Genomic DNA, 72,089 nt, shown 5'->3' with positions numbered 1-72,089 from the left:
TGCTCATTTCTGAATACATAGACAGGTGGCTTTAAGAATTTTATTTTCATTTCCAATAACTCTTGTTTCAGCAGAGAATTTTCTCCAAATTGAAATTAATGAAAAAACTATCTAAGAACTAAAATGACTCAAGGAATGTCTCAACTGGCATTGATCACAACAGAACACAAATTATGTAAACATCTCAAATATAACAACATAATTAGGGATTCTGTTTAAATAAAGACAAGAAAAATTATTTTAGAATAAATGTACAATAGTTTTTTGAGTTTTTTATCTTTGTTTTGTTACTTATCCAAACATTGTCAGCACCCAAACATGTGCAATAATAACTAAATTCATCTTTAATATTTGCCAACTTCCAGTCATATTAAAAGAAATCATGAAAACACTAACTGGAAAAGATACCTGCACCTCGTGTTCATCACAGCATTATTTACAATAGCCAAGATATGGAAGCAGCCTAAGTGTCTACCAATGGATGAACAGATAAAGAAAATGTGGTAAATATTTGGCCATAAAAAAGGAAACGCTGGAAATGAGAAGATGGTGGCGAGATAGGTGGGAGCGGAGTCTACTTCCCCTCAGTACCTGTGAAACGCCTAGCTGATCTGAGAAACAGAGCGAACAGCCAACGGTATTCCAGCATATATGAAGATTGGAGACCAAAGACAGAGGACATTGAAAGATCAGACGGTAAGAAGAAGAGTGCTTAAGGACAATAAGGTCCCTGGGACCAGCAGGGCACCAGGGTGGTGGAAGCCACCGGCTGGGGCTCAGGGTCTGCTGCAGGATTCTTGGGAGAGAGCCAGGCTGTGTGAGAGGCCAGGTGTTTGTTTGGGAGGGGCGGCACGGGGGAGGGGGGCTTAAATAGGAGGAATTTCTCAAAAAGAAAAAGAGAAAATAGAGGCACTCAGCAGCTGTTTAGAGAATTTGCCGCAGCAGCCGTGGCCTCTTGCGCCCCCACTCCCTCAGCCCCTGGACTGTGAACACTGGATAAGCAGCCCCAGCACACACCAGAAGCCTGGTTGGTGCACACCCAGATCAACGGAATCCCAGGTGGGTGTGCACCACCATCAGAGGCCTGGGCGTCCACACCTGAAACCCCAGGTGGGTGCACACTCTGATCAGCGGCCTGGCTGCCTGCTGGCGACCATGCCTGAGGCACTGGGTACTGAACATCTCCCACCTAGCCCCTGTGCTCAGAGCCCTGCAGGGCCTATTCCCTCTCTAGGAGGAAGGCAGAATGCCCAGCAGAGGGGAACTGCAGGGCTAGGGGAGACTGCACTCCCAGGAAAGACTTGACTCAGTAGGAGGCTGAACTACCCTGAAGGAGCACCTAGAGCCCCTAGCAACTAGGACAGCAAAGAGCAAGAAGGTGGAGTGTGAGTTGCCCCTAATTGGCGCACCTCAAGGACAGCACAACTAGTGGACTAAAGGCCTAGGAGGGAGCATAAGGACCCTGAGGAACTGGACTGGAGCCTGGACAACAGTGAAGAGTGTGGCTCAGGAAGGGAGAAAAGTGAAACCAATCCCTCCACCCACCCCCTCCCGTTTCACAGACAGGAAGACCAGCAGAACTAACCTGACCGATTTAAAGCCAGCAGAAGACTTCTTTTTTTAAATTCCTTCTTCCTTTCTGTCCTGGTTTCTCTTTTTATTCCTTCTTCCTGCCTTCTTTTATTTATTTATTTATTTTAATTTTTGTTAAAATTCCTTCTTCTTATCTTTCATCCGATCGTTTTTTATTCTTCCTTACTTCCTTCCTTTCCTTCTCCTTTTTGCACCCCTTCTGTCTCCTTTTCCCACAGGTGAGAAACTAAAACCTGGAGCTCTGCAAAGACCAGAGTTAGACCCTATTAGACCCATAAATGTCAGCTCAAGACCAGTGAGCTCAGGAGATTAGGGAGACGGCACCACTGAATCCCACTGGAATTCTACCATAGAAGTTCATACCATAAACCCAGGGAGTCAGAATAGATCAATTTAAGAAGCAGAGGCTAACAAGAAGAGTCTCACAAAAAATGGGAAGACAAAGAAACAATCTCCAAATGAAGAAAAGGAGGAAGCCTCAGAAAGAATGCTAAATGAAATAGAGGCAAGTCAACTATCAGATACTGAGCTCTAAGCAATTGTTATCAGGAAGCTCACTGAGCTCACAGAGAACTACCCGAAACTACAGGGAAACTACAATGAACTCAATGCAAATTGTATCAACATGAAAAAGGAAATAGAAACTATCAACAAGGGCCAAGAAGAAATGAAGAATACAATTTCTGAACTGAACAACACAGTGGAAGGAATCAAAAGCAGACTTGATGAAGCAGAGGATCGGATCAGCAAGCTGGAGGACAAAGTAGAAAAAAAAACACCCAGAAAGAGCAAGAAAAGGAAAAGAGGCTCAGAAAGAATGAAGACAGATTAAGGGAAATGCACAACAACATGAAATGTAATAATATCCATATAATAGGGATACCAGAAGGAGAAGAAGAAGAGCAAGGGATAGAAAACCTGTTTGAAAAAGTAATGATGGAACACTTCCCTAATCTGATGAGAGAAAAAGTCACACAAATCCAGGAAACACAGAGAGTCCCAAGCAAGAGGAACCCAAAGAGGCCCGCTGCAAGACACATAATTAAAATGGCAAAATTCCAAGACAAAGAGAGGATTTAAAGACAGCAAGGGAGAAACAGAAAGTAACATACAAGGGAGCCCCAATAAGGATAGCAACTGACTTCTCAATGGAAACACTCCAAGCCAGAAGAGAATGGCAAAAAACAATCCAAGTAATGAGAACCAGAGGCCTGCAACCAAGGCTACTTTACCCAGCAAGGCTCTCAATCAAGAGAGAAGGCCAAATAAAGAGTTTCCCAGACAAAAGAAGTCTAAAAGAATACAGCTCCACCAAACCAGCTCTGCAAGAGATGCTAAAGGGACTGCTTTAAGGAAAGGAAGGAAAAGAGAAAGACAGAGGAACACAGGTAGGAAGAAATGGCAATGAATAACTACCTATCGATAATAACCTTAAACGTAAATGGATTAAATGCTCCAATCAAAAGACATAGAATGGTTGAATGGATTAGAAAACATAATCCACACATATACTGCCTACAAGAGTCCCACTTCAGGACAAAAGACCTACACAGACTGAAAGTGAAGGGCTGGAAATAAATTTTCCAAGCAAACAGACAGGAAAAAAAGCCGGGGTAGCAATACTCATATCAGACAAAATAGACTTCCAAAGAAGGGCCATAAAAAGAGACCCAGAAGGTCACTTCATAATACCCAAAGGAAGAATTCACCAGGAAGACATAAACATTGTAAATATATATGCACCCAACATAGGAGCACCCAAATACATAAAGAAAATCTTGGAGGATTTCAAGAAAGATGTTGACAGTAACACAATTATAGTAGGGGACTTTAACACCCCGCTGTCAAAAATGGATAGATCTTCCAAACAAAATATCAAGAAGGATATTGTGTCAATTAACAATACCCTAGATGAAATGGACTTAACTGATATATAGAGAGCTTTTCATCCCAAAGAAGCAAAATACCCATTCTTTTCAAGTGTACGTGGAACATTTTCAAAGATAGACCACATGATAGGACACAAAGCAAGCCTCAACAAATTCAAGAAAATTGAAATCATATCACGCATTTTCTCTGACCACAAGGGACTGAAAGTAGAAACCAACCCCAAAGGAAAAAACCCAAAACACTCAAAATCATGGAGATTGAATAGCATGCTATTAAACAATGAATGGGTCAATAACGAGATTAGAGAAGAAATAAAAAACTTTCTGGAAACAAATGAAAATGAACTCACAACAACCCAAAACCTATGGGACACAGCAAAGGCACTCCTCAGAGGGAAGTTCATAGCAATACAGGCCTACCTTAAAAAGATAGAAACATTTCCAACAAACAACCTAACCCTACGCCTAAAAAAACTCGAAGAACAACAAAAAAGACAGCCCAGAGCAGTAGGAGGAAGGAAATAACCAAGATCAAAGCAGAGTTAAATGACATAGAGACTGAAAGCACAATTCTAAGGATCAATGAATCCAGGAGCTGATTCTTTGAAAAGATAAACCAAATCCACAAGCCCTTAAGCAGGCTCATCAAGAATAAAAGAGGGAGTATCCAAATAAACACAATCACAAATGAAAGAGGAGAGACTACAACAGATACCACCGAAATAGAAAGGATTGTAAGAAATTACTACGAAACACTGTATGCGAAAAAAATTGAAAACCTAGATGAAATGGACACATTTCTAGAAAAATATAATCTTCCAAAACTGAATGAAGAAGAAGCAGAAACACCTGAACACACCAATAACAGCAGACGAAATTGAAGCAGTCATCAAAAATCTCCAACACACAAACCCTGGACCAGATGGTTTCACAGGAGAATTCTACAAAGCATTTAAGGAAGAGCTAGCCCCTGTCCTTCACACACTATTCAAAAAATCCAAAATGATGGAATACTCCCCAACTCTTTTTATGAAGCCAGCATTATCCTAATCCCAAAACCAGGTAAAGACACAACGAAGAAAGAAAACTTCAGGCCAATATTGCTGATGAACACAGACGCTAAAATTCTCAACAAAATATTGGCAAACCGCATCCAGAAATACGTTAAAAAGATCATACACTATGACCAAGTGGGATTCATCCCAGGGATGCAAGGATGTACAATATTCACAAATCAATAAACATAATACATCATATCAACAACAGCAAAGACAAAAATCACATGATCATATCAATACATTTGGAAAAAGCATTTGATAAGTTACAGCACCCATTTCTGATAAAAACACTCAGCAAAGTGGGAATAGAGGGAGCATTCCTCAGAATAATAAAGGCCATATATGAGAGACCTACAGCCAACATCATACTCAATGACAAAGACTTAGAGCTTTCCCACTAAGATCAGGAACAAGACAAGGATGCCATCTCTCATCACCCCTATTCAACATAGTATTGGATGTCCTAGCCACAGCAATCAGACAAGAAAAGGAAATAAAAGGCATCCAAATTAGAAAGGAGGAAATGAAACTGTCACTGTTTGCAGATGACATGATAGTGTACATGGAAAATCTTATAAACTCCACCAAAAAACTACTTGACCTAATAAATGAATTTGACAAAACAGCTCGATACAAAGTCAATACTTGGAAATCAAAGGTATTCTTTTTTTTATAATTTTAATTTTTATTGTTATTCAATTACAGTGGTGTGCCTTTTCTCCCCATCCCTCCACCCCACCCCAGCCTAACCCCCCTCCCTCCTCCACCTCCACCCTCCCCCTTGATTTTGTCCACGTGTCCTTTATAGTAGTTCCTGTAATCCCCTCTCCTCACTGTCCCCTCCCCACTCCCCCCTGCCCATTGTTAGATTGTTCTTAACTTTAATGTCTCTGGTTATATATGGTTTCCTTTTTTCTTCTATTTATTATGTTCCAGTTAAAGGTGAGATCATATGGTATTTGTCCCTCACCATCTGGCTTATTTCACTTAGCATAATGCTCTCCAGTTCCATCCATGCTGTTGCAAAGGGTATAAGCTCCTTCTTTCTCTCTGCTGCATAGAATTCCATTGTGTAAATATACCATAGTTTTTGGATCCACTCGTTTGCTGATGGGCACTTAGGTTGCTTCCAGACTTGGCTATTGTAAATTGTGCTGCTATGAACATTGGGGTGCATAGGTTCTTTTGGATTGGTGTTTTAGGGTTCTTACAGTATAATCCCAGCAGTGGAATTGCTGGGTCAAAGGGCAGTTCCATTTTTAGTTTTCTGAGAAAATTCCATAGTGTTTTCCACAGTGGCCTCACCAGTCTGCATTCCCACCAACAGTGCACTAGGGTTCCCTTTTCTCCGCATCCTCTCCAACATTGGTGTGTGGATTTGTTTATGTTGGCCACTCTGACTGGTGTGAGATGGTACCTCATTGTGGTTTTCATTTGCATCTCTCTGATGGCTAGTGATGCTGAGAAATCAAAGCCATTCTTGTATACCAACAATGAAACAGCAGAAACAGAAATCAGGAAAAAAATCCCATTTGATATAGCAACAAGAAAAATAAAGTACCTAGGAATAAACCTAACCAAGGAGGTAAAAGATCTGTACTCAGAAAACTACACAACACTGAAGAAAGAAATTAGGGAAGACATAAACAAATGGAAGCATGTACCATGCCATGGATTGGAAGAATTAACATCATCAAAATGGCCATACTACCCATTTTCCCAACGGTTTTCCCAACAGTGTGGGAAAACATATTTGCCAATGATACCTCAGATAAGGGCCTGATCTCCAAAATGTATAAAGAACACACAGGACTGCACTCCAGGAAGACAAACACCCAATTAAAAAATGGGCAAAGGACTTGAACAGACACTTCTCCAAGGAAGACATACAGAGGGCCCAGAGACATATGAAAAGATGTTCAGCATCACTAGCCATCAGAGAGATGCAAATTAAAACCACAATGAGGTACCATCTCACACCAGTCAGAGTGGTCAACATAAAGAAATCAACAAATGAATGTTGGAGAGGATGCAGAGAAAAGGGAACCCTAGTGCACTGTTGGTGGGAATGCAGATTGGTGAGGCCACTGTGGAACAGTATGGAATTTCCTCAGAAAACTAAAAATGCAACTGCTCTTTGACCCAGGAATTCTGGTGCTGGGATTATACCCTAAGAACCCTGAAACACCAATCCAAAAGAACCTATGCACCCCAATGTTCATAGCAGCACAATTTACAATAGCCAAGTACTGGAAGCAACCTAAGTGCCCATCAGCAAGTGAGTGGATCAAAAAACCATGGTACATTTACACAATGGAATTCTACACACCAGAGAGAAAGAAGGAACTTATACCCATGGATGGAACTGGAGAGTATTATGCTCAGTGAAATAGGCTAGACGGTGAGGGACAAATACCATATGATCTCACCTTTAACTGGAACATAATAAATAGAAGAAAAAAGGAAACCATATATAACCAGAGACATTGAAGTTAAGAGCAATTTAACAATAGCCAGATGGGAGTGGGGAGAGGATAGTGGGGAGAGGGGTTTTCAGGACTACTATAAAGGACACATGGACAAAACCAAGGGGGATGGTGGAGGCCGGGGAGGGAGGTGGTTTTGGCTGGGGTGGGGTGGGGGCTGGAAGGATGGGGAGAAAAGGCAGACAACTGTAATTGAATAACAATAAAAATTTTAAAAAAGGAAACCCTGCCTTTTATGACAACATTGATGGATCTTGAGGGTATTATGCTAAACGAAATAAGCCAGATAGAGAAAGATAAATACTGTATGATCTCTCTTATATGTGAAATTTTTAAAAAATCACCAAACACACAGATACAGAGAAGATTTTGTTAGTTGCCAGAAGCTAGATGGGGTGGGGTGGAGTAGGCCAAATAGGTCAACAGAGGAGTTAAAATGTACACATTTCCAGTTATAAAATAATTATGTCATGGATGTAATGTATGGAATTGTGACTATAGTTAGTAATACTGTAATGCATACCTGAAAGTTGCCAAGAGAGTAGATCTTAAAAGTGCTCATCCCAAGAAGAAAAAGTGTAACTATGTATGGTGATGGATGTTAACTAGACTTACAGTGATTATTTCACAATATATACAGATAAAAAGTTATTATGTGGCAAAACTGAAACTGATATAATGTTATAGTTTAATTTATATTTCAGTTTTTTAAAATCTGTGGTCTTACACTTACATTTTGACTTTGTCATCATGAAGATTTCATCATCAAGGCAAGAGGGTAAACATATTTTATCAGTCTGTTATTTTGATTTGTACCTTTTAAATATTTAGATGTATGGTTTGTCGGCTTCTGTTGCCCTGGAATCCTTCTCTCCAATCTTAAAAGGTGGTCAGCTAACCCCTTGCAGCAATTTTGGTGGACTTATCTGAACTTCACCTTTTATACTGACATTGTATCCTTTGAAGGGACCAGAGAGAATGTTTGGGAAATGGTCTAACACCTCAAATATTTTTTTTAAACATTTTCTTGCCCTACTCCATCATTTTACAGGGGAGGAAATTGAGTTACAGAGTGACAAAGTGTCTTGGTAGGGTCACACAGCTAATGAAGCCCTTGGAGGCCCTGCAATAAGGGCTGTCTACTGCACCACAGCAGCCTCCTCCTCCACTACAAAGGCTTTAGCACCTCCTAGTTGGTAGCACTCTGCAGAGTTGGTGCAGAGGGTGGGAGTAAGAAAGTGTGCCTGCCACCTACACGACTTCCTGACTTGGTGATGGTAGAGGGGAATCTGGGATGTGGTTCTAGCCCTTCTACTCACCTACTCTGTCCAGGTCTCAGTCTCCCTCACTGCAGACGAATTTGGCCAGAATGATTTCTCAGATGCCTTCCAACCCCAACAGCCTATGTCTGAGTAATTCCCTAAGGGCTGCAGGTTTGTGGAACCCTAAGGACTGGATTTGGCCTCAATCTACGTTTCTCCTTCATTTCTAAAACCACAAGCACTTGCTGGAACACTAACTCCATCTGGTCTTGATTTGCTTCCACCTGATTTCACTCCCTGCTGGAAAGCACTTCCTCCTGCCAGAGGCACCTTGGGGAGCTGCTCTCACCAACTCCCTGGTTTTTCTCTCCTGAGGCTTAGCAACTCAAGTGTTGCCAAGAGCTCTCTTCCTTTTGCCGCAGCAGGGAGGAGCAGCCACCGTCTGGTGAGCAGGCTTCTACCTTCTCCCTTTGGGAAGGCTGGCAAGCTGGGATCACCAGACTCCCTTCCACCACTGCCTCCTTGGCCTATGCCCTCTCTCCAGGATGTCCAGCCTTTGGAAGCTTTGCTCTCTCTTTGCAATTGCCCACCCCCATCTCATACTTTTATTCAATTCTGTCCTTTTGCTCTTCTATTTCTTTCTTTCAGGTAGGAGATATCATAGTGGTTAAGAAGGTGGCTGCATCTGAGTCCAGCTCCATTACAGAACTGTTTGTGGGCTGTGAGACTTTCTCTCAGGTGATGTTCTTATCTGTCAATTTGGCATAACAATTCCTACCTAACTGGGGCTGTTGTGCAGCCTAGTACCTGGTAGGGAGTAATAAATACTAGGTTTTGATCTACTGAACATTTGTAAAGCACTTTGTGATATGTTCTTCATTAGCTGTCCTGGGTTCCCTCCAGATTTTAACAGCCCTTTACCTTTTTCTTAATTTCTAAACAAAATAATCGGAGTCTCCATTCTGCATACCTCTCCAAAGTCACTCTCCACAGTAGTTTTGAGGACTCTCTGTGTGGCCTGTCTTCGGCTGGTTATTTGTGGTTCTGAATTCCTGTCCCTGATCAACTCTGAAGTCCCCTCTTGATTGCTACCTTCTCAGATCTGTCCACAAGTAATCAAAGGCCTACTTGCTTCCTAAGATACCATTCATCCAAGTTGTGTTATTAATGGCAATTTTTATAGGGCTTATGAGAACAAAGGGGAATCATATCTGCAAGAAGAGAAAAATATTAAAATTGAGTATTCCACGCCATTGCTCAGAAAGTCAGACTCTGCTGCATAGGAAGAGGGGAAGTAGGCCAGGTGAGGGCCACGAAGAGGAAGCATGGTGGACAAATATTCTTAGTAGCCCACAGTGACAGTCTGTTAGCTCTTCACCAAATCCATGGCCTCCTGGGTGCTTCAGTCTTCCCTGGGAACTAGGTGTGGAATGTGACTGAGGTCCAGTTATTTGAAGGTGAGCAGAAGTAATGGGGGATACTCCCAAGCCTGGCCAACAAAAAACTTCCAGCACACTTCCTACTTGCTCTTTCCTCATTGGCTGTGATGGTGACCCCCAGGGGGGCCTCTGAGGATGCATGTTGAAGATGGCAGAGCTGCTGTTAGCCTGTCTCTGAAAGAAATGAAGAGAGCTGCTCGCACCAACCAGGAGCATTATTTTTGTGCCATGTGAGTGAGGAATAAACTTCTTGAGTTTGAGCCAAACTTTTTGAGTTTGGGGGTCTATTTGTTTTAGCAATAAGCATTACCCTATCAGACACCTCTAACTTTTCTTCTTTGAACTCATCATGCTTGCAATTATTTACTTGGGTAATATCAGCCTTCCTTAGTAGACTGTGAGCTACACAAGGGCAGGGACCACACTTTTCTATCACCATCAACCCATGCCTGGTGCATTGCAGGTGCTTCATAAAGATATGTCTCATTGGAAGGAGAAGAATGAATGTTTTGGGGAAACACTGTGTAGTGCAATCTGGAAAATGGGTGGAGCAGCACTGCCGTGCATCAAGGCTTCATTGTCCTTGCCATAGCACTCCCATTCCTGCTCCCAGACTGCTGCCCTCACCCTATACTGTAGCCTCATTCTGACTTTTAAATTTAGCATATGCCCTTAGTCCTGCTGCTTACATGACTGGAGCCCAAACCTTTGTCTTAGCCTCCAATTTCCTATGATGCTGGATGGTGCATGAACCTGCTTCCTTCTGCTCTCTTCTGAGCCCAGCCAGTTCTGGGTAGCTGTCTCATATGCGTATCACAATAACTGATAACACTTGTATAGCTGACAGAATTAAAACTCTAGGGTTCAAGTTCTGGCTTCACCCACTTACTAGTTGTGCAACTTTTTGAAATTTAAGTAATCTCTCTGTGCCTTACTGTCCTCATCTGAATAATAAGGATATTAATAGGACCTGTATCATAAAATAATTGCGAGTACTGAATGTGATAATGCATGTAAATAACTTCGAGTAGTGCTAGGTATGTAACAAATATCCAATAAATATTGTATTGTTAATATTATTATTGTGCTTTCCAGCTCACAAAGCAGTTTCACAGATTTCAATTAATACCTTTCCTTCAGTCCTAGAAGAAATTCAGTATAACTAAAATGGGCACTCAACACATCCCAATTCAAATGTTATTATCGATAAGTTCAGAATATCTATGCCAGTTTTTCACATGCTAAACCAGATGGAGAAACTAGGTCCAGAAGGTGATAAGAGTTGCTAGTGAGTGGTAGAACGGGACTCAAAGCAGGGTCTTGGGTACTAAACCTTACTGTGATTAGCTTGCTTGATATTCTGCTTCTCAAGATGGCAGTGCCAAAGGACTAGCACTGAAGGACTTTTATGCCCTAGGCAGAGAGTCCTCAGTATGCACCCATGCATGCACACACAGCACAGTGGTCTCAGGGGTCCTTCTGAACCTGATCAGTCAGGGTCCAGCTCATGTCATTTTAGTACTCTGCCAGTCTGTGAGATGTTTTTCTTCTGCACAGTCCCTGTTCCATTATTTCAGGTTTTTGCCCTATACCCAGCACAGTCTACTGCTCTCTGCCAGTATGTCTTTCCCAGTTAAAGCCCCAAGCTCTGAACTTTCCTCTCTTGGAAGAGGTCCCAGTTCCTTCTCCCATAGATCCTGCAAGGTGACAGCAAAACTGACACATGGGTTTCTGCAACTTTCCAGGACAGATTTAAGGAGGCAGAAGTGAATTATCCTACTCATTGTATTGGTATTTAGTGCAGATGGGGGTTTCAGGCATAGTTCTGAGTAGCAGGACTAGGCAAGATGACCTTAGCAGAGAAGCCTTTCAAAGAGCCTGCCTCAGCACATGCAACCACAGAGTGACCTCGCCCCTTAACTCATGTCTCACCTTTCTCATTGGGGTGCCGAGGAGCAGACATCTCTTGGCTAAAGATTCAGATCTTTCAACAGCCTCTCACCTGTGCCCTTGCCATATTCTTGCTGGCTCCCTGGTTTAGCCTGTGGGGCTGGCTCAGTCTCTTGAAAAGACTTCTGGGGACAGTGTGCTCCAGTAGCAAACAGCTGCCGACACTAATCCATTTTCTTCTGTGCATTCGCAAGACGCATAATTAAGAATTCTGCTGAAGGAGGAAATAAAGCACACCATTATATTTATTTAGCATATTACTCCAGATCTAGTGCATGTCTGGGTCCCCAAGCTGCATAAGACATTAAGGTAAGACTCTAGAAACAGCTCCATGTTTGTTTGATGGAAACTGCTCTGTGTTAATTCCAAGTAAATATTTGTCATTCATTTTATATGCTCTAGCACCAGCAGGAATTACGAAAGGTGGGCTCCCCCACCAAACACTTTTCATTTAATTATCAGACCACTTAGACACAGAGTTCTTAAGGCTCTCCCCATTCACACTCCTACTTTGCTTTGCATTTTGCTTCCATCCTTTTTCTCTCCTGATCTGGCCCTTCCTTCTTGTTACCCTCTCCTGCCCTTATTTGCGTCCTTAGTGTGTAGAGCAAGAAGGTAATTCTCTGGTGGGATGAAATGAGCAAGATGTGGGCACCAAGAATCCTGGATTAAGGGTGAGGCAGGACTTGGACATTCTCCTTTGAATCCTAGCTAGAAGGGATCAGGAGTGACCCTGTTGACTCCACCTGAGGGACTGGAGAGGAGATAGGCTGGAAACCTTAAAGGAAGAATGGAAAATGTGTAACTTGGAAGGAGAGAGAAGTGGTAGGAGACTGAGGTTCAATGTGAAAAAAGGAGGAGGAGGTTCTCACAGGGTCTCCCTAGAAGCCAGCTGGTAAGGAAACTTATTTTCAGGGCAAATAGGACTTAATGTATGAACTCAAAATGATCAGAGGACTGGTGGACACTCTCATAGCACACTGTGAAAGTAATTGTTCATGGCCCACCCATGGGCCAGGTCAGGAGAGGTTGTCCCTTACATCTACCACAGGGGAGCAGAGGATGCTGGGAAAGAGGGAGGGAACATTGGTAAAACTTAGCTGGCTCCATCTTTAGAAGCTACGGTGAGCCTCCCTCTTGGACTCAGAACTCGTGTAAGCCAACCCCAAGCATCAAGCCCTCTATCCATCCCTAATAACGATGTTCCTTCCCTACAAACTTTTATGACACAGAGTCCATTGTGGAGCAGGGATGAGGGTTAAAATCTCCTCTTCTCATTGAGAAAGACTTTTCCTGTAATTTCTGAGCTGTCCTGGTTGAGGTCCCACCTGGGGGTATCCAGAGAGATTGCTAACCTTCTACCATATCATTTTCTCACATATTTGCATTCACCTGTCAAAGTACTTCTAAGTGTCTTTTTCTGGTTTCAACAATTCTCATTATATTCCTTCTCAATATTTATCACAGTTTTCACTATGGAGCCCTTGTGTAAATTGTGGTATAGTGTCCCCCAGTAGGCCGTGTTCTTCAGGAGGGCAAAAGCTATGTTCCATTCACTGCTGTAACCCAGCACCCAGCAGAGTGTTGGCAAATAGGAGGCTTTCAATAAATATTTGTTGGATGAATTTAAAACATGGTTTGGATTTCTCTTCTTTTCTTGTCTTTTGTCTTATCTTGTCTTCTTCTCCTGAGCACCCATTTACCTGTTAAAGTGTTTGTATCCTGTTGATCTGACCAGAGAATACCAGAGTAGGACTACCATCTCCATGCTTTATGCCAGATCAGCAAACTTTTCTATAAAAGGCCATATAGTAAATATTTTAGGTTTAACAAGCCATATAATCTTAGTTGGAACTATTGAGCTCTGTCATTAGAGCATGAAACAACCATAGTAAATACTTAAACAAATTGGTGTAACTATGTTCCAACAAAATTTTATTTACAGAAGCAGGTGGTAGGCCTGCTTAGGCATAGTTGCATAAGGCATAGTTGCTGACCTCTCTTCCAGACACTAAAATTCTAAGAATTTAAACTGGAATTGAATTAGGTTTTTAAAATAATCCGATCAGAGCACTACTAGGCAGCCACCCAAGCAAGAAGAAATGAGCAGAAAAGAACCCTGGGTCCTTCAGGGCAACAGCAGCCTCTGTTGGAGTCAGAGGAACAGGTTAATTGCAAGGCCTGTGGCTTGTCTGAGGTCAGGCTGAGAATGAGCTGGACAACTGTTGGGGAGACTACTCCCTGTAACTGAGGCCTTGCTCCTCCTTCTGGTCTAGGACTCAGTGAGCAGCTCAAGAGAGGAGACCAGTCTGAGCAATAACAGCGCTCTGGGATAGTATCCTGGCCCATAGCAGCTCTAGCATGAGGGAGGAGCCTGAAGGGGACACTTGGAGCCACCATGACTAATTAAAGCGACTCGCGGTTGAAATTGTAGGTTTTGGGCACAGAGTGGGGATAGGTGAGAATGTGAGTTAAGCTCTGTGAGATACACATTCATGCACCTGAGATGTGCAAGTAGAATATTCCTGTAATTTGGACCTAGTGAGAACACCTGCTTGTGTGTGCACATATTTCTCTACTAACCACCCTTTGTCATAACTATGTTCTTGTCTATTGCTCTCCCTAGATTAGGAGCTTCCTGAGGGTAAGGGCTGCCCTTCTTTATCATCTGCATATTTCCAGAACTTAGCACAGAGCCTGATATGAGCTCAATAGTTCCATGTAGTTTTAATGAAATTGAATTGATGGTGGGCATTTGCTACAGCCATGGGGTATTAGCAGGAATTGTACATGGCTGCCTTTGCATGTGGAGATGGCAGGCTTGAATACATGTCTGTTGGAGTGTATATGAACAGACATGGAATCATTTCAGGGCAGACATGCACACCCATGGGGAAGAGGGCATTTGGGTGTATACATTTGAGATGCACATGCAGACAGGAAGATATTGCAGTATAAGTATGGGCAGAATTGGAGTCTTATATGGGCACATATTTGTGAACATACAGACAATAAAATATGGCATATTTACATGGAACATACATAAAAATGGAGTTAAGAGTGCATGTATAAAATAAAAGCATGTATAATGGGATATAGTGTGCATGTGTACATGGGGTATGTACAAATATGTCTGAAATATACATGAAAGACCTGCTTGCAGATAGTCTGGTGGGAGTGTTGGTTCATATAAGTATTCAACTGCCATGGCGATTTGGGGATATACCTAGGGAGTATGTACATGCAGACATGAGCTCTGTAAAGTGTCTGTATACAAGTCTGTACATTGCAGATATGGGTTGTGATTGAGTGTATCTGGGGTTTGTGCAAGCAGTTATGGTGTGCTAGCATTGCATGTACATTGAAAGTGTGTGAGCGGCCTTCAGCAATTGGTAATATATGTAAATCATGGGGAGTGTGCAGAAATGGGTGGTGGGAGGAGACTTGTAGGATGGTGATGGTTAACATCAGTACTGAAGATGCACATACATGGGTATGTACAGGTACAGAGTGGTCCCCCCTTATCCACAGGGGATATGTTTCAAGATCCCCAGTGGATGCCTGAAACTATATATATATTATGTTTTTTCCTCTAATAACCTACCTATAATAAAGTTTAATTTATAAATTAGGCACAATATGAGATTACCAACAACTAACAATAAAGTTGAACAATTGTAACAATACACCATAATGAAAGTTATGTGAATGTGGTCTCCTTCTCTCTCTCCCTCCTCCTCCAAATATCTGATAACTGACCTGATGACCAGATGACTGCTAAGTGACTAATGGGTGGGTAGCATAAACAGTGTGGATATGCAGGACAAAGAGATAATTCACATCCCTAGTGAGCGGGACGGAGTGGGACGGTATGAAATTTCATTGTGCTACTCAGAATGGAGTGCAATTTAAAGAGATTGCTTGTTTTTGGAGTTTTCCATTTAATGTTTTCAGACCATAGTTGACCATAGGTAACTGAAAAGAAACCGCAGATAAGGAGGGGCTACTATAACGGTCTTTTGATGATGTGGTATCTGAAGGAAGTGAATGCAGAGTGGACTGTTCAGGGTGTGTAGTCTTGGGGGTGGCATAAAGAGCTGTGCTGTTGGGAGTGTGTGTGTGTATGAAGAGTGTGTGTAGGCTTGAGAATGCTCTCTGGGGAGATACAGAGAATGGGGTGCATTGCAGGGTACACATGAAGCTATGGGCTCTTTCTAGTGTAAATACTGGAGTATCCATCTAGACTGTGGATTTTTTGAGGGTGTTTGTAGATTGGGGTCTATACATGCACATGTGGGCTGCTGAGTGTGTGCATGTGGGCATGGGGTTTTGGGAGTGTGGACAGGTGGAGGTATGTGCAACCACGGGTGGCTGAGGGTGGCACTGGTAGTGTGCTTACCAACAAGGGCAGTTGAGCACCTGTGTACAGCTGAAGATGTGCCCATGCAGCCATTGGGGTCAGGCATCTGGCAAGGGCTCACAAGTGATGTGCCTCCTCCTTCCTTGTGCCGAAGCTGTCTTTGGGGTGACATTCACTTTGAACCTCAGTTTCCTGGGCAAGTACAGAGGACATAGCGTTAAGTTGGCAGAAGCATTTGAAACTCCATGGCTAAGTCTTCTTTGGAACAGCTTCCCAGGAAAATGATTAAAAATAAATAAAAAAAAAATATTTCCAGGAACTTTTAGCTCAGTGGTCCCCAGCATTTTTGGCACCAGGGACTGGTTTCATCGAAGACAACTTTTCCATGGGCCGGAGTTGGGGGGATGTTTCAGGATGATTCCAGCACATTACATTCACATCCTGCTTTGTGGACCAGTTCCTAATAGTCCATGGACTGTCCAGGTCCGCAGCCCTGATGTTGGGGATCCCCACTTTAGCTATTCAGGGCAGGAGGGAGGAGTAGGTTGGGGAGAGAGACTTAGAGGAAAAAAAGAAAGAAAAACATGGGGAGGGAGAGGGAGGAAGAGAGCAAGCCGTTGAGCAATTTAGTTGAGCCTGAGGCAGGAGAGCTCCATGGTGATGGTGGCAGCTAATGGACTGACAAGTTGTGTATATTTTACGTGCCCATATTAACTCGCTTACTCAATGAAAAGTGCACGGTTACCACTACCTGGATGTGCCACTGCTGGAGGAGGCCTGCCTAAGCTGCCTGCCTCCAGTCTGTGGTCCAAGAACAGCTGCTGTCAGGGAGAAATCTGGCAGGGCCCAGAGGAAATCCGGCATCAGCCTTGCAAAACGCTCAATCAGCTCTGCCTCCCTCAATTCTTTTGTACAATATTAGTTCCTTAAGGGACACTGTCTTGGTTTGGAAATGTGCTGTTTTCTTTGTTGTGGGTAAGGGGGAGGAAAAGAGTGGGTGGGCCTGACAGGGCCCAGGGGTTGTGACTGGCCAGTGGAGACTTGGCTTTCCTGAATTAGGGTGCTAGGCCAGGCTCTTCTTTATAATCATGCTTCCACTCATGCATGAGTGACCCAAAACAAGTTATCAGCTATGGTTGGGTCTGAATTTCAGTAAGGGCTGCTAACTTACAGAAAGTTAACACCAATTTGCTGTCAGGGATTGAGTTAGCACCTGCTGTGTGTCCAGGGCTGTGCTGGGTACTGTGCAGGGATTACCAGGGAAGTGTGGGACTTGGCCTCTGGAAGGGGACAGAAGATGAACAGGATATATTAGAAAAACACGAGATTAGGAATCTTGGGTTCTGGTTCTAGCTCCATGACTTTCTAGCCGTGTGGCCTATGTTTTCAGTTTCTCTTTCTCATTTGTCTTTTTTTTTTCTTTTTAATGTTGCAGGTACGAGATGCATCCAGCTTACATGATCAAAACAAACACTCTCATCATCAGCATTCAAGTTAACACTGGCATCAGGCTTCCCTGGGAAGCATAGCTGTAGAAAACTCCAAGGTCCATAGTGATGCTTTTCCAGAGTGAAGGGCAGTCTCTTTATAGTTAAATTTCAGTAACCTGGTGACAGATATAACAGGGCATCAACCCTGGGCAGATGACTCACTCTCTTTGAGCCACAGCTGCATCTGTAAAATGGAGGTAATGCTAATTCCTACCTCATACTCTTGTGAGTTTAAATCAGAAAAAAATATAAAGCATTTAGCAAGGAGCTTCATACATAGTAAGTGCTGAATAAATAGTGTCTTTGGTGATGACTTATTAGAGGATCTGTAGTGTTTTTCTGTGTGTGAAATTCTGATATGCTGATAGTCTAAGACAGAAAGTTTGAAGAACTATATGAGGGATATGAGGGCTGTCAAATAGGTGCCTGCCCTGTTCTATTAGAGTGCTAGAAACACTGGACTGCAGTGTTAGAAATAATCCACTGGGCTGGGCTTGGTGGAAAAGAGTGAGGTGTTGAGAGAATGACCTCCACGGGCCAAGGAGAAAAAGGAGTAGCTGCTTGCCCCTTCGGTACCAGCACAGAGCTCTAGGTGATAAGAACTCAATTGAGGGGTGGTAGCCATGTCCCTTTCCTTTTCACTTCTGCAAAGACAGAGCCTTTGTCTTTATGACATTGAGCTTTCTGCCCTCCCAGAGTGACATCCTCTCTCTGGGGCCCTTTCCTGCCGACTTGTTCCTCAACTGAATGCTTAAACTTTCCCCCGGGGAAGCCACAGCTGCTGAGGGTGGAGTGCGGGGGTCAGGGAATGGACAGGCCTGGTCCCCATTTCTCATTCCTACAGGAAAGGTAGTGATAATAATGATGATGATGATAATAATAATAATAATAATAATAATAATAATAATAATAATAATGCTATCAATGATACAGCCACCACATTTATTTCATGCTTACTATACATTAGGCCCTATTCTAAGTACTTTGCGTGTATAAAAACATTTAATCCTTATGACTATCCCATGAGGTCAGGACTGCTAGTGTCTCTTTTTTTTATAACTGAGATGTGGAGGCACAGAGTTAGTAAATCATGACCGAGAGTAAATTCCTCTCCCACACAAGGGGTCTCTTGCAGGTGAAGGATCATGTGCAGGTCTCTGGTACCAGTCAAAGGGCAAACACTAATTCAGCACTTTTAAGGAAATAAAAGTGTTGGAGGGAGATGTCTTTAAATGTTAACAGTGGTTGCTATAGGTTAGGGCTTCCCCTTCTAATTTTTTTATGTTGTTCCTATTTTAAGTTAAGTAAAATATGTTTGTTTATAAAGCGAAAAAATTAAACTAAGTTCTATTGAAACCGTGAAGGCCTTTCTGTGTTTCCCAAGCTTCATACCTCTCTCTGGGGCCTCAGAGCTATGGGAGGCTGGACACTATCAGGGAGTCCTCTGGGCCCTGCTGAGCAATGAGTTGGCTGCATTAAGCATCTCAGGCCAATTTGGGTTGTTTTCTGAAGTGGGAGGCCAAACTCCAGGCTCTGGCTCACTGTCATCTGAAGGCATTTGCTGCGAGGTCCAGGCCAAGGCTGTTAGGCAGCTTACACTGATGCTTGCTAAACAGGCTGGCACATGAGAGAGGAGCCCTCCAAACCGCCAGTGCCAGGCCCCTGCTCAGCTTAGATGAACACTGTGCAGCCTTGAAGACTCAGAGATAGATGTAGAAGTAGGAGGACTAAGACTTTTGTGGAGTAAAGCCTCCTCATCCACTGACACATGTCCTCACCCTAGGACCCAGACTCCAGGTCCTATACCACTTTTCTGTCCCCTCCCCTCATCCCCACCTGCTTTTATTCCCCTGCCACTCACTCTAGTCCCAGGCCCACCCATATCTGGGGCCTCTAGGGGCTTGCAGAGTTCAGGGAAGAGTCCAGGGATGGGGTGTGGAAACAAGAGAGGGGTATGGAGAGGAGTGGGAGGGTACAGATCTGGGCAGACTAGGTTTGGGGTTACTGGGAGGGCTGGGCATGGAGGCCAAACCCCAGGCTCCTCTGCTTCTTCTGCAGGCTGTTAGGATCCTCCACCCAGGTCCAACTTTCCTCTGAGAGAAGGGAGATGTCAGGATCACAGAGGAGATGCCAGAGATGAAGGAGCTAGAGGCAGAGTAGCAGAGGCTGTGCTGCCGGGAACAATCAGCATTGGTGGCTGTCCAGACAGACAACCAGCCTGCGGGGGTGTCCTTTGGGTGGGCCTGCACCCCTCCCACCACCAGCCTGAGCTGGCTGACCCTCCCTCCAGGGCTGCCCTCCTCCACAGCCCACCCCACAGCAGGAGAGGTGGTGCCTCCAAGTGACTGTTGTGAGGGGCGGGGGATCCCAGAGCCTGGGCATTCTGCTTGGATGTGTAGTGTTTATTATGCCTGGTTAAAGATCATTAGAGCCTTTGTTGTGGGAGCTGACTGACAAGGAGAGTGGATTAATATTAGAACACCCTGTCACAACTGGTGAAAAGGCGGGATTGATTTTATAGGGAGTTTAGTCAGAGCTGCTTGGAAAACCCCTGGGGTTGCTATGGAGTGTATCCATCTCTTCCATTAGGAGGTCCCTGTGGGAATATTCAGCTGCAGTGTTTATTACAACCAAAGCTGCATATCATAGATACAGTATTAGCTGCTTTTATTCAGCTCACTTGCTCTCCAAGGCCCTGGCTCCTAATGACTCAGCTCTGTGTGCTCAGGCAGATGCCGGCAGGACCAGGACTGTGCATGTAGCAGTGTGCATGCTTGTGTGCATGTGTTCATGCACACATGCAGGCTGGTGTGGTTTGGAGGGGCAGCTCCAGAGCTTCCCCTTCTGAGGGATGGTGGTGAGAGCCTTCTGTTGTCCCTGCTGTAGAACTGTCCAGCAGGATTCATCGATCTCCTCTCACCCAAGCCTAGTGGCTGAGGATTGAACCAAACAGTAGGTCTGTCCTCTTTTGACAAAGCATAACTTGGAACTTAGAAAACTTGCATTCCCAAGAGACTATTTGCCTAGGGATTCACTGAGTGCTCCTTTGAGAGACTGAGAAAAGTGGTGGTTCAGACTGAGTGCCAGGTCAGGGGTCAGCTCTGCACTCACTAGCTGTGTGACCTGGGGCAAGTCAGCGAAGTCTTCTGGGGTCAGTTTCTTCATTAGTTATATGGAGATAAGGAAACCGGTTCCCGCCTTACAGAGGTGCTCTAATTAAATAGATATTACCAACAATAAAACTGGCACACAGTAAGCACTCAATGATAGGTAATGCTGTTGTGTTTTTAGCTGATTTTTCTAATATATTCTAAATGGGCCACTCTACAAACATTTAGCTTGAACAAAGCATTTCTGGAACATCTTTATTGCAGAAAATATGGCCATGGAGAAATGTTCACAGTCCTTCCCCAACTGGAAGGCTCATGGGGCTTTGGGTAGAAGCCCAGATGTAAGTATGAGTTCTGGGACCAGCCATCTCTGTGCACAGGGCACTTGGCCTGATGGCTCTGGCATGATGTGGGGCAAGGTGTGGGCCTGCAAACCCAGCTCAGGTGGACGTAGGGCTGGAGGCCAGCCCAGCAGGTGTTGGTCACTCAGTGTGAGTGCTGAGTCTAAGTTACAGATGAGATATCACAGAGTAGGTGTCACACCAGGGCAGAGATAAAAACAGAAAGTTGGTTAGGTGAACAGCAAAGGAATCTGGTTACCTCCCTGGGGCTTATGCAAGCCAAGAGCCTGGGGGCCAAAAGAACTCATGACTGATGTTCACTGAACTCCCAAAGTTCTTTCTGTAAATGTTAACACAGTGCTCAGCAGTTGGCCTCCATGTTCTCCCTAGAGCCTGGTGTTTAAGACAGGTGCCTCTGGAGCCAGATCACCCAGTTTTAAACCCCTAATCTGCCACTCAGTTATCTGTGACCTTGGGGAAGATATTATCTATGCCTCAGTTTCCTCCTCTTTAAACTGTATGTAATAATAGTACTTACTTCACAGGGTTATTTTGAGGGTTAATGAGATAATACATGCAAAGCATTTAGAACAGTGCCTGGCAGTGTCAGTTATCATTGTGGCATTGTGGCAACTATTCCTCAGCTTCACTGACACACTGGGTACCCCACAGGACCCACCATGTCCACGAGAACTAGCCCAGGGGCTGAGCAGATAACAAGCTTTTATTTTTAACTGTTTAATCAAGTGGGATAGAGCATCATGACACCTAGTATGGTAGAGGTGACTTGAAACTGCCAGGGAGCAGCAAAGTCAAAGATGAGAGTCAGAACATGTCAGATGCCAGGTTGAATATCATCAGAATAAAAAGAGCTGGCATTAGGAACAGAGCTGGTGGGATTTCTGTGTCCGATGAGAGCCCAGTGGTTGAATTGGAATCCAAGGGATGAATCAGAGAAAATAGCGGCAGAAGAAGATGAGGGGACAAAGATCAAAACTTAGAAGTGCCCCTGGTCAGCTGGTACAGAAGTGATTGACCATCATCCTTCTGATGGTAGTGAGGAGGTGGGCTTGGAGAGTGCCATGCAGGTAGGCTCTGAGCACACCCATGGGCTAGCATCTGCCAAGGTCCCCCAAACCCAGCGAGAGATGACTGAAGTTCTCAGAGGAAGGGAACAGCAAGGTGGGGGTAGATATTCCCACTGTAGTCATTGACGGGCAGGACACAGACACCCAGGCTCTAAGGATACTGCAAAACAAAGAAATAAACCGGCATCTGTGAGGCTTCCTTAACAGCAATTATTACACAACATTTTTGTAAAATATTTAAATAATACTAAAGATTCGAAGAAGAACTTAAAACATCCAAAATTCCACCTCCAAGAGATAACCACTAGTAATATTTGGGTCAATGCCTGTTGGCAGATGGAGGTGTTCATAATCTTTATCTGGGTTCCTCCCTGACATCCCAAATGAATATACAATCTAAGAAACACACACATATACACACGATGGTTGGTTAGCAAATGCAGCTTCAAAATGAGTCCCCAGTCTTCTTTCCACCCCCATTCCCCGTGCCAACCAGATTGCAACCTTTAAGCCACTCCTATGTGAACTAACAATGCTTCTGGCACAGAGTTATCTAAGACACACATGCAGATTTGTGCATATAACTTACATAAATGGGCTCAGACTTTGCATGCTGTTCTGTTGATTTTTTTTTATTCTGTGAAACTTCAAAAACATCTTTTCAAGTTATTTTTAATGATTGCATATTGTTTTGCTGTTTTGTATGTCATACTTCTCTTAATCATTCCCATATTGATTGACATTTAGGTAGTCACTAAAATTTTGCTGTTATAAATAATGCTTCAACAAAAATCCTTGTATGGATATCTTTTTATATTTAGGTAATTACTTTCGTAGGGTAAATTCCTAGAAATAGAACTAGTAAGTGAACCACCATACACATTTTTATATCTTAATACATAAAACTGTCTTTCAGATAGATAGATTCTCACCCTTTCAGCCTTGTAAAAAATGGTCCATTTCTTCATCCAGGTAACAAGCTAGGTTTTGTCAGCTTTAAAAAAATCTATGCTAATCTGATACATAGAAAATCGTATCTCATTCCTTTTCTTTGACTATTGTTGAGGCAAAATTTTTTTCATATATATGTGGGACATTTGTGTATCTTCATTTGTAATTTGCCTGTATATTAAAAATCATGAGAAAAAAGTATAAATGTAATAAATGCCATGTTGTAAAAGAATATCAATATAAGAAAATGTTTATTATGCATTCCAAAATGATTGAAGTGAAGACTGTACAACATTATTCTAGTATAATATTTTTACTTAATAGTGTATGGATATGCAAAGACTAAAGGATAAAATAACACATCCCAAAGGTTGATAGAGATTATGACTGGTTTGTAATTGGGAAACAAGTGTTTTTTAAAAAATGCTTACTCTTGGTTTTCAAGTTTTCTGCAATTATAGTGATTACTTTTATAATTTGAAAAAATCCCAGTAAGCACTAATAAAGTCACTAAATACCCTTTATATAATCATTACTATCCTGCTACTCCATATGTGTAAATAGCCATAAAATGATAGACTTTGAACTGAAAGGAAACTTAAATATCATAATATATTTCCTGCTCCCCCATGTTAGAAATGAGAAAACTGTAGTCTAGAGAAGGTAAATGACCCAGCCAAGGCCTGTCAGGAGGTGGAGATGGGGAGAAGGAAGGTAACATTCTATGAGACACCAACCCAGAAGGTGAAAGACACCCTATCCTCACCACCACCCCCTCTCTGAGGGGGTCTTGCCTCAGTGGAGGACCAGGGCTGTGTTTAAATGCAACAGGAAGAGTTTGAGTTAGATTTTAGATGTGGCCTTGGATTTGGTGCTAGAATGGGTCGCAGAAATCTAAAATCTGGGGACCTTAAAGATGAGGAGGGCAAGGATCTGTCCAGGCTAGGAGGAAATTTTGCCTGAGGTAAGAGGGACGACAAGTGATTTCTGAAGTCTAGGGATCTCAGGTGAGGGCTAGTAAGGAGATCTCAGTGCACACCAAACAACCCTACACAGCTCCTCCGTTCAGGCTGTGCATACCTTCCTCAGGAAGCCTGGCCTGGGACCAAGAACGAAACCCGGGAGGGTGACCCTGAACTAGGCTCCAGAAGCCCCAACTCAGCGTCCTCCCCAGGGACTCCAGACCCTCCTTAACCCCCTTCCCCTCCCTCCTTCAGAGACCTCAGAATCAGAGTTTTGTTTTGCCATTTGTTGCAGGGTTTTTTCTTCCCCTTTCTTTTCTTTCAGATGCCTGTCTGGGATTCTGCTCCATGTGGATGTTGGAAAGAACAGTGCAGCTGCTTCTGGAAATCGTGTTCCCCTGCCACATGACATCAGTGGGTTATATTGCAACTTTCCACATGGCTGCCCAGACACAGACAGTTGTGTTTATGAAAACCCTCCTGATACCACCTTGGAGCCACCCTGGCACTCAAGGTTCCTTCTTGGGCTGTGGTGTGTTCTGCTTAGAGGAGCAGCTGACAAAGGGCACTTGGAAGGCCAGCTTCTCTGCCAGGTGCTCGGTGGGGGTGGGTTGGGGACAGTTCTCCCTGCATCCTGAGCAGAATCATCTTTGTTTGCACTGTGCTCAGCGCCAAGAGGCTTCAGATGCATATGATCAGGGCTTTCCTGACACAGGGGGCCAGTTGGAGTTGTGGGGGGGAGGGGAGAGGCTAATCTTTTGGGGATAGGCCTGTCTGGGGGTTAGAGTCCCTGGTTTGGCTAGTTCTGTTGCTGACTTGTACTGTGGCTTTGGACAAACCATTTCATCAATCTGGGTCTCCGCTCTTCCTATCAGTTCCTTTGAACTGGAAGAATGATTTCCGTTCCTTCCTACCAATGGTGGGGATAGGGAGTCAGTGACATATTTGGGAGAGAAGCATAGTAGAGTTGGGAAAATTATTTCGACTCTCCAAACTTTAGTTTTTCCTTATCCCATAAGGTAATGGGGTAAACCTAGTTGATTAGGCTTTTCTTAAAGCCCTTTGATTAATCCTTAGGAGACCAAAGTCACCTAGGAAATCTTAACTATGAGTCAAAACTTGGGAGGCTTAATTTAGGGTAAATTCAGTGAACTGTGGTATTTTCCTGCTTTGCATAGCAAACCCTTGGACTTCAGGCCCATCAGTGTGATGTTTGGGGGTGTCTGGGCTCTCTCCCTCTTACTCCCTCTCAGAACTCTGGGGGCTGACTGTCATTTGGGATCCAGGCTCTACGTTCCTACTGTCCAACAAACAAATTGTAAACATTGTGGTGCAAGGACCATGCTTTGGAATCCTTGCATCACCCACACTCTTATGCTCAGTGGTAGTCATTCATTCATTCATTCATTCATTCATTCATCCCTAGTCTTTGGACACCTACAAAAGACACCGAATGTCTAGTGGAAAGTGAATATTCAGCACACTTACTGAGCCCCTCCAGGGAATACTAACAAACAGCAAGGAGACCAACTAAGTTATGAACCAAGTTCTACTCTGAGACTGTGTATGAATAATTCTCACAATGATCCTAAGAGGCATGCAATCTCATTCTCCTACACTTTTTGTTAAAGAAACAAAGGCACAGGGAAGCTAGGTCCACGGTCACAGCATTAGTGGCAGAATCTGGGTTCAGATCTCTAACTTCTGAGCTCAGGCCTTCAGCCACTGCACTAAACTGTCATTTGACCCAAATTCAAAGAGAAAAAAGAGAAGGGAATCAATTTTCCCAGGGAAGATTGGGAAGAGTTTCCTAGATAAAGGGATATTATATGTAGAATAAGAGTTCCTGGAGTAGGACAACATTCTGCACTCTGCAAATAGATGTGACCTGGACCCTCAGCTCCAGTAACAGTGCTATGGCCCGATCTTCTGGGAGAGAGAGCCAGCAGTAGTTCTACTTTTTCATCTTTCTTCAGGGACCCCTTCAGAGAAAAAGGTGCAGTTACAGGAAATATCCAAGTGACTCTTACTTTCTCCCATAAAGACTTTTTACTCTCATCACCATGGGGTTTTCACCCCCCACAGCATGGTACCTTTTGGGCACCAATTCCTTGAAGTCCTACAGAGGGAGGAAAGAACTGTTAGACAAGACTGAGAAAGAGAGTGTCCAAGGCACAGCAGCCACTAGCAGGCCCAAGAGGAATACTGAGGACCTTGTGTGTGACGGTGACCTAGGCCAGGCTGAGAGCATCTCCACACTTCTGCCCTCCCCACCACTCTCTCTGCCTGACAGCTGGAAGCCTTCTCTGGACTCAGTGACAGTCTCCTCAGGCATAATTGAGAAAGGGCTGTGCTGAGCAGTTATCCCTTCTTAATGCACCTGGATCATACTTCTCAGCACCCATCCTCCTCTCCCCTACTCCCACTGTTCCCTGTGGCTATTGATCTGAAGCACCTGGGGACAGATTTAAAATCAAAATCAAATTAGATTCACTAAACAAGGTGTCAGGTCAGGGAGAAGGGGCTGGGGTCTCGGAGTTATAGCCTGGAAGGCCTGGCAGTTCTTTGGAGACTATTAAGTGAGTATATATTCTGGCCAGACACAATGCTGAGGGTACCATCCATAAACCAATCACAGGAAGCTTACCTGCACGTCTTAGGGAATGCTTTAAGATGGCTAGTGGCTGATGACTGATCAAACATTTGTACCCATCAGGCACTTTTGAAAGTCCCACTTATTGGTGGCACACCTGCTGGCTCCATCCTTAGGAGCCAGGTGTCATTGGGGGTAGAATTATTTCCATGAAAGGGTCTGTAATTGTGCTCAGCATTTAGAAGCAGAGAATTTTCAAGATGGGTGGGGCCCATCTTACCAGTGGAAAAATGGAAAGTCGGAGACAGGAAGAGTCCTATTGCCCACAGAGACATAGCTCCTAGGAACAAGAAAGAGGTCTCTGGACTCTAAGAATAGGGCTTTTTCAAGCCAACCAGTGCTCCTATGGAAAGAAGAAAAAAGCAGATTGTCTCACAGGTCCTGCCTGCCACATAGATTTGAAAGTAATTTTTGGGACTCTTGCCTGGAATCCCCTGCAAACCTTCCATGGAAGTTCTGGGCCATGGATCTGAACACTGCCCCATCCTCCCTGCTAGATTGCTAATCTATCTGAACTGTATTTATTCATCTTTATATCACTTCAAATGGCGCCTGGCACAAGAGATGTATTCAGTGCATATATGCTAAATAAATGAGTGCACCTAAACTATCACCATCACCATCACTTTCAGAGGAGGACGCTGAAGTCTAAAGACGTACAGTTACTTGGCCAAGGTCAGCCACCGAGAGTGACAGAATGGGACTAGGACCAAGGTCTTTATCTCCCATGCCCTGTGCTTTGCCTTCTACAACTTGATGCTTCCTCTCAGATTCCACCACACAGGGCTTTGGGGGCTGATTTTATTGACCTAGAGTGAATTCTCTGCTCCCTTCCTACTGGAAAAATCCAGTTGTACCACCCATTCTAGCTATTAAGGTCCACTCTATGGTGGGGGAAGAGGATCAAATTTCCTCCTGTGAAGCCCTGGGGAGGTGCAGTGGTCCCCTCCCTCCCTTGGACCCTTCAGCCCTCCACCAAAATCCCCTCCTTTCTCTCCAGGTCCACACAAGGGTCAGTGCTGAGCTCCTGCTGGACATCTTTGAGGACTAGAAGAGGCTCAGGGGAGGCAAAACCCAGGGGACCCAGCTGCTACCCTGTCAAGTCCAATTGCCCTGAGCACTGAGGGCTTGACAAGTGGCATTAGCATAAAAACCTCAGTGGAAGCTGCGGACTCTGTGCCAGAGCCCTAGGCTGCCTGCTCCTGCCATTCACTGTCACCAGGGGCAGGTGCATGCCAGCGAGAGGGGTGCATGGCTGTCTCTGATGCCAGGCTCCCATACTGGTTATCTCCTGCTCTCTGGGCTCCTGTGGAAGCTCTCTCAGAGCCTGGCAGCCCACCCAGGCACCTATGAGCCCCTTCCCCTGGGGCAAAACAGCCTCCTGGCCTGTTCCCATCTTTTCCTTGTCCTTAGGAGGGCCTCAAATGTCCCAAATCCCCTCCACTTTCCTGACCAGAATATTTTGCTCTTCCTGTGTGATTCAGTCTGATTTCTCCCATGTTTTCCCACACATCTCTTTTTAAATTCCTTTGCCCTCTGACTAGGATGCCACATCTCCACCCCCAACTTTCTATCTGGGGTGAGAGAGGAAACCATTGAAGTGTTGCTGTGGATGAGGACCTGGGTCTTGTTTAAAAACATGGGGACACTTTTCTGGATTCTGTGCTTAATGCCCATGCACAAGATGAGTTGTGGCAATGTTGGTGGAGATATGTGTGGCAACAGTAGCCCTTGTTAGCAACAAACCACAGGACCTCCAAGGTGAAATAAGGAGGAGACCTGAGGGTAGTGTTGTGCAGACATGGGGGAGGCTGGGGCCAGATAAACTGACCTTCCCCTGAGAGCCACCTCTCCCAAGTTCCATGACCAAGGAAGGTCTCATTGAGTCCTCTCCAACCTTTGTAACTCTGACTCACAGATATGGATCTGAAAAGCTTCCCTGGGTTTCCAAGGCACAGACATTATAAAAATAGAGCAAAATTAGTGGAAGACAAAAGAGCAGCAATTTGCATTAAGCAAACAGCTTCTGAGCTCTGTTCTCTCCCGGGTTCTGCTGATCATTGGGTACTTTCTATCTGGAGTGTGGAAATGTGGAGGTGTACCATTCTCCTCCTCCTTGTTCTCCCTTCCTCCTCCCTTTCCCCACTTCATTCCCCCTCCCCCCTCCCTCCTCTTCTTCCTTCCTTTCCTTCCCTTTCTCCCTCCCCTTCATCCTTGTCCCTACTTCCTTCCTTCCCTTCTTTCTTTTTCTTACCATTTTTTAGAACAACTTTTAAAATCCTCACTTGAAGATATGTTTTGATTGATTTGAGAGAGAGAGAGAGAGAGGGAGGGAGAAAGAGAGAGAGAAAGAGAGAGAAACATTGATGTGAGAGAACCATTACTCTTCTGCCTCTCATACATGCCCCAATGGGGGATTGAACTGGCAACCCAGGTTTATGCCCTGACCCAGGATAGAACTGCCACCTTTTGGTGTATGGGAGGGATGATGCTCCAATCAATTGAGCCACTGAGCCAGGGCTCTGACACTATCATTTTTTCCGCTTCCCCCTCCTTTACTTAACACAGACCTTCCCTCAGTTCCTGCCCTGGGCCTTTGTAACCCACCTCCTCCATGCTCAGAGAGGCTTTTTCCAACTCACAGCCTAGAGGAACACCTCATTCCTCTCTCATTGCCCTGGCATCTTGTTCTTGTCTTTCACAGCACCTCCTAAATTATGAAACTGTACATTATTGTGCAAATACTTTTCATGTTTTAAAATACTTAATAAATATGTCCTCCTTTTCATTTTTAAATTATGTTTTAACCAAAGTAATATTACACAGAATTTAAAATCAAATAATGTGAAGAGATGTTTCATGAGAGGCATCAGGCCCTAATCATATCTCTTTCTGTCCTTTGGAGATAAACGTTTTTCACTCTTGGCTGTTTCTCCATCTGTTTAGATCCTTTCACCTGAATAACATACTTCTACATTTCCCCTAACATTTTACTAAAAAAAAATGTCAAGTATAAAAAAGTTGGAAAAATTTATAGTAAATACCTATAAGCCCATCATCTAAACTCTGCAATTAACATGTTGTTATACTTGTTCTATCACAAAGTTCCTAAATTTTCATCCTTCTATTTATCCATTATTTCCTGCTATCCTTTGGTGCATTTCAAAGAAAGTTGCAGATATGAGTGCACTTCATCTCTAAACACTCCACCAAGCATATCATTAGAGTTCAGTGTTTGCTTGAGATTCTTTTTTTTTTCCTTTTGAGATAAATTTTACATGCAGTAAAATGTACAGATCTTAAGTGTATCACTCCATTAGTCCAGGCCTTGAATAAGCTATGTAACCAAACCTCCACTGAAAATCAGAATTTTATCATTCCCTGAGGGGTTCTCTTACCTGCCTTCTCATTAAATACTGACTGCTACCAACATAAGGTAGGCAACTACTGTTCTTTTTTTAAAAATTCACTTTTTGATGAAACAATTTGTTGACCTTGTCTATTGACTATCTTTTGTGGCATGAGTCTTAGCTTATAGCTTTGCCTTCCCATAATGTACTTATATCAGACTTTAAAAAATTAAGACAATATTCTCTTCTTACACAACAAAGTAAAAACTGTTCACTCCTGCCCTGGTTGGCATGGCTCAGTGGATTGAGTGCCAGCCTGTGAACCAAAGTATCTCTGGTTTGATTCCCAGTCAGGGTACATGCCTGGGTTGTGGCCTACGTCCCCAATAGGCGGTGCATGAGAAGCAGCAACACATTGACGTTTCTCTCCCTCTCTTTCTCCCTCCCTTCTCCTTTCACTAAAAATAAATAAATAAAATCTTAAAAAACAAAAACAAAAACAGTTTGCTCCTGACCTAGTACTATACAATGGTTATCTTTTCTCTCTTCTACAACCTTATGTTTTTCCTCACTTTGGTTTGCTTTCTATTCTGTCATATATATATATATATGACATAATATGATATATATTTATATATATATAAAATATATCAACAGAATCAGAGAACCTCTATCATTATTATTTGTCTCATGAGCAAGTGTATCAACTACTCTATAACTTCATTTTTTCAGGGACCCTGCCCTCTAATTCTTTGAGGGTGGCTCACCTGCTGCTCCTTTTCTGAAGCTTCTAGGAGCCTCTCATCTGTGGTATCTGAAATGTCACAATCAAATGCTTTGTAACTTCAATGACCCTTCAATCTGGAAGTCAGTATCTCTCAGTTCTGGGAAATTTTCTTCTATTATTTTTTTTGATAATTATCTCCTCCATTTTCTCTGAGCTTTTCTAGAAATCTAAATGTTCAAATGCTGGACCTCCTGAACTGATTATTTAATGTTCTCATCTTCTCTCCCATTTTTCTCTTATTCTCTCTCTATTCCACTTTTGGGGAGATTTCCTCTATTTTATCTTTCAGACCTTCTATTGAATTTTGATTTTTTTGTTATCGTTTTTAGTGGCTAAGAGCTCTTTCCTGTGCTTTGACTTCCTGTATAGCATTCTGTATTTGGGGCTCCATCTATGGCTATAGCTACCTGGTATCTCTCTTTGTACTACTCTTGTTTCAGGTGAATTATTGGCTTTTATCTCTCTGAAGATATTGATAATACATATTTTTGATTTTTTTTCTATTCTGATCTTTTCTCTGTTTCTTTCAAGTCCCTCTTTTCCCCCTTCCTGTTTGCTTGCCTAGTCTTTTTTTTTTTTTTTAATTTTTATTGTTATTCAATTACAGTTGTATGCCTTTTCTCCCCATCCCTCCACCCCACCCCAGGTAAACCCACCCTCCCCCTTGGTTTTGTCCATGTGTCCTTTATAGTAGTTCCTGTAATCTCCTCTTCCCACTGCCCCCCCCCCCCCCGCCCTGGCTATTGTTAGATTGTTCTTAACTTCAATGTCTCTGGTTATATTTTGTTTCCTTTTTTCTTCTATTTATTCTGTTCCAGTTAAAGGTGAGATCATATGGTATTTGTCCCTCACCTCCTGGCTTATTTCACTTAGCATAATGCTCTCCAGTTTCATCCATGCTGTTGCAAAGGGTATAAGCTCCTTCTTTCTCTCTGCTGCGTAGAATTCCATTGTGTAAATATACCATAGTTTTTGGATCCACTCGTTTGCTGATGGGCACTTCGGTTGCTTCCAGTACTTGGCTATTGTAAATTGTGCTTGCCTAGTCTTAATGGTGGAGGCTTTTCTAGATGTCTGATGATCCTTAGTTATCCGTTTATGAGTGGCAGTTCTGTGAGCATCGGTGGGTCTTGTTGGCTGGTGGGCTCCACTGCCGTGTGAATGGACAGGGAACTGTTTTTCTCTTTGGAGGACAAGTAAAATTCATCATTGCTCCTACACCCTCAAGTCATTTGGTTTTCCCAGAAAAGAATTCTTCTTCCTCTAGTCCATATTTGGGGTGAAGGATGAGAGTTGAGTGATATCCTGGCTGTTGCCATTATGAAAGCTCAGCTGGGGATGGAGGCTAATTATCTCCCTCTGCAGTATGGAGAATTTGACTTAATCTCCCTCTTCTCTGCCATTGCTTTTACCACATCTGTTGAAGCACTTGCTCCTGAGACCAGCGCTTACTGGCTGAATTTCTTCGGGGGATGGTTTCCTCCTTACCTGCTCTCTCCCTTTGCCAGTTTGGGAGAACGGCACTTGGCTGACTGCATAGGCTAGGTCAGGGACTTTGATGGTCTAACCAATGCCCCTGTTTTAGCCCCATGCCTCATCTTACCTTCTGCCATGCTGGACACCCCTGATTCCTCAGGTCTTCTGGGGGCTCCCAGGGAACCATGTCTCCTTTTTCAGGGATACCTACCTCAACAGGATGGGTCTTTTAAGTTTCCTCCATTCTGTTAAGTCACTTGACACTCTTCCATTTGCTTTTTGTCTTCCAAAAATGTAATAATATTTACCCTGTGCTGGTGTCATCTCTTCCAATTTCTTTTTCCTGGTTGGATTTTAATGACTTGATCTCACTTTAGTGTGCTTTCGGGAGGAAGAAGTAATAAACAATTATGATCAACCTATCATGTTTAGCCTGAAATTTGTTTATTTAATATGTGCCCCACACTAGATTGTAAAAGCCCCATGTTAGGGATTCACCTGTTTTGATCAACACTGTTTTCCTAGCACCTAGCAGAGTGCCTAACTCATATTAGGTTCTCAGAAAATAGATACTGACTCAAATAAAAGTATGGAGGGTGTAACATTTTTCTCTTACTTAGTATGTCTTCTACACTGGATGGGGAGAGGGCTGGTCCTCAGTCTTCTCTGGGAGAAGCAGGCTGGATTGGATGAGGGGGTAATCAGTAATGGTTGGAAGAAGAGCATGCTTGTGATGGCAGAAAAAAACAGTTGCAGGTGGATAAACTCTGGATTCCACAACTCAAATTCTAGCATTGTAGAACGTTTGGACGTTCTACAACATTTGGACTGGCTGGACACCCGCTAGAGGAGTGTGGGCTGGGGGTCCTGAGGTGTCTGTCCCACTTGCCCCTATCACAGTCCCCTCCCAGAGCAGGATTTGTCTCACAGCTGGAGAGAAGGGAAGCCAATGAGGACTGGAAACGGCTCTCTTACCCTAGAAAGCCAGGAAGGGGGTGTAGGAGAGGGAAGGGCCAAGGAGGGCTACAGACCTCAGCATTGAGCTCAGATGATGGCTGATGAGCTAAAAATACAGCCATAGGTATCCCCCCTCCCTTTCCTGTCTTAAGGTGGTTTTTAAAATAAGTCAGCCTCTTTCTAGTCCTCCCTTTCCACTGTCATTTATTTCAGTTTTTATCTCCACAACAAAAATGCCTTCCAACATTTTTTCTCCTCTCTCCCTCTAATGCTCTTCACTTTCAAATGCTAATAATCTCCATCTGTAAAAGGCTTAGAAGTGGCTCTAGATTGTTTGATCTTTGGCCTGTGATCTGCTTTCATCTCTCTGCTTTCAAATGTTACTTTAGATTTACTTTAACCTATTAACATGCTTGGTATTCATAGACATGCACTCTCCAAATCAGCTTTCCAACCCCCCCTCCCCCCGCCAATAACTAGACAAGGAAAGTGCAACTCTGCATACAGACATTAACTTTCGCTGCGTTGGAGCAGGAGGCCCGGGAAAGGGAGAGCAGGACAGAGAAGGAAGGACAGTCTCCATTGCAGAGCATGCTGCCTCCTGGCTGGTTAGACACTATCTAAATCTGCTCTTCTCAGAGCTGGAGCTGGAGTGGGGAGTGGAGAGACTGAATTAGTGCTCAAGATTTCTTGCTCCCTCTGTTGTGCTGGAATGGCTGGTGTGTTCGTTTCCACAGGAAACGCAAGGCATGAATATGGATGAAACTCCTCACTGAGACCACAAGGGTATGGCTCAATTATTTGCCATATGAAGTAGCACATGAAGATTCTTTGTGCTTGAACATTTCCTCTGTGAATGTCTGTGTGTGTATGAGTGCATGCATTTTGGGGTGCATGTGCAGGCAGCTTGGGGCAAGGTCCCTAAGCCCCATCAGGAGGCACCTTTGAAAGGCACCTTTCAGACTGTTGCTGAAGCTCTGGTTGCAGCTGAGTGCCTAGAGGTGGTTTTGGAAGAGGAGCCCTCCACTTCCCCACCTCCCCACCCCCAAACTCAGCACACACACACAGAGCTGCGACTCTATAGCCTCTAAATCAGGCAAAGGACAGAGATCAGAGGAGCACTGTGATATCAGAATTTCTGGAAAACCTGACAGCACAAACCATCCCAAGACAGACTGAGGTTGCTCCGTTGCCTGGGGAGAAAGTAGATGTCCCTATTTCCCAAGGGAAAGCCTGACTCAGCCATCTGGATGGTGGCAGCTCCATCAGATGGCGGGAAAAAGAGGATGTCTTGGTTGGGCTGAGAGGGACAATGGGGGCTGCCAGAGTCCTAGTGGACAGTTGTTCCCATAAAGGAAAAGCTGCCAAAGCCACTGGGGACAGAGGAGTGCAAGGAAAACTGACTTGGCATCAGAAAGTCTAGAGTTCAAGTCTTGGGACAATGACTGAGCTCCTCTGATTTCAGTTTCCTCATTCATGAAATAGACTAATACTCCATATTTCAAAGCGTAGTTGTAATGGCACAATAATCCTAGTAAGAATTATAATTCATTGAGCACTAATCATATAGTAGGTACTGTTCTAAGTATGTTATTATATTAACTCATTTAACTCTATGGTGGATACTATTAGTAGCCTCATCTACAGAAAAGGAAACTGAGATACAGAGCATTTAATTAATTTGCACAAGGTCACACAGGAGAGCTATTATGTTCATTTCAGGCTAATTAGGCTTCTGGGTTATATGAACTTTGTTACTTCATTTAATCCCACACCATGCCTCTGGGTTGGTATCAATGCACCTACTTTACAAAGAACCTAGCAGAACTAGCCAGGTTCTTGGCCACCCAAGCCCACACCCCTTATCATCATGGTATACTACAAAGATTATTTTCAACTGCAAAGGACTTAAAAATGTCATTTATTATTACCCACAATTGCTGAGGATTTTTGGCAAAGGGAAAACTCATGTTTGGTGAGGTAGAGGCCCAGAATGCTCAGGAAGAGGAGGGGTTCCTAAGGCTGTTCTCTCTCTATTGTCTTCTCTAGGGCAAACCAGACTCTGCTGTAGCCAGTCAATTGTTTCTGGTCCTGAACAAAGAGGCGAGGGAGAGCAGAACTTACCCCGCTGTGTACTGCGATGGAATCAGTGCTGGGAGGGAGGGAAAACAGGGACCTGCCATAGATTAGGGGACCACCTGGAATGAGTAGGCTGCCACACCCCAGCTTCCAGTGATGTAGGGTCACAGGGGCTGAGCAGGGAGGTGACCATAAGCTGAGCCTTATTATGAGCACATGGGGAAGCTCTTCAAGGCCTCCTGACCCATTGAAACAGAAGAGAAACAGACCTGATCTGAACACTGCCACATGCCAGGCACATGCAAAGTGTTTCCACACCTATCAGCACATTCAAACTCACACTGATCCCGTGAGTTAGGCATCCATCCGCATAATCATTTTGCAGCTGAGAGTTCCAATGACTTGGACATGGTCACTCGGAATCTTCTCTTTACACCCCACTGCCTCCCTTAGCTCTCGGAACATACAGATTGACGACAGTGATCCAGTGTTAAACTGGAAAGTCGCTTTGCAGGCCCTCCTGAGGCCTGCATGCCATGACCCCACAGTCTCACCGCAGGTCCTGTTTCGCCATTGGTTTTCCCTGAGGCTGAGCCCTTGTCAGCTTGTGATTTGCTAGAACCTAAACTTAAGGTAGTTCTTTTTACTCTCTTTGGAATTTGTCTCTTCCCATCTTGCCTGGTCCAGCAGTGAGTACTACACATTACTTCCTGTATGATGAGACACAAGTTGGGTCTTCTGCTTACTGGCTGTGTGCTCTTGGATAAGTAACTTAGCCTCTCTGAGCCAAAGTTTCCTCATCTTCCCAAGCAGTGAAATAGTGGGTGGTCCTAATGATCCATGGTCCCAGGGGTGGTTAGGGCCCAAGGGTGCCATGCCTTATGCACAGCTATTGGGCTCTTCCTGGAGAGGCACTCTGTCCACACCTGTGGGGCTTACTAAAGGTTTGTACTGATGATAAATGAGGAAAACACACTTACACCCTCCAATTTTCTGGCTCCAGCAGAGCTCAGTCACTCTGCCACCTGCCCAATAGAGAGTGCAGTCTTAAGCAGCAGCATGGGTTTCCTAATGTGCTGACCTAGGGGCATGATGAATGCTGGAACACCAGCTTCTGCTATGTGGTCTCCCACCTGAAACCCAGTAGATGGCTCTTCAGGCCAGGGAGAATCTTTCTAGGTTGCCATGGGGGTGGAGGAGAAGTTGGAGTTTTGTTACTGCACTGTTCTTGCTACTCTGTTGCTTCCTTTGGTGTCGGTTTCACTAGGAGCCCAGGAAGCTGGGATGGATGGCAGGCACCAAGGCAGAGTCCCCCCATTTTTCACACCCACCCACTAGTCTTTAGTTATAGGAAAGAGCAAATGCAAATGGATCTAGTCTACAATATCCAGCATATACTGCCACACTTCCTAGGGGCTCACTCTAAGTTAAAGTGGGCTCTTCCTGGGGCTGACATGTGCCCTGGTACAAACAACATTTGCACCTCACCGAGCTTGGCAAAGGGTGAAGGAGCCAGTCACTGCCACCATAGACTCAAGTGAAACAGAAAAACCAGCTTCACAGGTCTCTCTCACCTGGAGGGGGTGCTGGGCCCACACATGCATTCTCTCTCTCACACACACACACATGCATCCACATGAGTACCCTTTCACAAACCCTCAGGTCCACTCCAACACACACACACGTGCACACATGTATCTGCCTGTGAACAACACACAGATGCTTGTGAACTAGAGGAGAGGGTCTGCCATCACCCTGTCCCCTCCCCACCCCCTTCTCAGGGAGGGCAGAATTAGGAAGGGCTACTGAGGATTTGAAATAAATGCATTCTTAGGAAAAGGGCTGTCTTTCCCCCAGGCTTCTGGCCAAATCTCCAAACGATATCAGGCCTGGAAGAAATGAACAACCGAGATGCACAAAACAATGTGAAGAAGAAACTCTGAAGTTAAGAATAATAATATATATAAAAAAAAGGTGAGTTATTTTTCAGCTCAGTGGTTTTCTGAAAAGTAATATAAAGTTGGACAGTGTCTTCTTGGAATCGACCTTTCTGAGCTGAGATCCAGGCCCCATACACATCTTTTTCTTCTCTTTTTATTACCCAAAATTTGTATGGTTTCATCTGCTCTGATTTCTTTCATTTGTGCGCCTGTGCAAACCCCTTGTGTCAGGGGCTTGTTCCTAACCCGGCAGCCCTGCCATGCTGGGAACTTCTTCTCAGGCTCCCCACAGGGCTGACAATTGAGAGCCTCCCCTGCTGCTCTCCCCAATCTGGGCCTTGCCACCTCTATCTCTGTCCCCCTCCCTGCCCAGAAGGGGCTGCAGACCTCCTCCCTCTCCCACTCTCCACCAAACTGGTCTCCCAGCTGCCTTTGTTCTCAGGAGAAATGCTCTCACATACTGTTCCCTCAAGCGGGATTAGAAAGGGCAGACCAGACCAGCAGAGAGACCCAGGGTCCTGGAGCCCAGAGCCCAGCCCAGAGCCAGGTGCAGCTAGAAACAGAACAGATATTTAGTGAATACATGAAAGGGCAAATGAATCAACAGATTCTTCAAGATGTGGAGGGAAAAAATTTTCCATTCTAACATGTCCAGGAAAATGGTTTAGGAGGGGGATACCCAGAATATTCAAAGCAGTAGTGACATTCTCTGTAGTTCCAGTTAATTCTCTGCTAGACCTAAAGCTGGGAGGACTAACGATGGCCCTTTGCCTCTCTTCTGCCACCTACCATCACTCAACACACATGTATGTGCACACACAAAGATATATGTACAAATGTGTGTGTACGAGGACCTCAAACACATCCAAATTGCTACCCATGCACACAGCCCTGAAACAAACACATACATGTGCATGCACCTCAAACACATTCACAGAGACACACACATGCAGTCCTCACACACACGTGTATACCCTGAAAACATGCAACCATGTGTGTTCACACCCCTCAAACAGACTCACATACACACACATGCATACAGGTGCACATGCTCTTTCTTCTTCATGGCTGCCCTTTCTAGTGAGCCATGTCTACTCTCAACTTCCACTTCCTGCCTTGAGAATGTGTTGAGGGTATTTGATGGTCTGTATCCCTAATGACTTTTGCAATGAACACATCAAACAGGGAGCAACAATACCTTGTGGCTTCTTTGCCACAAGGGTAGATGATAAATGTCCAGCTTACTTTAGTCTGGAAGTGCAATGGCCATAGTAGGACCAGCCTGGCACCTGCCATGGATCTACTCAGCAGCGATAAAAACACTCTGTATGGGTGCATTTTGGGAGGGGGAAATGGGGGCATGAGGTTGAAGGTAAAATAATTGAATCTTTCCTCTGGAAAAGACTAGGAGATCTAGTCTAGAGGTAGGCAATTCTGATGCCCATTATCTGGTGCATTCCTGTGTCCTCACTCAATCAGGGGTCAAGACATAGAATGTGTTATATGAGGGACTCATCACATGATATCATATAACATGACATGAGGGGTGAACTACTGAGTGCCAACAATGCCAATAACTTATATTAGTGCCTCATTGACTGAAAAAGTGCTTCTTTCTTTGTTATGTTATTTCTATCATCACATTCACCTTATAATATAAGTGGGACAGGTATTAATGGGCCTATCTTCAGATGAGGAATATGGGGCTCAGATAAGTAAGCAACTTGAAAAGTGTATTAGTCAGGCTAGGCTAATTGCCATAACAAATAGACCCCAAATCTCAGTGGGCTAGCTCAATAAGAGTTTCTTAAACATTTCCGTCTTCAGTGAAAGTTAACAGGGAGGATCTGCTTCATGTAGTATTTCAGGGACTCAGTCTCCTCTCTTATGGCTGTCCTTGAGGTAGCTGGAATATCTTGATTTGACAAGTCAATGGGGAAAACAAGTGAGGATAATATGTGAAATGCATTTTATCAGCCAGGCCTGGAGGTGGCATGCATAACCTCTGCTCACATTCCATAGGCTAGAACATAGACACGTGGCTACAGCTAATGACAAGGAGGATGGAAAAGGTAGTCCAGCTGTGAGTCCAGCAAGAAAAAGAGAATGCAGATGTGGTGAGCCCTGCCAATCACCACCATGTCCAGAATCACACAGCTAACAATAGTGGAATCAGTTCTTAGACTAAATCTATCCAGTCTTGTGCTTTCCTCTTCCAACATTTTACTTTGAAGCTTAAGCTTTACCAACAGAGCCTTGTTTCTGGTCCTTGTACCAGGTCTGGAAGTCCTTACATTTATAAGGATATACTGATAAAGGCAATAATATCTCCTATCTGTTCTATTACACACACTACATGTTAGACCCTCACTACCACCCCATAAGGCATGTAGTATAACCCTACCTTTTGACTGATGACACTGCAGCTCAGAGAGATTAAGTAGCTTTTCTGAGGTTGTGGGAGAGTGAGAATGTCAGTCTATGGTTATCTGGCTCTGGTCTCCCTTCTTACTCTCATGTTGCTATAGCTTCCACTGCACATGGGATTGGAAGTTGGGTTAGTAGAGAGACAGATTTCTTTATCCTGCAGTGCAGTCTTATCTGATGAAGCTTAAGGAGTAAGCAGTGGTATCAGTCATGAGCAGTCTTTGCTGCCTTTCTGCTCTGGGAAGCCTCTGGAAAAATGTGAGGGCCTAGACCTTTGTAGCTTAGTTAAGTTGACAACTGTATATCTGGAGACACTGGCAGCATTGGGAACTGAGTTCTGCTTACATGATCTTGAGCAAAGCATCCTGGGTTAGGAGGCAAGAGACATTTATATGGAAACCCAACCATAGTTGACAGTACAACTTTGGGCATCTCACTTAAAGTCTCTGGGGTCTAGTACCACACATTCCCTCCCCATGCAAATTGGAGATTGTAGCCTCTAGCCTCATTCCAAAATGTACCAGGCTGCCTAGCCTCCTAAGTAGCTTCCCCAACACCACATAGTTTGTCTTTAAATCCTTCCTGCACATCCCTGACAGAGTCAGCTTTCTAACCACACACACACATTTCATCATGTGTTTCTTCTGCTCAACCATTTTCATGATTGCCATAAAGTCCAAACTCCTTAATTAGCCCTCATATTCCTTTATACTCTGCCTCTGGGTTACAAGTTCAGATGGATCACCCTTGAGTCCCTTAAGTATAGTGAGTGTCCCTGCCACACTGCCCTTTTCCTTCCCAGAAGACCTTTGCTGCTCTGCCCCCATTGCCAGCCTACCTGTTGCCACTTAACCCCCCAACATGAGTCACTCTCAACATCATCAACAACATCGCATTTGCTCCCTCATGCATTGTGTCTCTCAGAGGTGCCCTAGGTGCTGTAGTCTTCTGAGATTCTGAGAATGTTTCTTATTTTCTTCACCCAATTCTTCTTGTACGATTTGCACCCTTGAATTAACAGCCTTCAAACAATTGTTTACACATGAAAAAAATAATCAAAAGATAGCAAGGATTTTCAGTGATATGCAAATGAAAGACCTGGCTTAGGAGTCATCATTAAAATTGCTTTAATTATTTTCTGTCAGCCAGGGATCATGTAGCATCTCCCACATCTTGATGGGCCAGTAACTTCCCTGGGTTTATCTGTAAGGCTATATAGGTGGGGCCTCAAATCAGAGACTTGTGGCTCTTTGGGTTATGTTTTTGTTACCCCTTGGGGGATCCAAGGGCAGGCCTCCAACAGGCTCACCAGTGAGGGAGAAGCAAGCTGGGCTCTGTTGGCTTTCTGCCCACACTCAGCCCCTCCACATCAGGACAAACTGCAGGCAGAAGCCAGCGAAGAAAGTAATAGATTGGAACCAAGATGCTCAGGTTAAGTGAGCCGCTTTGTGGAGCTCATCCATAATCCTGCTGGAGTCCAGAGAACAATACGTTAATTAGGCCTGTGTTGCAGCTCCCACCAGCCATCCATCCTGTCTGTGTCTGTAGGGCCTTCCCCACAGACATGCCAGCCCACTTTCTTCTCTGAAAGAGATTTATTCATTATCAATGTTGGTCTGTGAAGGGGCCCAGTGGGGAGGGAATGCGACTCCAAGAGGGATGGGACATGAAAGAGACAGAGCTGAACCTGCTGGCAGTTGAAGAATGGGTGTGTTGGGGTTGTTCCCAATTAGGAGGATGAGGCAAATCTACCTGGTTGGACAGGGGAAGAGGAAAGCCCAACAAAATGATAAGAAATTCAGTAAATGTGTCCCCCAAAGTGGACACATTTACTGAAAATCCTTTGGGGATTTTTAGCTTTGGATCTAGCTCACTGTAAGACATAAATGATGGGGGGAAGAAGATACAGATGAAACCCATTGATCATCTATTGTCTATCTCAAGTGCTGGCACTTCAAAAGCAATCAAAATGTGTTTGTTGACTGAATACATAAGTGACTTTTGTGGCAGTCAGAGGGTTTAGGTCAAATATTGGGAGGAACTCACTGCCAATGAGCAAACAGAAATAGAAACCAGAAAGACTGAAAAAGGGTTCTGGGATTTTTTTTACCCAGGAGTTTCATGAAAGAAAGAGAGGCATATTTCATTTTTCCTGGACCCCACTATCTGTGTATCATGTGAAAGTTTGGAGAAAATAGAAGGAGGTCAGCTGTCCTCAGTATAGGGTGACAGTGTAGGGAGGTGAGAAGTTGACAGGTCAGAGATGGCAGCCCACTGATCAAAGCTCCAAAGGGCACGTGGAGGGGTGAGCAGTGGGATATAAAGTCACCACTGTACAGACTCATCTCACAAAAGTGGCAGGAAGCACCTGCTCTGTAGCTCCTGTTGCTCAGATAGGAAAAGAGGAAGCAGGGAAGTGAGTTGCCTGAAGTCCCACACTGGTGGAGGCCAGATTCTTGTTGGAAGGGTAACCCTGCCCCTGCAGCATCTTATCACCTAAGACCTAGTTAGAACTGCAGAATTTTGGGCTGTACCCCAGAACTACTGAGTCCAAATCTACACTTCAACAAGTTCCCATGTGATTTCTATGCACATCAAAGTTTGAGAAAGAAATCAGCTAGATCATGTGCCTAGTTCTTGGGGAAATCATGGGGTTTTAGGGAGGGAACTACTGTGGTGGACTGAGGTTCTAGAATCAACTCCTCATTGACAGACAGGGTGATGTGTGGCAAATCACTTAGTCCCTCTGGACCTTAGTTTACTCATTTTTTATATGAAAGGATTTAACCAGATCAGTTATTCTTAACCTTTAGCAATCACCTGAAATGAAAGGCAGATTCCTGGGAACTACTCCCAGAGTTTTTGTGTAGGGCCTGAGAATTTGCACTTTTAATAGGGTCCCAGATCATGCTGGTCCTGCTGGTCTGGGGAGCACACTTTGAGGACTGCTTCACCAGATGATTTCTAAGTTCCTTCTGACTCAGATGGTCTGTGGGATTTTCATTCCCAGTCTGCTACTCTTCCTCTGCCAAATGACATCGACCAGTCCTCACATATCCGGCTGCCCCCCCTGCACCATGTAGTTAATTCACTTCCCAGAATACCAAGGACTGGTGAGCTAAGTCTTATAAAATGCATGAAAGGCAATAGAGGCAAAGTGTTATCCACAAGATTTAAGAAGAAACCTGTGAAACACAGCAATAAAACCTGGAAATAACTATCAATTTCCTACAACAAAATGTCTCATTTCGAAGTCCATAAATGCTCCCCCTTTAGGTCCCCAGACCCATCTGTTTTGTAAGCATGTATAATTATTAGCACCATAAAGTCACTTCCTAGACCTAATGTAATTATTGGGAGCCAAAATAATATCAGGTAAAGGTGGAGGAGGGAGGAGGAGGCTTTCTTACTGACACACAGGCTATTTCTTTAAGAAACAGAAGTAGTCACATGAGAAGATAATGATTTTTTATGGTAATATTATACTTTCTGTGGAGGCTTTAGGGACAGCTTTGCAAATAGGACTGAATGGAGTCATGTCAAAGAGCAGCTTTCTGCTCCATATGTGGGATATAGCCCCTACTAGGAATTAGGATCACCTTGCTTCCTCTCCCACTAACCTTCAGTCTCCCTGGTGGCCCAAAGGTCTGGTGCTCACTCCATCCAGAGGCACTCCCAAAGCCAATTCATGTCTTTTCTTCCTTTTGCACTTCCTCTGGAAGGAAAAAAAAGTTTACAAAGCTACTCTGAGATATTATTAGCCAGCTGGGGATTCACGTCTCACTGCAGTGCCTTGGGGGAGCTCTTTAGTTACCTGTTGAATGAATGAATAAGTGGATGAAAGGATGGGTGAATGGATAAGGTACAGATAATGACAATCATTGTTAGTAAAGGGGATATAATTAATACTTCTCTTCATATATAGTATTTGTGATGGAGTGCGAGGCAGAATAAAGACCAATGAGGCATCACAGATAGCTGATTTTTATTTACCCTTATAATAAACAAAATGGCATTGTGATCCTGAGAACTATACAAATAGAATGGCCCTCTCTGTGTAGTGGTGAGATTGCCATCACTGAAGATTTTCAAGCACAACCTGGGCAACCTTTCCCCATGAATCTCTATGTAGGAAGGAGGGTTTGGGGTGAATAATGAGAATATTTATTGAGCATTTACTATGTACCCAACTCTTTACTTATATGATCTTATTTAATCCATTCATCAAGCCCATGAAATAGAAGCTCTTATCCCTATTTAACAAATAAAGAAAGCAAGCTCAGAGATTTATCGAATGAGTCCATGCCACTCAGCTAATAAGAGGAAGTGCTAGGATCCAAATCAGGTCTGTTTACTCCAAAGTTCATCTGCCTTCTACAGTGACTTGAAAACTCCATGTCCAGCTTTAAATTCTTCAGTACACTTGTTGGAACTGAACTTGACTTGTTTGACTCACAGAAACACAGGCTGCTGCCTCTGCTGGCTGAGATGTTGGTCTATTTTGTGGACCCATCATTGTGAATTCAAAGCTCTTTTAAGAGGGCCTGCTCTGGGAACAACTGTTTTGAAGGCAGGTCTCTTTTGGTTCACATTTGTTTGTTAAGTTGCCCTGACATCTACTCCTCTGAAGATTTACTTGTCTACCAGGATCCCAAATTAAGATGATGGTTTAGGGATTTCATTCTATGATCTGGAAATCCACAAGTGCTGTGGCTCCCTCATTCCCCTCCTCATCCTAGGGAACACTGACCACATTCAAGCCGATTGGAGGAGCAGTTCAGTGGGGCAGGGGCAGATTCTGGGACTACAGAGTGCCATGCTGTCAGTAATTTTTAGCAATGAAAAAATCCGAAGGTGCTGGTGGTGCAATCTGGAGAGAACTGAAAGTGGACTGATGTGCTCTGTGTGTGGGGTGTGTGTGTGTGTTTCACTCTCATCTTTGTCTCTTGTCTGCATGCCAACCTTCTCTGGACACCCACAAGATTCATGCCCACTTGTGTGTCTCTGTGCCCTGCCTCTCATCATTTTTTGCAACTGCAAAAAATGGGACTCCTTCCTTTTTGCAGGAGGACTCCTTCCCCATGTGCTAGGGGGAGCAGGTGATGAAGGGGGGTTGGAGACAACTTGTCTGATGGTACCAGGCCACCACTTTTTCCCTCTGAAGTCCTACCCCTTCCTTTTACCTTTGCTTACATTTGCATCTTATTCCTTCCAACCCAGCTTTTACTATCATAATGGGATAGGCCCCCACTAGACACGGGCAATAGCCAGGCTTCTGGAAGGGCAACTGCTTCTGCTGATATTACCCCCATCTTTCTCCTGCCCTCCAGCAGGGCAGAGGTACCCTCCCCTGGGATCCATGGAATTAAAGCAGGGAACTGGGCTCTGGCAAGTAGCCTTCTCGCTGGCACCAGGCCTTCTCTGTCTCCAAGGACTTCTCTCGCAGAGAGTCACTGTGGCCTGATTAAAAATGATTCCTTCTTGCTGAGCAAAATAGGGTTTTGTGTGGAGTCCATCCCCTAAGTTAGATGGAAAGTTGGAATTTCAGAGGCCTAGAACTCAGTCTATAGGAAGGAAGGACTTTTGGCTGAGAACTGATTATCCCTCCAGTCTGGGGGAGGTTTCAGAGCAGAGGGCTACATGGAAAGCAAGCCTGGCCACACCTGCCTCAGGCCAGTGGCTTTCCTGTCTAGCACAATGTATTAGTCTGCTAGGACTACCTTGACAAAGTACCATACACTGGGCAGCTAAAACAAAGGAAATGTATTGTCTCACAGTTCTGGAGGCTGGAAGTCTGAGATCAAGGTATCAGCAGGGTTGGTTCCAATGAAGACTGTGAAGGAAAGGCCTGTTCCAAGCTTCTCCTTGGCTTTTAGATGACTGTCTTCTCCCTGTGCTCCTTTGTCTTCCCTCTCTGCATTCAATTTCTTCTTTTTATAAGGACACTGTTCGTGTTAGTCAGTTCAGGCTGTCATAACAAAATACCATAGATTACATAGATTAAAGAACAAAAAATTATTTTCTCACAGTTCTGGTGGGTGAAAAGTTCAAGCTCAAGGTCTGGCAGGGTTTGGTTTCTGGTGAGAGCCCTCTTCCTGGCTTACAGATGGCTGCCTCCTTGCTGTGGCCTCACATGGTAAAGGGAGAGCTCTGGTGTCTGTCTCTTCCTCTTCTTAAAAAGTCACCAATGCTATCAAATTAGGGTCTCACCCTGATGAGCTCATTTTACCTTTGTTATCTCCTCTAAGGCCCTGTCTCCAACTACATATAGTCAAATTAGAGGTTAAAGCTTAAACACATGAATTTTGGGGGACACAATTCATTCCATTGCATGAGTCATGTTGGGTTAGGGCCCACTGTAATGATATTACTTCAACTTCATTATCCCTGTAAAGACCTTATCGCCAAATGCATTCTGAAGTGTTGGGGGTTAGGACTTCAACATATGAACTTCAAGAGACATGATCCAACCCATAACATTCACATTCCACTGCCTCATTCTGCCACTCTGTAATCATTCAGTTACAAAAGAGACTGGTGCCTTCTTAAGAATGTTCCCCTCTTTGACACCATCTGCCTTGTTTTCGGGGGTCAAGGGAGTGGAGTAGTCTCCTCAGCAGCTCCTTGTTCTGAGGCTGGATACCCCAGGCTCTGCTCAGCTGCCCTCCACCCTGTGAGTTGCCCACTCCACTCACAGCTGCCATTTCCCAGGCCATCAGCTTGCTAACTAGGGCTGCTGCCACCAAGGATGACTTGTCTCTTAGTTACCAGGAGGAAGAAACCACAGCATTTAGCTGGCCATTTCATGTCTCATTGGAGACACCTGGGCAGAGCCAGCCAGAGAGTGAAGGGAGCGCATTTGAAGAGGACTTGGGGATGGGGAGTGTGGGGAGAGTCAGAGAAGTTGGGGAGATGGAGAAAAAGAGTGAGAAGAGAGATGAGTAGGAATTAGTCAGATTCTCTTTCCTTCCAAACTTGTCACAGCCCTGCAAAAAGCCTTTTACCCACACGTTTTCCTCATAATAGGATTATTTCAAAAACATTTCAAGTAAGAAAAATGCATTTTCTTTTAGATCTTTATTTAAAGTACACAAAGATCAGAATTTCCTTTTTAAAATTAAGTTGTCCTTACATCTTTATCATTCTCCCATGATTTCCTTCTGGAGGCAGAGAAGGCAGGCCTCTACTATTATCAGGAGGCCTGCAAGCCACGTTGTGGTTGTCAATCATAGTCCTGGGGCATGGTGTTGGGGCTCCTATTTATTCCCTTCAGCTGTCTTCAAACTCACACCTCAGCTGCTGCACCAGATGACCCCTAGGTCTCCCCAGGGCTTATTCTATGCCTTCCCCTTCCCACACATCTCTCAGCATCATGGCACAAGGATAGCACCGGGTTGGGAGTCAGAAGAACTCACTCTACTTGCCATGTGATCTATGTGGGTAGAGGGCATAAAGGGAAGGAAGGTTATGAAGGATGTGATTTCACATGGCTCCTTTCACTTCGATTACACACCTCTGGCCAACATCTGGGGAGGACAGCAGCAGGATGCCCTCCCTATCTCTGTCTTAAAATCATAGACTAGGAGATGGAGGGTCTTTGGAAGGGATAGAACTCATCTCCCTACTGGGTGTGTGGATGCTGGCTGGTTAGGGCTCTGCTTTCATATGTCTAGGATTGAGAGCATTCTCCCCCTCTCCCTCCCATCCTGTGGCTGGGAAGCTTAGGGTGTTAGAACATCCTCTCCAATGTTGAATAGAAAACTTCTTGTGTTAGTCAGCATTCAGAGAAACAGAACCAATAGGATGTTTATATGCATATGTATGTGTGTATATATGCATATATACATACACACATATACAGATATATAGATATTTATCTTTCATTTTGTTATATGTTTATAATCTTTCTATGTATACATATATTTATGCACACACACACACACACACATATAAAGAGTTTTATTAAAAGGAATTGCCTGTTCTTTGGCTAAACCTGTCCCAATTCCTTTCAATAAAGTTCTTTCCATATACATGTGCATAAGTGGTGTTAGCGAGAGGGAAGGGGGAGCTGGGTCTGGGAGGAGGGGCCCAAAGAAGTGGAAAATGGGGCCAACTGCAATAGTGTCAATAATAGAAATAAAGAAAAAAATAGGAATTGGCTTATGCAATTACAGATACTGACAAGTTCTAAGATGTACAGGGTGGGTGGACAAGTTGGAAAACAAATGGTTTAGTTCCAGTCTGAGTATGAAGGCCTGCGAACCAGAAGAGCCAATAGTATAGTTCCAGTGTAAAGGCTGGTGTGCTCAAGATCCAAGAAATACTGATGTTTTGGTTTGCATCTGAAGGGAAGTAAAAGCCCACATCCCATTGCCAAGGAAGTCAAACAGGAGAAATTCTCTCTTACTCCTGGGAGGATCAGCTTTTTTTATTTTATTCAGGCCTTCACCTGATTGGATGTGGCCTACCCAATTGAGGAGGGCAATCTGTTTTATGGACTCAACCCATTTAAATGTTAATCTCATCCAGAAACACTCTTACAGAAACACTCAGAATGATGTCTTGGCAGCCCATGGCCCAGTCAAGTTGACACATAAAATTAATTGTCACACTTCCTTTTTATCATTCTCCAATTAGCCTGGTCTTCCTTATCTGGTATCACAGGGAAAAAGGCAGCTCCACAATGGAGCTTAGAGTACTCAGCTCATTCAACTGCTCTTGGGAAGAGGCCTGGGTGCTCCACCTGGTTGCCATCAGATGGCCTGTCTCCACAGAGGAACGGCCAGCTCCCTTGCCTCAGCTGGGCCAGAGGGAACATCTGCCATGTGTGTGCCCTGCCCTCCAACTCCCCAGTGCATACAGCTGTGGTACCTGGCCAGAAATATCAGGCTGCTCTGGCCGGAGAGGGCAATGCTGGCTAGCCCACGTTTGGATCTGTCTTAGAGAAAATGACTGGCTTCCATTTCCCTGCCCCTCTCCTCTGGATCCCTATCTGTTTTGGGGTGAATTATAGGAAGCAATGGTGGGGCCAATATGAGCTATATCTTGGGACCAATCTTTGGGTAAACAAAATAAAAAAGCTCATTTCCATCTTTGTTTACTGACTCCTACCAGTGGCCTCCAAGAGGGAAGAAAAGGGGACTACCTACTTAAGTGCCAAAGGCTCTACATGTATCATATCCTCAAAACTTCATGAAAACTCACTAGTGCAAATCTCATCTCTATCTTAACCACAAGGAAGCTGATGAATGGAGAGAGTTTGTGTCACCAACTCAGAGTCATACAGCTGCTAACTGCAAGGGTCAGGATTCAAATCCTGCTTCAGTGTACTTCAGAACCTCTTCTTTCTTCTACATTGTGGGATGTCATGTGCCAGTGCAGTCTCTGTAAACTGTATGGCCTCAGGGTTAAGGGACAATACTCAGATTCTCCAGAATTCCAATAACAGCAGTAGTTCTTCCCAGGTGCCCAGGACACTCTGTGCATGGTTGACACTGCTGTGCTGTGTCATCTTCAATAGACAGTAAGTAAGGAGGCTGGAGGAGAGGACTTCTAAGGGTCTCCTTCCCCTGTTCTGGGATCCTATGGATAAAAGCCCTTCAAGTGACATGGAGGATCCCAGAGCAGCAGGCTTGAGGCTCCTTCATTTTGGTGGCACTGAGAAGTGCCTCAGGGTCTGAGTCACTTCCCCCTGTCCTGTGAGAGCAGAGTGGGGGTGCCTTGCTGGGGAGGAGGTGTGGACGGAGCCTTTGGAAAGGGCACAGCAGAAGTGCAGCCTGCCTTCCTGTTTGCCTGGGATGCTGCCAACCTGCGTTCACCAGTGACTCAGAAGAGGAGAGCAAATAAGGGGATTTTCAGATGGTCTTTACATGCTTTTTCCTTTGTTTTCCCTTGTAGGGAAGGGCGGCTGCTAAATCTTGGTGTGGGGTGGGGGGGAGCCAGGCACAAGCCGTTGGAGGGGAGAGGCTTATGTGAGATGAGAAGCCTGAAGCCATATTAAGCTGAGCTGGGGAGCAGCTGATCTGCGTCCTGCTCAGGGAAGCCGGCTTCTCTGGAGAGAATGTAAGATGACCTTTCCAGATCCCCCAGCTTCTCTTACAATGGGCTCTTCAACAGAAACTGTGGTTGATCTGGAGAATCTTGGGAATAGAGGGGCTTGAGTTATTCACCCAGATACTCCTTGAACAATTTCAGAGATGGGGACTTTGCTATCCTCCCAGGGCAACCCATTTTGTCTTTGCACAGCTCCTCCCTGGGAAACCCGTCTCCTAGTGGCTTCTAGTCATCTCTCCTGAGCCTAGGAGCTTTTCTCCTCCTTGCTCTGGGGCACTGCTGTGAACATGCTTGTTCTCTGACCTCACATGTGCATTTTACTTGGAGTACCATCACACACCTGTGGGAAGGGGGCTGTGATCTGAAATTACTTGCTGGGATAGCCACTGCATCTCCTCAGCTGGACTGTAAGCTACTTTCCAGCAGGGACCAGATCGTCTCTATCTTTTATATCCAATAGAGTCACTACTGGAGGGCTGAGCATATGGCAAGCATTTAATCACTTCATGGTAGAAAGAAGGAAGGAAAGAAGGCAGGGAGGGAGGGAGTGAAGGAAGATGGGGGCAGGGAGAGGTTTGCCTTCATCTTTTTTGTCTGGTAGACAATGGGTCCCCACCCTGATACGTCTTCAATGACAATCAGTTGTTTCTGCCTGGGAGGTACTGGTATGGGGAACAGCTCCAGGCTCTGGCCACAATATCTGGGCTCCAGTTCCAGCCTTTGTAGTACCCGGTCAAGCAACCTTAGGCAAGTTACTGCTGTGAGCTCCAGTTTCCTCTTTGTAAAAGGGGAATAAGAATCACTTGCCTCATGTAGGACTGTTGTACAGGTTAAATCAGACCAAGAAACCTCCAGTTTCCTTAGGCATGAGGGGCAATCTTTAGGGTTAGCACCCAAGGAACCATGATGCTAACAATAGTGATGCTACTATTATTATTTGATTAATTTCTACTGTGTATTCACTACTGAGAAATGTCTATTTATTGCCTCAGTATATAGTTTATGAAGTAGGCAGTTTACTAGAGGAAAGCTTAAGTGATTTGAAAAAATAGGATTTGAATCCAGATCCCTAACGGTCTTTGAACCCAAATACACTCTGCTGCATCAAGCTGCTTCCTATTAAAGGGAAATCTGGGCCAATAGAAGAGGGAGCTTAATGAGTTGTTGGTGGGGGGTATTGGACTCAAAAACTAGAGAGACTCTAAACTAAATCTTGTGATTTTATCACTTTCCCGTCTAATAGGGCAAAGTAAATACTGAAGGCTTATTCTTCTCCTGGTTTGGTTTTTAAAATCTTTTCTTCCCCTAAGTGTCTCATTTGCAGTCATATTTGGATCTGCTAGCCAGGTGCTACTTCTGTGCCAAGTAACCAGGGATGGCTGCATAAAAGATGCATGATTCCGGGAGCACTCAGTTGGAGTGTGTGTGTGTGTGTGTGTGTGTGTGTGTGTGTAGGATCTCTAAATAAGGCAGAATGAGGCCAGGAAGATATGGCTTTGAGGCAGTAACCAATCGATCATTCAGCAAACTTTATTGAGCACTTACATGTGCCAGGAGCTATGCTAAACCCTGCAGGGTTGAAGAAGCCACATGCTCTGATCTCCAGGAGCTTACAGATTGGTGAGGAAGACTGGATTCTAGGCAGATGGAAGCTCCTTCTGCTTGTGGATGGGCAGGGGAGGGGAGAGGAGGATGGTGGGAGGGAGGGCATATGTGTGTGGGGGAGAGAGGCTCTACCGAGGGGATGTGGGGGAGGAGGTGGCATACCTGAGTCCCTCTCTGGAATTCTCTACCCCAGCAGTCCCTTCAGGCCTGGTTCTCAGTTTAAGTCAAATAACTTTGGTCCCCAGTTGCTTCCTGCCTGCCACGTTCCAACTCAATCATTCTTTGAAATTTGGAGCTGTAGCTAAAACGCCTTTGCCCTATAACAGGATTTTCACAGTCTCCACAGCAGCGGCTAACGTGGCTCATCACCTGCTGTTGTAATCTGTACCCCTAAGTCCCTGGCTCCAGGCAGAAAGCTTAACTCGCCTTGCTGATTCCAGCTTGCTTTTCCTGGCCAGCCTTATTTCAGGAAGGGTGGCTAATCCTCTCCCCCCAAGATAGCACAAAGAGACATTTCAAAGCAAATACAAATGGTAGAGGGAGCTGCAGCTCCTTCTGGGAGGGGTTGTGAGAGCCCAGATCCCTGGACCTAATGGGCACCAGGAATTATGCCCTGGGAGCTCTGAGTAAAACCCTTCCTTTACCTTTTCCTGAAAGAGGTGGGCAAGGGAGCTGAAGTGGCTGATTTTCCTGAAGCTCTTGTTTCTAGGACCAGGAGGCAGCCCTTGTGTCTCTATTGGGAGAGTTGGCTCTGTTAAAAGGGATGGTGATTTGTGAGCAAGAGCGAATGTTTGTGCATTTGCCCATTGTACTTGATTAAACACCTAGAATCTTTTTTCTAAAATCATAATCACCAGTAATTTTTTGCCCTCTACCTCCAACTTAACACTTTATGCTCTGAGGACCAGAACCCAGGACAACTAGAAAGAACGTCTGACACACAGAAGTTCACTAAGTGTTTGTTGAATAAGTAAGTACTAGTACGTTAGCTCAGCTTTGTTCTAGGCACTATGCTATGTACTTAAACACATAAGGAAATGAGATAATAAGTGGAAAAGCAAACTACAAATAGGAAAAAGCTGGAATTTTCTACCCAAGCAGTCCCCTTGGGGCTTGTTCTCAGTTTAAGTCTCCTTGAAGGCAGGGACCATGCAAGCATACAAGCATTCATCCATTCAAGAAACATTTACTGAATCTAATGAGTGCCAGGTATATTTTTCTAATGCTGAGGACATAATAGTGAAACATATAAACAAACATTCCTGACCTTACTCTGGTAGAAGTTACTGGACAAAGACTGAACAATGAACAGATTTTAGCTTCCTCTAAGAAATAAGTTTCTGACAACTAGAACTGTCCAATGATATAATAAATTGCCATGTTAGGTACTAAGCTCCCTGTCACTGGAAAAGTTTGAGCAGAGGCTACATGGGCATACACTGGGGATAAAGAAGAGAGCGGTGCAGCAGATCCTATGGACGTCTGCTTATATCCCCCTTCCCTTACCTCTTTGGTGCATACTGGCCAACTTCCAACTGCCAGGACCTGCATTGATTTGCCTGATAGCTTTCTCTGCACCCCCCTCGAGTATATTTTGCTGCCCACTAAGCAAGCTAAGTGTGCCAAGGAATTAATACCTTCTTGGAGCAGTCTTTTCTATGTCATCTGGCCAGAGAGAGACCAGGCCCTATAACTGACTAGGCAGCTAGCAGGACTTATTGCCCGCTACTCACTAGACTGGGGCACCACAGGCCCTGGTCTAGCATGATTAAACTGTTTGGTGATGAAGAGAGAGACACAGGTTGTTCAGTAGGTGTCAAAGACCTGTAACGTGCTGCCCAGATCCCCTTCAGTAAAGAAACTTGTTCACTTAGTTGCTGGGAAAGTGATCAGCAGACAGACTTCAGCAGCTGACCCCTTCAGAGATGACTTCAGCTGCAGAAAGCCCGCTCCCTGCCCAGGTTATCCTTGCTCCAGGTTAGTCCATATCCAGTGACAGACTGGTGCAAGAATAAGAAGGCCTGACCATCTCAACTGGATCTGGGACAGTTCTGAAGGGCCAACCCAGGTTCCAGAGCTCCTTGGGGATTAGCCCCAGGCTGCTGTTTGTCTGTGTAAAAGCTGGACTCCTCCCTCTACCTGTGCTTCCTTCCCATCCTTCTCTACCACTTGTGTGGATCTCACGGGTAATCTTTAATAAATGCTCCACTGCTTTACTCCATCTCAGAGGCTGGTGCCCAGGGAACCCACCCTACGACAGTGACACATCATCCCTGGTGCTCACCTGAGCTCCGGAATCAGTCTGCTAAACTCTGTTTCTTCCCATATTGTCATTATACAGCAAACTCTACCTACCTTAAGGAGTGAATTTCAGTCCAGGCCCCACTTCTTCCCCACTGGTCTTCATCTCAGCTTTTCAAGGAAGAGATGTATGTGGACAGGCTGGTGGGAGTAGGGTAACTGCCTCCCAACAGCCATGCCCCTTTCCCCAAACAGATACATGCCATTACTGTGTTGCAAGTTGATACTTGAGGCACTGTGCCCCCACACAAACCTAGTCAGTGGGTCCCCAAGAAGATGACACTGTCAAAGCAGCATGTCTGGATCTGAGGCACATTCCAGCAGCTGGGACTGTGACAGGAGCTTGCTTTATTAGATCCCATTATAAATGGATGATTTGCCATCTCCAAAGATAAATGGGAAACTTAATGCAGAAGTATCCTGTCTGGGGAAACTTGAGAGTTATGGATGTTAGCTTTGTAGCTTTATGAAAGCACTTTCTGATAGAAACTGAAATGACCAATATTAGATTGAATTAGTATGTACTGTTATGAGCCTTTTCTCCCCCTATCCATCTTGATTTTTTTTTCAAAGGGAAAAGATTTACCTCCTGCATGAGCATTTCATAAAAATGCAAATCCCAAGTTTGGGTTTGGTAATTAGCAGGTTTGCCTCCTGGTGCTAACGAGGCAGCTGCCCAGCTGGAACTATCTGTGGCAGTGGGGAAGGAGGCGCCCTCTGCTGGCTTCCCTTTGGGGTGCTGTCTATCTCTTCCCGCCTGCCCCCTCCCCCCAAGCAAGGTGCTTCACCTGTGCAGATGGATTAGTGAGACCTTCATCACAGCAGCTATGTTCCTATTGCCCCCCTCCTGTGGAGTGGCTTGACCCTAGCTCACAGAGACCCCACTCCCATCACAGTGTCCCTCAGTATGACCTTTAGACCCAGGGTCTAGCTTGGTGCAAGGCTTTCTGCCAGCAAACAAATCTATCTGCTAAAGTCCAAGCACTTGTGATACCAAACACAGTGCCAGGTACCAGAGCAAGAAGATGAACACACTGAGGCTCTGCCCTTGAGGACATCAGTCTAATCAAGGGGAGAAATGCAGACATAGACAATTTCTAAACCAGCACTGTCTGGTAGAACTTTTTGTGATGATGGAAATGCTCTCTATCTGTGCTCTCCAGTATGGTAGGCTTTAGCCTTGTGTGGTCCCAAGGAAATAACTTAAGGACAGGGTTCTGGAGGCGAATTCCAGGCTTAGTTTTTCAGTCAATCATTCTGGAATCTCAGGCAAACTGTGTTTTAAGCCCCAGTTGTATTTTCTGTAGAATGGACTTATTAAAACCTGCTCTGCTTGTCTAAAATATGAGAGCAAATAGACCTAGCATTCATCTGGCCCAACCTCCTCATTCTAGGGAGGTGGGGAGTAAGGCTGTAATCAGTCTGGTCTCCTGGTAGGGAGGGATGGAATTAGGCCCCTAACCCATAGTTCCTGGCTTTTCAACTCCAGCAGGCTGCTGTCAGGGGTGTTGTAGGGATTGAACATGAAAAAAGAAAGGAAGACCTTTGGAAATTCAAAACTGTATCTAAGGTCATAAGCTTTCTGGAACTTTGATGGTGGGTGGAACCACCCATACAAGCCAAAGTGGCTGTTCAAGACCCACAATCCATGTCTGACCCAAATATCAGCATGATAAAGTGCCAAGAGTCAGGCTGCAGAAGGAGGAGGGAAAATGGTGTGTGTGCCAGGAAATAAATGGAGCCCCCAGGTTTGGGGGGCCCAGGATCCCTGTCAGTGAGTGAGGTATTCAGCCTGGCTTCTGAAGCTGCTTTTGAGCCAAGGAACTCTGCAGAGATGAACAGAGGGAGCCCCAAAATGAAATAAAAGTTAAGGAATCCTCTCAATGGCCTCCAGGGGAGTGTCAAAACAGAAATAGAATTTGAATGAGTTGTTGAGTGCACTGGATTGGGAGATGCAAGAGGCCAGGAGCAGTTAGTCTCAGGTGGAGTCATTTAAAATTTAAAAAACAGATTAAACAGCTTTCTTTTTATGATGATAAGCACCACAGTGCCCATCCCAAATCCCAGTGTGCTGTGAAGTGCTGAGCTCTGTCAAATAAAAAGATATAGGTTACCTGTGTTCACCAGACAGCACTGGACTAAGGCCTAGGGGCTCCCACGTCAGTTTCCACCTGACCCTCTGGAGCCTCAAGGGCTCTGCCCAAGGCCCACCAGCCCCCAAGCTATCTCTATTTTAGGCTTTGTCCAGTGTCCAGGATGGCTGCTTGTGCTGATGGGAGCTGCTCCTTCTATATCGCAAGAATTTTTTAAACCTCCTGCCTACTGGTTCCTCACTTTGGGCCTGGGGAAGGTGAGATCTTGCCTCTGATGAAATGCTGGCTTCTCAGTCTCCTGGCTGATGCAGGAGCAAAGCTGGAATAACCTTAGGAAAGCTTTAAAAAGTCTTCTGCTCCAGTCAACAAAGGAAAAACTGAGGGCCCAAGGTAGTACCTTGACCAAGGTCACATAGTTGGCCAGCTGCAAGGTTGGAACTGAAATTCAGGATGGCTAACTCATCCAATCATTCAGTCAAGAGATTTTAAGTACCTAGTATATGCCAAGAACTGTGCCAGCCCAGGGGACAATGGAGAATGAGAAGACATGGTCTATATTCAAGAAGTTTGCCTTGGAGTGGGAGAGAATGAATTTATAATCCCAGATGTTTATAAATGTTATGAAGGAAAATAACAGGGTGATATGAGAGAGAAGAAGTGGGTGGAGGTTACTCTCTAGACTAGGTGGCCTTATCTGAACAAGCTCATATATTCAGCAGTATGGGCAGGTAAAGATAAGGAAGAGAATGTTTCAGGTGGTGGCAACAGGTAAGGAAAATGGGGTAGGGGACTTTGTTCAGGTTAAGTGAAACAGGATCTGCATTTCCTTCCCAGGGGGCTATCTCCTCTGGCTCTGACTGCAGGGGTCCAAGACCACAGAGTCCACCTGCTTCCTCCTCTGGGTGTGTGTGATGGGCCCAGCTCTCTGGAGACAGACCTCCCCAAGCTTTCATGTAAGGTGGCACAACAAGCTGGCTCACATTGTGCCCTCTTGCAGGCCATCGTGGTACCATCTCACGATCATCAGCACTGGCTGGGATAAGGCACGTGCACCACTTAGCACCTGCCTGAGATACTATAGATGCTCAGTCTAGCTAGTTATCCTCATTATTGACTGGGTCTGGTAGGTCTCCTCCGTTAATGAGAGTTAACTTTCTTTTCCTGAAATACACTCCTTGATCTTTTTCCATGACCTTCTGGCCTGCTGTTCTCCCATCTTTCAAATGCAGACAATATAAAGACATTAGCTTTCCCCTTGGTTCTGGCCCAAGTGTGTGACCTCAGTGAAGTCACTGTTGCTCCCCATATCTGTTTTTTCATCTGTCAGTTGCTGAGCCTGTTCTGAATCTGAATTTCCTAGCAGGTGTGCTGTGGCACAAACAAGCCTCAGACAGGTTACCTGTGTGTGGGGATAGAGTTCTTCTGCCCTGGAGATGCTTTGGTGAGTGGGGCAGCCTGAACAGGGTGTCCCCTAGCTGCGAGGAGGTGAAGCTGTTTGCTCCAGTGTGCAGAACAAATGTTACCATGTCTCTGGGTGCCATGAGGTAAAAAAAGTTGACAAGTTCAGGAAATCATTCCTGAGGTCTCTGTTGAGACAATATTGCTGATATTCTGTGAGTCATCTTTTAGCTTCACACTGTACCTCTTCCAAGAAGTCTGCCCCCAAACCATTGTTCACTGTCATTTTCCCATTATGGTCTTCTCAGCATTTATGAGCTGCTTTAGCCTGAAATTAATTAATTTATGTGTCTCAATATGTGGCCTGTGGGTTGTTTCCTATACCAATTACCACCAATACTGCTGCTGTTGCCATTGATTAAGCATGCAGGTGCCAGACACCTCCCGAAGAGCTTTGCTATTTGCTCTTACAACAGTGCTGTGGGACATGTGGGCACTATTGTGTGTGTACAAATGGGAAACTGGGGCTTAGATGGTTTGAAACAATTGCCCACATTGTAAGTAGCTGAGTAAGGATTTGGACATGAGTCTGCTGGGTCTGTTAGAGCCCATGCTCTTAGCTAGTTAAGTAGTATGTTTTGGTGTGTGCTCTCTCCTAGCTGGATTGTGGATGTCCTAGGGAAGAGGCACTGTGTTTACTGCTTTCTTTCCATCTCTCTATGGTTCAGGACTATGCTCAGTGATTATTGCCAGCACATCAGATGTTTCAGTGCAAATAAACAGCGAGAGCCAGGACAACCTTCCCCAGGTCCCAGATAGAAGGCATGATTGGCCTCTAGATTACCTGGGTGTGGGGGGTGAGCATGTGAAATCTTACTGGCACCATGGCACACAGCAGAGCAAGCCCAGGTATTCTGACATCTGGTGTTTCGGGGTAAGAGGATTCTTCCAGGGTCTAGGAGCCTACTCCTGAAACCAGGTACCCAGGCAATAGGAACTGGTCCTGAGGTGTCCCCACAGCTTGTTCTACAGCTTTCCTGGGTCTCTCCATGGGAGGGGGAAACAAGAGTCAATCATTGACATCTGGGATTATTGGTCCTGGTAACCTGGAGTGGGGTTCAAATAGCCAAACAGTGCTCACCCATCAGCCCTGGCCTCCAGTCTACAGCTTACCACGTCATCTAACAGAGCCCTGGATCTGAACTCTCAATGCTCACTCCCTCCCCCATTCCTGGGGCTCACTGTCCTCCTAGATTGTGGACTGGTTCTTACCTGGTCTTCTCACTGCCAGTCATGTCCTGTGAAGGATTTACATTTGGATTCTTGGTGAGTTCTCCATGGTGGCCCAGGGCAGCTCCCATCCTGAACTCATCTTTCACCTGAACACCAAACCACACACATATATATGCTGTGTAGTTAAGGGTCAGACGGACCTGAATTTGACTCTCTTCCCCAAACCTGGAGCATGTACCCTTGGACAAGTTTGACAACATTCACTCAAGAAGTATTTACTGAGCACCTACTGTGTGCCAAGTATTGTTCAAGGCATGAGGTGGTATAGTAGACATAGGGTAGTAAAGGATATGTGGTGGTTTAGTGTGTAGAATAGGACAGACAGGTACTTGCCTGGAAGGTGGTTGGGTAAGCCTTGCATGAGTTAAAACCTGAATAATGATGAGGAGGTAATCTGGAGGGAGAACATTCTGTTGAGACCACAGGAGCAGCTAGTGCAAAGCCCTGGGACACAAAGAAAGCTGACATGTTTTCCAGGTTTATAACTTATTGCTGTATGTAGAGTAAATTGCAGGGACTAAGAGTGGCTGTAGGGAGAAGTTAGAAGGCTATTGCAGAGGTCCAAGCCAACAGTGATGATGGCTGGGTTACATTAGCAATTTGAACTTCAGTTTCCTCACTACAAAACAAAGGTGGCAACTGTTAACTACCTTATAGGACTGCTGTGAAGAGCAAATGAGTAAACACTTGGCATGCAATAAATGGTAACTATTAGCATTAATAAAAAGAGTAGTATCATAAGCATGGGCAGGAGCTGAGGGCTCACATAGCTAGGCCCTCATGGAAGGACTGAGCCTTTAATTAAGCTGAGACTTTTCCAATCAGCAGGTCCAGGGTGCTTCCAGTGAGTCCAGGGTCAGATGCCTATAGCTCTCTTGGCTTAGCCTTCCTGGACTTGTTAGTGCATGGAGAGAGGCCTGTGACTTCTCTGTGTTGTCAAAGCAAGCAGACCCAGGAATGAGAAGGCTGGAGTACCCCATGCTCCAGTTGTTCCTCAGAAACGCCTGGGAGAAACACACTGGAGAAAGCCAGTGTGCCTGGCTGCCTCATCCAGGAAGCCTTCTAAGTTGAGATAGGGACTCAAGGAAGGCACACTTTTGAGCTAGAGGGGAAAGCAAGCGAGGATAACAAGACAAGAAGAAAGGCTCCTCTTATTTCTGACTGTCTATAACTGAAGGCAGAGATATGGGGAGAATAGAGGAAGAGAAAAGAATGGGTGAATTGGATCATACCCCGAGTTTACGTCATCTTTGAGGTGAGAGAAGGAGATGAAAGAGGCAGAAGATCCTACAAGAGATTTGTTTAGATGCTCACAACTGAGCACAGATAGCAGCTGGACCATATGGTACATTTCTGATGGAACAAGCAGGGTTTTTTCATTTGCAGCAATCTACCTTTTCCACGTGCTATTGGGGCTAAACGCAATGAGAGGCTGAAGGGCTCCGATGACCTGCAGGAGCCCTACCTGCTTTCTTAGCCTGTGATAGTGGTACAAGGACATTTTATGAGCTCTTCAGTCCTCAGGTACCATGAGGCTTTTGCCTTCTTCTAGACCATCTCTGATGCACACACATATATCTTAAAAAGAAAAAGAAAGAGAGAGAAAAGCTATTTTATTTCATTGCCAAACTGTCCATTTTAAATACCCTTTTTATTACAGTATCTGCATAGTAATACTAATAATAGATCTTGTTGGCAGCTCTAATGAGGCTGGAGAATATAAGGTTTCCAATAAAGTTAATTGTTACCTTTAATATTCTCATACATTTTTACATAGTAAATCTTTAAAGGAGAAAAAACCACTCCATTTCATCCCTGTTAAGCAGCTGGTTCTAGACTGGATGGAGACCAGACTGCTTCAGTGATGTGGGCTGGGGGTTTGACTCTCAGAGAAGTTGGATTTTAATATCCAAACTCTTTTCTGGCAGTAAGGGCTTTGAGTCAGAAAGGTCTGGGTTTGAATGCTGGTGGTGTAGATGGCTGTGTACCCTAGCTTTGTAGCTAGGGCAAATTGATTACCTTGCTCAGCCTCAGTTTCTTTGTCTATAAGATGCCATTCATGATAAATGCATATAAAACTCAACATGGTGTTTAGCATCTTGTCAGTGAACCACACATATGAACCATTATTTTAAACTATCAAATACAATTATGTATTTGAACTTCATGGCTAGCTAAAATTTCTGTTCATCTATTTCTCCAGGTTACATAGTAGAAAGTGATAGATCGATTAAGAACACTGCAACTTCCCAGAACTGATAATAGGCAGCCATTGGTCTCCATAACTCCTCTCCACCTCAAGTCTAGCTCATTTTTGACCAACACCTACTGTCTGCCCACCTCTTAACCAGACCTGTGCCTACTGCCTGGGCCCTGGACCAACCTTGATTAAAATGCTGACAGGAAGGGAGGGTAACTTTGCCCAGTCTTGGGACAAACACTGACTCCCACCCAACCTGTCTTATCAGTCATAGTTTTTCTTTGTTTTTACTTTCTCTTGAAGAAATATCATGATTTTTACAGTTACAGAGCAAAGAAGAATGTATGTTTCACCATTTATTATACAGCCGATTTCATGTATTTTTGACAGTTTCATCATGTTTCTGACATTTACAATGTTTTTCTCCCAGGGGGTGAGTAGAAGAAGATGTTTACTCCCACCCCCTCCCCTGTGATCCAGGAAAGTTAGAGAGGAACTCAAGGTGCCTTACGATAGGAACAGGCCTCTGACTTGTGTTCCAACGAATGGATCACCAACAATGTACCCCCACCTCCCTGACCTTCCCTACTGGGCCAGGGGTCTCCTCTTCACATCAACACCTCTCCCTACCTCCTCTGTGGCTGGCAAGTGGTAGGAAATACTGTGACAGTATGGTTTCCATGGCAACACTCATTTCCAGTTAAACAACCAGGCCCTGATGAAAGGAATCTTCTTTGTTTTGGTTAAAGGGTATATTGGGAAGGGTGTGGGGCTTGTTTCTTCCTCTCTGGTCCCCTTTCTTACTCCTCACCTCTTTATCTCCTTTTCAGGGATGATGTTCTGGAGGCACTGAGGGACCAGGCTTTGCCTAGGCCCTAGAGAATGGAGAGTCTAGCTCCAGGCTGGACCAGAAGAACCACGCTGGGGACTCAGGTCAACTCACAGCTATAGTTTCCTCCCAGCCCTGCCTACCCCAGGTTCCCAGGTCCCCTGTCCTCCCAGAAGGACCTGCTAGGGTAGGACATGGACTGGTGGAGAACCCTGTGTCCCAACAGGTGGTTGGGTAATTAAGTGAGCTTTATGCACACAACACTGTTTTGCCCAGTGTAATTGCAGTTTCCATATAAATAATTCATAGGAAATTATTAGAGTGAGGACATTGCCCGCCTCCTCATAATTTGCTTAACTGAAATAGGCTCTTTCATCATCTGTGTTGATTTGCCTTAAGACCATGCACTCAGTATCCTTCATAGACCTACTCCTTTGCAAAGGAAAATGCAGAATTTAATTAAGTTATGCAAATTGGGTGTCCCCTGCTTGGGGAGAGGCAGGGTATTTGCCCACAAAGTTGTGGGGTAGTGCAGGGAAGGAGAGGAAGGGTCGTGCTGCACCCCAAGGGGTGGGCAGCTGCTTGGGGGCTACAAGGAAGTTTCCCCAAGAGAAAGAGCAGCACCCCATGGTAAGTTCTGGAGCTGGACCTCATTGAAGGGGGCAGCAGAGTCAGAGCTGGAGCTGTTGCCTCTGCCTCCTGACTTACTAGCTGTGCAATTTTAACCTCACCATACCTCAGCTTCCTTCTCTGTAAAATTAAGATAATAAAGGCACTGATCTCCTAGAATTGAGGTGGAAAATAATTGAGAGGATCTGTGTAAAGCATTTAATATGGTCCTGGCCATAGTGCTTAATATGCAGCTGTTATTACTGCTTTATTACTATTAGTATTGTTGTTGTTGTTAGGTATATCAGACTCTTGGCTTGTGGCTTGCACTGCTTTTGATGAAAATACCTGGCTGAGTCTATCCTGTCCTTCTCATTCAAGGAGTTAAACTTATGACTTATTTATGACTTATAAGTTATTTTATGATTTTTGGACAATACTGTCAAATTAAAACAGAAAACCTGACATTTTGGAGGCAGACTCTTCAAGGTTCAAATCCCAGTTCTGACCCTTACATAGTGTGTTGTCTTGGGCAAGTCACTTTACCTTCATGGGGCCACAAGTGCCTCTAGGCTACAATGAGAGTTGTATACTTGCCTCTGTTGGAGCTTGTGAGGATTAGGAGGAATGTTTACAAGGCATCAGGCATAGGTCTGCCACACAGTTTATGCTTAACAATCAGGACAGTGAATTTGGAGGCTGGACCCAGCATCCCCTCAGTATGTCTAGGCAGGGCTAGACTTTTCCTTAGTGGTGGTCCTTCTTTACCTCCTTCCAGGCACCCTTTCTCTCATTCTTTCTGGTAAAGCGTCAAAGGGTCTAATAAACTCATCCTGAAGTATGGGACTGATGAGCTTAAAAGCTTTATTTCTCCTAAAGATTTTTCCAAGAGGATGGAATACTTAATTGTTTTTAAAACGAAGTTTTGGTGATCTAATTGAGGTATTCCATAACCCTGCAATAAAGCAGAGAGGTGCTCCTGAAATCTCTACTGGAAAGTGATGTGCTCCTTGCAGAGGAAGCATTGGGTGTGAGAATCTGCCCTGATGGCTCATGCCTCTCATTAACTCTATATCTGGCTCAGATTCCAGCTCTGTCACAGAACCAGTTTCCTCATTCATTTATCAAATATTTATTGAACACTTACTATATGCCAGGCACTGTAGGAAGCATTGGGTTTACAGTGGTGAGCAAAACCAAAACAGCTCCTGCTCTGGTTGAACTTAAAAGCTAGTAGGAGGGACAGCTACTAAACAAATGGCAGCACTTGACAATCTATAGTTACATACTCAATAAGAATTTAAAAGGAAGGGATGGTAGCAATAAGACAGTATAGCAGGGGAAGAGAATTTGAATGTTGGGGACTTCCGACCAAGATAGAAGCATAGGTAGATACACTTTTCCTCCTCGCATAACCAAAAGAAGGACAAAAACAAATTTAAAAACAAAAAATAACCAGAACTGCTAGAAAATCAAACTATATGGAAGTCTGAGAACCAAGGAGTTAAAGAAGAAACATTCATCCAAAACAGTAGGAGGGGCAGAGTCAGGCAGCAGGGGAGGGGAGGACTCATGGCAAGGTGGCGGCTGGAGGACTGGGACAGGCAAAGTAGTAGCTGACAGACCAAAGTAGTGACTGACGGAGCGGGCTGTCCCACATTTGCGTGCAGATAAACTGGGAGGAACAATTGGGGAGTGAGACAGATCATACAACCCAGGGTCCCAGTGCAGGGAAATAAAGTCTCAAAACCTCTGACTGAAAAAAACCTGTGAGGGTTGAGGCAGCAGAATAAACTCCTAGCGTCACAGGAGAGTTTGTTGGAGAGACCCACAGGGTCCTAGAACATACACAAACCCACCTACCTGGGAATCAGCACCAAAGGGACCAATTTGCTTGCGGGTAGTGGAGGAAGTGACTAAAGGCTGGCCGAGAGCTGAGCAATCGGCATTATTCCCTATCGGACCCCTCCCCCACATAGAGCACCACAATGCATCGACAGCAGTTGCCCCACCCTGGCAAATACCTAAAGTTCCACCCCTTACTAGTAACAAGCACGCTGAGACAAAAAAATATGGCCCAAATGAAGGAACAGATCAAAGCTCCAGAAAAAATACAACTAAGTGATGAAGAGATAGTCAACCTATCAGATACCGAGTTCAAAACACTGGTAATCAGGATGCTCACAGAAATGGTTGAGTATGGTCACAAAATAGAGGAAAAAGTGAAATGAAGGAAAATGTACAGGGAACCAATAGTGATGGGAAGGAAACCAGGACTCAAATCAATGGTGTGTACCAGAAGGAAGAAAGAAACATTCAACCAGAACAGAATGAAGAAACAAGACTTCAAAAAAATGAGGAGAAGCTTAGGAACCTCCAGGACATCTTTAAACATTCCAACATCTGCATCATAGAGGTGCCAGAAGGAGAAGAGGAAGAGCAAGAAATTGAAAACTTATTTGAAAACATAATGAAGGAGAGCTTCCCTTATCTTACAAAGGAAATAGACTTCCAGGAAGTCCAGGAAGCTCAGAGAGTCCCAAAGAAGTTGGACCCATGGGAGCACATACCAAAGAACATCACAATTACATTACCCAAGATTAAAATAAGGAGAGAATCTCAAAAGCAGCAAGAGAAAAGGACACAGTTACCTACAAAGGAGTGCCCATAAGACTATCAGCTGATTTCTCAAAAGAAACCTTGCAGGCAAGAAGGGGCTGGGAAGAAGTATTTGAAGTCTCAAAAGGCAATGACCTACATCCAAGATGACTCTATCTAGCAAAGCTATCACTTAGAATGGAAGGGCAGACAAAGTGCTTCCCAGATAAGGTAAAGTTAAAGGAGTTCATCATCGTCAAGCCCTTACATGAATGTTAGAGGGACTTATGTAAGAAAAAGATCAAAACTATAAACAGTAAAATGACAACAAACTCAGTACTGTCAACATCCAAACCTAAAAAAACAAAAACAAACTAAGCAAACAACTATAACAGGAACAGATTCACAGAAATAGAGATCACATGGAAGGTTATCAGTGGGGTGGGGGCTGGGAGAGAATGGGGGAAAAGGTACATGGAATAAGAAGCATAAATAGGAGCTACAAAATAGACAGGGAGATGTTAAGAATAGTGTGGGAAAGGAGAAGCCAAAGAACTTATATATATATGAACCATGGACATGAAGTAATGTGGGGGAATGATGGGAGGGCATGGGGTGGAGGGGAATAAAGAGAAAAAATGGGACAACTGTAATAGCATAATCAATAAAATATGTTAAAAATAAAATAAATAATAAATTAAAAAAAGCTTAATCATGAAAAAAATGTTGGGTGGGTCTTAGGAAGATTTAACTACATGAAGAGAGAGAGGAAGGGCATTACTGGCAGAGGGAAGTGCATGATCAAAGGCTAGGTGGCAGAAACTGCCTTTGAGAAACTGAAAGAAGATAAGTGACTGGAGTGACTAAGAGAAACACAAGCTGAGGTTGGTGAAGTGGTTAAGATTTAAGAGTGGGGGATCTTAGGAAAATAGGGAGCCATCTTGAGTAGCAGGTGCAAAGCCTGGGGTCCTGACTGAATTCACAGTTAAAGAGAAGGTCCTTCAATACCCGGCTAGGCTTTGTATCCCCAAGAAGCCCATACCACTGCCCCCCACACCCCCTAGAGGGAGAAGGAACAAGCCTGTCAACAAGAAAGATTGGGGAGAATCATGGATTCAACAACAGAAAACCTAGTTTGGTTGTGGTTTTACTAATAGATCCTCATGAAATTAACCAATGTGAGTCTTCGTGTTCTCACCTATAACAGATGCACTGTGTATTTCCTGCTGACACCCCACAGCAGTTCACCCCACAGCAGCTCTTTTCTTTGTCTTGTTCTGGGCCCAAGGAGGCTGGTTTGCATGAACTGTATCAGTAGTCTCCCTTTCCCTCTGGCTTGGCTGATGGGAGGGACAAGTATGGAGATTGGAGGGCAGGAGGAGAGTGAGGTTAAGGAATTTATTTCTCTGCTCCCATCCTGCTGGGCTATGGGTTGTGTACATCCCTCTGTAACAGGCCACTGCTCCAGGCCCATGTTTTTCTCCTATAGCCACTGAATCCAGGTTCTGGTAACTGTTCCTTCCCAGGTCCCCTTAGCCTAGGAATGGCAAAAGCTCCTTGCTATTTCTAGCCCTGAGGTGCTTCACTATTCCCTGTCAGTGTCCTTCAACCCTGCCAACATCTTTGTAAAAAGTCCCCTCAGTGGGTGTGATAGTTAATTTTACAACTTGATTGGGCCATAAGAGATCCAGACATTAGGTCAAATATTATTCTGGGTGTGTCAATTAGTGAGATTAACATATGAACAATACACCGAATAAAGGAGACTGCCCTCCCTGGTGTGGGTGGGCCCCATCCAATCAGATGAAGACCTGAATAGAACAAAAAGGCAGATCCTCACCTGAGTAGAGGATAACTTCTGCCTGATGGCCTTCAAGCTGGGACACTGTTTTCCAGACACTACCTTCCAGACACTGCCAGCAGACTGGAACTGAAGCCAGTTTTCAGTCTTGAACTTACACCATCAGCTCTCCTGATTCTCCAGCTTGGTGACTGCAGATCTTGTAGCTCCGTACCCACCCTACCCAACGCATGGGGCCATGGGAGGCTGTGACGACCAGGATTTGTGAAAGTGATTTGTAAACTGTTAATTGCTATGCAATTGTGAGCCATAATGATTATTGTATTTTTGTTCTGAGGACTTGTGTATTCTGTTTGTTCATTGAAGTAGGAATTGAGGACATGACACTCAGGTGTGTGAGTTCAGGTCCCAACACATAGTTACTAAGATTTCTGGGAACTGTCCTCCAATTAAGTTAGTGAGGGGTGGGCTCAGGCCATGGCCACCATGACAGCCCTTCTCTGTACTTGAGCTCTTTTGTAGAGCAAGAGGCAGGGAAGTTAGAAGCACAGGACTGGAGGTTTCTAACTTCCAGTGGGTCTAGGCCCAAATCTCAGCTCCTCCTTTTTCTATCTCCGTGATCCTTAGCAGCTCTCTTATCTCCTTAAGCCTCCAGTTCTCACCTGTAATCAGGTGGGCTAACAGGTTATCATGTAGTTTTATCCATACATACTCCACTGCATTTGTCAGTTAGATTTCCTAAGATCTTGGCATGGTGCTTTGCACAGCATGAGCCTTCAGGAAATGCTAGTTATTACCACTGTGTCATGGGCAAGTCACTTCACTTTTCTGTGCCTCGTTTACCTTTTCTTTAAAATATGTCTGAAGTATATGAATGTACTCATATTAGTTTTCTTTTGCTGCATAACAAATGTCCCCAACTTCAGTGCCTTAAAAAAACACATATTTATTTTCACAAGCTCCTGAGGGTCAGAAGTTCCAGCATGGCTAAACTGGATCTTCTACTTGGATCTCACAAGGCTCAAATCAAGGTATTGGCCAGGCTGCATTCTTATCTGGAATTTAGGGTTCTCTTTCCAGCTCATACAGGTTGCTGGCAGAATTCAGTTCCTTCTGGCAGTAAGATGGAAGCTGTTAGTCCCTAACAAGGGTGTCCAACCTTTTGACATCTTTGGGCCACACTGGAAGAAGAACACTTGACTTGGGCCACACATTAAATACATTGTGACACATAATCACAAAAAGATCTCATAATGTTTTAAGTAAATTTATGATTTTGTATTGGGCCACATTTATAGCCATCCTGGGCTGCATGTGGCCTGTGGGGCTCAGGTTGCACACCCCTGCTAGAGGCTGCCCCCTTTCCATAAACAATTCACAGCAGGCCTAATTGCTCCTTCAAGGCCAGCAGGAGAGTGTCCCTCTCAAAAAGGGCCTAGTTCCTCTTTTAAGGGTTTCATTAGATTCAGTCAGGCCTAACCAGGATAATCTCTCTTTTTTCTTTTTCCTTTTTTCTTATTCTTTTTCTTTTTTCTTTTTTTGAGTAATTTAAAATCAGTTGATTTAAGACCTTAATTACAGCTGGGGGAAAAAAAAGACCTTCACACTTGCCATATGAAAATATGATCAAGGGAATAATAGCTTCACACCTTTGCTATATTATTGGTTGGAAGCAAGTCATCTATTCTGCCCACACTCTGCCCTCACTCTAGGGGGGAGGAGGAATATACAGGGCATAGCACCAGGGGGCAGAGATCATGGGGGCTGTCTTAGAATTCTGTTGAACACAATACATTGGTAACAGTGTTCTTAATGTCTGTCTCCCTGTAGCCTGAAAGCTCCAGGAGGGCAGAACTGAAAGTTTCCTTTTGTTTATGGTTTGCTCCTGGTACATTTGTGATAAATTAATTTTGTGTCAATTTGACTGGGCCATGGGGTGGCCCAACATTTACTCAAACATTATTCTGGTTGTATCTGTGATGATGTTTCTGAATGAGATTAACATTTGAATTGTAGACTGTGTAAAGCAGATTGCTCTCCCTAATGTGGATGGGACTCTTCCAATCTTGATGACCTGAATGGAACAAAAAGGCTGAGTAAGAGAAAACTTCTCCTGCCTGACTTTTTAGCTGGGACATTGGTTTTCCCTGTTTTCAGACTTGATCTTACACCATTGACTCTCTGGGTTTTCAGCTTGCTGACTGCAGATTTTGGGACTTCTCAGCCTCCATAATCACATTAGCCAATTCCTTAAAATCTCTCTCTGTTTTTTTTCTCTAGTTCTATTTCTCTGGAGAACCCTAATATAAGGTTCAATAAATATTGCTGACTTTTACCTGTGACTTTATCATCTCTCAGGTCCTGGGCCTGGCTCAAGCCCAATTGTCCTTTCATCTTTTCTCTTTCTATCTGCCTTGTTATTCCCAGGCCTTGACTGACTGAGGAGTTAGGATCAGGGGAAGGGAAAAGACAAAACAATAACCTTTCTTACTACTCCTGCACCGTTTTATGGATCCTTTTATTTTTAAGCTTTGTTGAAATATAACTGAACATATTTAAAATATACAATTTGATAAGTTTTGACATATGTATATTCAAGAAAATGACTATATCCATCATCTCCCAAAGTTTCTTTGTGCCCCTTTGTAATTTTTCTCTCCCGAGCCCCCACCCCCAATTGTCAGGCAACCACAGATCTGCTGTCACTATGGATTCATTTGCATTTTCTAGAATTATATAAATGGAAGCATACAGTGTGCGCTCATTTTTGTCTGCCTTCTTTCATGCAGCATAATTACTTTGAGATCCATCTGTGTTGTAGCATACATCAATAGTTCATCTCTTTTCATTTCTCATACCATTTCATTAGTGTATTATTTATTGAAGTGATACACTACAGTTTGTTTATCTCTTCAGCAGTTGATGGGCATTTGAGATGTTTCCAATCTTTGGCTATTATAAATAATGCTGCTGTGAACATTTGTACTGTGAACATTTGGAATAAGTACTCCAGAGTACAATCATTGGGTTATATGGTAGGTCATGAGTTCAGTTTTTCAGGGAACTGCCAAAGAGTTTTCTAGTGTCTAGAAACATGCAAGTGATCAAGTTTCTCCACATCCTCACCAGTGTTTGCTGTCATTAAAAAAAAAATCGCCAATTTGATGTGTGTGTACTGATATTTCACTGTAGTTTCATTTGCATTTTCCTAAAGACTAATGGGGTTGGACATCTTTTTGGTAAAATGTGTCTCCATATCTTTGGCCCACTTTCCAACTGGATTTTTTTTTTTTTTTTACTGTTGAGTTTTGAGGGTTCTTTATATATTCTAGATATAATCCTTTGTTGGATATGTGGTTTACAAATATTTTTCTCACTCTGTAGCCTGTATTTTCAAACTTTTCACAGATCTTTGGTAGAGCAAAAGTTTTTAATTTTATCAAGGTCTAATTTACCAAATTTTCTTTTTTCTATTTTCCTTTTGTGTTTAAGAACTCTTTACCTAGCTCTAGATTTTCTCCTATTTTTTTCTAAATATTTTGTAATTTTACATTTAAATTTGTGATTTAAGTTGAGGTCCTCCCTCAGCATGTGTGTCCAATTGCTCCAGTACCATATGTTGAAAAGGCTATTTGGCATCCATTGAGTTGCTTTTGTACCTTTGTCATAAGTCAGTTTGGCTTATTTGTGTGGGTCTGTTTCTGGATTATTTGTGCCATTACCACACAGTCTTGATTACTGTAGCTACTTAAGTCTTCAATACAAATTAGACTGATTCACTTTATTTGTGTTTTTCAAAATTGTTTTAGCTATTTTAGTTCCTTTGTCTTTCCTTATAAATTTTAGAATAATCTTAGGGCTATTTATACAGATAATTTGGCTGGTATTTTTTAAAATTTATTTTATTTATGTTTTTATGTATTTATTTATGTATGTATGTATTTATTTATTTATTTTAAGAGAGAGAGGAAGTGAGGGAGAAAGAGAAGGAGAGAAACATCAATGTGCAGGAGATACATTGATTGGTTGCTTCTTGTATGCCCCCAACCAGGAACTTGGCCTGCAACCCGGGCATGTGCCCTGACTGGCAATGGAACTCACCATCTTTCAGTTTGCAGGCCCACCCTGAGTCCACTGAACCACACCATTGGCCAGGATTTTGATAGAAATTCCATGAAAATTATGTCAATTTGGTGAAATTTAGCATCTTCACTCATCTTTATTGAGTCCTCCAATTCACAAACACCAATATCCATCCATTTATTTAGATATTACTGATTACCCTCATTGAAATTATATAGTTTTCAATGTACAAAGTCTGTATATGTTTTGTTAGATTTATACCTATTTCTTTTTTAAAAATATATTTATTGATTGTGCTATTACAGTTGTCCCATTTCCCCCCCTTCACTCCACTCCATCCTGTCCACCCCCTCCCTCCCATATTCCCCACCCCCCCATAGTTCATGTCCATGGGTCATACTTATAAGTTCTTCGGCTTCTACATTTCCTATACTATCCTTACCCTCCCCCTGTCTATTTTCTACCTACCATTTATGCTATTTATTCTCTGTACCTTTCTCCCTTCTCTCCCCCTCCCACTCTCCTGTTGAAAACCCGCCATGTGATCTCCATTTCTGTGGTTCTGTTCCTGTTCTAGTGGTTTGCTTAGTTTGCTTTTGTTTTTGTTTTGGGTGTGGTTGTTAATAACTGTGAGTTTGCTGTCATTTTTACTGTTCATATTTTTTATCTTCTTTTTCTTAGATAAATCCCTTGAACATTGCATACAATAAGGGCTTGGTGATGATGAGCTCCTTTAACTTGACCTTATCTGAGAAGAACTTTATCTGCCCTTCCATTCTAAATGATAGCTTTGCTGGATACAGTAATCTTGGATGTAGGTCCTTGTCTTTCATGACTTGGAATACTTCTTTCCAACCCCTTCTTGCCTGTAAGGTCTCTTTTGAGAAATCAGCTGACAGTCTTATGGGAACTCCTTTGTAGGTAAATGTGTCCTTTTCTCTTGCAGCTTCTAAGATTCTCTCCTTCTGCTTAATCTTGGGTAATTTAATTATGATGTCCCTTGGTGTGTTCCTCCTTGGGTCCAACTTCTTTGGGACTCTCTGAGCTTCCTGGAAGTCTATTTCCTTTGCCAGACTGGGGAAGTTCTCCTTCATTATTTGTTCAAATAAGTTTTCAATTTTTTGTTTTTCCTCTTCTCCTTCTGGCACCCCTATAATTCGTATGTTGGAACGTTTCAAGATGTCCTGGAGGTTCCTAAGCCTCTCCTCATTTTTTTGAATTCTTGTTCCTTCATTCTGTTCTGGTTGGATGTTCCTTTCTTCCTTCTGGTCCACACCATTGATGTGAGTCCCAGTTTCCTTCCCATCACTATTGGTTCCCTGTACATTTTCCTTTGTTTCTCTTAGCATAGCCTTCATTTTTTCTTTTAATTTGTGACCAAATTCAACCAATTCTGTGAGCTTCCTGATTACCAGTGTTTTGAACTGTGCATCTGATAGGTAGGCTATCTCTTTGTCACTTAGTTGTATTATTTCTGGAGCTTTGATCTGTTTTTTCATTTGGGCCTTTTTTTTTTTTTTTTTTGTCTTGGTGCACCTGTTATGTAAAGGGGCGGAGCCTTAATTGTTCACCAGGGCG

The sequence above is a fragment of the Desmodus rotundus genome, chromosome 5, assembly GCF_022682495.2.
Source record: "Desmodus rotundus isolate HL8 chromosome 5, HLdesRot8A.1, whole genome shotgun sequence".
Taxonomy (NCBI): Eukaryota; Metazoa; Chordata; class Mammalia; order Chiroptera; family Phyllostomidae; genus Desmodus; species Desmodus rotundus.
The sequence above is the reverse complement of the archived record's forward strand: the minus strand, read 5'-3'. Positions refer to the sequence as shown.